The sequence below is a fragment of the Pelecanus crispus genome, chromosome Z (genome assembly GCF_030463565.1).
Source record: "Pelecanus crispus isolate bPelCri1 chromosome Z, bPelCri1.pri, whole genome shotgun sequence".
Taxonomy (NCBI): Eukaryota; Metazoa; Chordata; class Aves; order Pelecaniformes; family Pelecanidae; genus Pelecanus; species Pelecanus crispus.
This window is the reverse complement of record NC_134676.1, coordinates 44,870,668-44,942,756: the sequence shown is the minus strand read 5'-3', so window position 1 is coordinate 44,942,756 and position 72,089 is coordinate 44,870,668.

The window sequence follows — 72,089 nt, the reverse complement described above, 5'->3', positions numbered from 1 at the left end:
GCCCTTCCTCTCCCAGACAGGGCAGGGACCCCTTGAACGGGGGGTCCCGGCGCCCCCCAAAGAGGAGGGCCGGCAGCCCCCAGGCCTCTTCGCCGCCATGCAAGAAGGCACCCGACCGGCGGCGCTAGGAGGACGCCCCAGCAGCTGGCAAAAGCAAGGCCAGGCCAGCAGGTGGGGCACGCGTCGGTCCCCAAGGGGGCTTGCAGGCCCTCAGCAGTACTTTAGTTATCTGAGAAGTAAATAAAACTATGAAAACTGCAGACTGAGTCTTAGTCTGTCCTTACTAGCCATGCAGTGGCGTTGCTGCTGGAGAGGCTGGAGGTGGGCGTGCAGAGGAGGAGGAGGAGGAGGAAGGTGGCTCCAGGGCACAGGGTGGTGCTGCTGCAGCCGGGGTGCTCTGGCAGGGGGAGGCACGGAGGTCCTGAGTCCCCCTAGACGGGTGCAGCATCTTGGGGCCCTTACTTGGAAAAGACTCTGCTTCAGCAGATGGGCACTGTCATTTCCTCAGCACCCCTTACCAGCATCACCCCCTCCCCATTGCATGGTCTCTACAGGACTTTCCCCAGCGCAGCACCTCCCTGGTGCATGTGAACCCTGCAGAAATGGCAGCAAGGTGCAAAGGTGGTTTTCGCTGCATGGAGTGCACTAGGGTCCAAGGATCCCATTGTTAAATGTGGGGAGTTACACATTACATTAGCTGATGATCCTTGTAGGGAAGGCATATTTAGAAAGCAATATTTCATTGCTGTTTATCAGTCCTTTTAATAGATTTTTTTTAAGGGGGAAGTCTCTCCTGGACCTCCACTTTCTTAGTCTCTCTCCAGTTGTGTAGGTGTGTGTTGGTTGCCTAGAGGGCAGCCTCAGGCTGTGATTGCTCCTCATCTGGCAATAGCTTGTGTCCCCAGGAAAAGTCAAGGTCTGCAGCCAGCCCTGTGTGTTACGAAATTGTTCATGCTTGGCGGAAAAGGGGTGTCCTGATGTCGCAGGAAATGCTGAGAGCCAAAGATCAGGCATGTCAGAGTAGCAGAAGTACTAAATCTCCTCCTAGTCTATTTTGGGATATGCAGCTGGATAATCCTCACCATTTACAGCAGTCTGTGAACCAGCTCTAAGTTCTTCTTTTCACAAATATGAAGCATTTTAAAGTCATCCGTCCTTGCAGGAGACCACAAGCAGGCAGTCAGAATGGTATCACTCTGATCATTTACTGTAAAGCGTGATTTTATGATACAGTTCAGGTTTTCTGCTCAAGTGCCACATTGTCTCACTTCCCATAAATCTCACCAGCTTCATAGATTTGTGTGTTATCAGCCCAGAGCCACACATTCTCAATACCCATTGAGTGTATCTTTTCTTATACTAGCCTTTAATTGTTTGGGTTTTTTTTTTTCAGTTTACACCCTAGTAACTACTTGGTTCACTTCTTGAAACACTCTCTTTACCCATTTTTGGACTTAGCATTGTAATGAGGAGAACAGCACAGTGAAACCTGTGCACAGCTAATGTGTGAGCAATACCATGACCTGAGATGACACCAGGTGATAAAAATTTCAGTGTCTCTGATTGACTAGAAAGGACACTGCAGAAAGACTTTGGTTCATCTAGTAAACTGCCAGATCTGCTATCTGAGAAATAAACCCAATTGCAAATGCTTGATGATAATGCATGTGAAGAAATTTCAGAGGTTTGGTGATGATTATAGTGCATAATGGAATATGACCTGAGCCTGAGCAATATCCTGTAACCCTACTGTGTTACATTAGGCTTTCTCATGAGAGCAGAATTTATTTTACTATCAGTTAGTAGACATTGTACCATCTGAGCCATAATTCATAAACCAACTACATACAGCAAGGAAAACAGCATTGATTATTTGCAGCATACTGCAAAATGAGAATTGCTTCAGTTTGCTCTAGACTCACTAAGAAAATGTTTTTCAGGACTTGCTGAAAGTATTTGTATTTTGAAAAGGATTATCAAGGTTACCACAGCTTTTGCAGGTCTATGGAATCTGATTTTCTCTATTTCACACAGCTCCATAAACCATGCATATATACTTTCAAACACCTAGGACATGTATATCCTCATTAGCTTCCCTGTCTTTTCTTTCTTATCATTCCTGCTGCATGTGTTTAATATTCTCTTTTATAATGTTTCGTCTCCTGACTGAAGGAAGCAGGATTGCTGTTCTAATTTAATAGTAAATATAGGAAAGTCACAGATGCTTGTTGTGACATTGCAGCTGTAAGCATTTGGAAGAGCAATGAAAAAGAGAAAAAACTTATTCATTTACAGACAACACTGTAATTATCTGTGATGGATAATGTGAGTGGGTGGAAAGGCTCTGTCCCTCATTAAGCAGCTACTTTAATATTGCCCTTGGGACAGGGGATTCCAGAGCAAACCATATCTGATGCCAGGAAGGAGGGACTCACAAACACGTTTTGAAGCAGAGGCTGGCTGTTCCACCTGACCATTTGAATGGTTTCAGTACAGATGTGCAATCCAGTGAAGTATGTGATCCACTCAGTCTAAAACTTACAATGCAATTACAGTCTTGATTACCATCTGACATTTAGGTAAATCGCTGTCCCTCTTTGGTGTTTCCCTGTCAGCTCATGAACTGAACCCAGTGAGTCACTCTTCTTAGCTATGTAAACTCAGCTGAAAAAACTGCAAGGCTGAGTTTGTTAGGGAGGTTTGAAATTTGTGTGGCAATAGATGTAGCCTACTGTGAGTCAAAAATTCTCCCTAGAATTATTTTGTAGGATTTATGGTAAATGGAAGCCAAACATTCCCTCAAATACTTAGGAAAAAATGCCAGTATTACCTATTGCTTGCATGTATGTGATGGTAAGCTACCTCTACAGAGACCAACAGGAGCTATGGCTGGCTCCCTGTGTTCACAAAGGCAAATTCGAGAGACTGTAGCCTTTAAATTTTCCTAAGAAAACCACCTTGATCTGTCTATGGCATATGCTGGTCCGCCTGTGGTCAGACTATGTCTGTTATGGGTTACTTTCTCATTCTGTTGGGCTTTTTGATAACTAGTGGATGGACAGCACTACTTGGCAAATGTATGCTGCAGTTCATTAATCATCTGCTCTGATTATGATTCTGTGCTAAGAATGTCCCCCAAACCAAAGGATTATTAGTGGTGGTTACTGTTGGGTTCAGATACCAATACTAACCTTGCTCTGTCTCAGGACTGTAGATCTTGGCAACCAGGAAAGGCTTCGGAAATGCCTGCAACCTCATTTTCAGATGGGTGAGGTTGAACATCTGTGCAGGTGTGAGGAGCGACAATAAAAAGAGGGTCTGGACACTAAAACAAATTTAGAGGTTTGAGATCCCAGATGCAGCTGGCTAGCAATCTACCTGACACATTCACTAGTGTGAAACCACACGTAGCACTTGTCACATAACCTCCTTTTTCTGTCAGATGTCCCTCTTTTTTTTCTCTTTTTAGTTAATATCATGCATTCATCACTGTCTATTTGAAGTAAATAGAAGGAAGTAGTGGAGTATGTATTTATTTATCAAAGAAAATCTGGCTAGTTTTAAGACTGACCACTGTATATGCAAGAGAAACCAGAAAGAAAATGAAGCCATAACTGCAAACAGAAGCTGACACCGCTTGTACTGCAGGTGTATGACTTTCTTCACCATCTCTTTCCAAGATGATTTAGTCTGTTTTACCAAATCAATGGATAAAAACCATCCCTATGTGCAAATAATGTGTTTTCAAATGTTGCTGAGAAGTATTTTAAGATGTGCCCACCAGTACATTTCTTTGACTTTGAGGTTTTTATGGACATCAAGTTTCCCTGCAGGTTCCTATGATTTTGTTCTTCAAGAACATTCACAGAAGCATCATCATTTTAACTTGTTGAGATGACTCATGGGCACAAACTAACATACTAATTTGATGCAATGAGATATAGCCACAAATAATATCCTTGCAGAATTTTATTAATAAAGGGGAAAAAATTAAAATCACAGGAGTTTGCAACTAATGTGCAAGTAATCACGTTATCATGTGAATACAATGTTTATAGAATATTTATTTTACTTAATCTTTGTGTTTCCCAGCCATGGACTGACAGTTCAGTCCTTCATGAGACAGATTCCTTGTACAACAGAGAATACCAGTGACAGTGACTGCACAGGAACCAGACTTTCTCTTTGGTGGCAAACTTTACAAGTTTAACAGAAAGATTTGAAAATAACTCGCATGAAAAAAGTCCTTTGTGGTAACCAAAACAGGAAGTCAACACTCTGCAAATAAATTTTTGAAGTGAGGTTAATACAAAAGTTCTTTTCAAAATGAAAAACCAAATTACTCCATTCTGGAGTTGTCCAAAAGAATGTTAATGGAAATTCTTTTCCCTTCTTTTCTTTGTGAGAACTGATGTCAGAACGGAATACTCCTGTACAGTGTTTCTGTTTTAAGGAGCTGATAACTTCTGATGGGGAAAAACACTGCTGGTAAATTTCTGATCATCTCTGAACAGCAGGATCTGCAAATAAGAAGTGGCAACTTGTAGGATGTCACGTATTTCTCAGCTGAAGGAAGAAGTTTTATTCAGGTGTGGTTCAAAGAGAAAATTTGGTCCAGCTTTTATTTTACTAATTATTTTACTTAATTCCTAGTTAATTCATGTTGATTGTCTCACTGCTAGCTTTCTCCAAGGTAATGCTGAATAGGTCTGTAGGCCAAGAAAAGTTTTGTTTGTCAATGCAGTAAACAGGCTACTGTTTTTCTTATGCGAATGAGCTGTATGCATCTATGCAGGGCAGAATTACAATGTCCTTCAGTTACAAATCAACAATATCCCACTGTTACGTGAGTTGTGCCGCCTTTCCATTAGCTCAGGCATATCAAAAGAAGCTGTCTGGGTAGTTCAGGGAATTGTTAATGGACTAAAAATTCTTTTTATGTAGTTCATTGGCTTCGACAGCTGGCTGTTTTCAGCAATTATGAAGAGTTGATATAACCTGTTGGCTTGTTTGTAATCCCTTGCTGGGAAGCGAATTGGTAGTCTCAAGCCAAATGCCAGTGAGAAGGGCTGCAGTAACAAAATCCACCAGACAAGCTGCAATACCCCGGCACCTTCAGCCAGGAGAGATGCAAGCTGTCCAGGAGACCCATTTGTTGGATGCAGGGACCCCCGTAAAAGCTGGCTTGTTGGTGCTCCATCTCCTGGGGAGCTGCTACCAACAGGGCTGCCCTTGGAGTTGCACCTGCTGCATGGCAGCACTAACAAAACAGGGCTGTCTGTAGGAAAAGAAAGCAAAGTGGGACCTGAGCAAGGCCAAGAGTCCTCTGGGAAGGTGCTGTGGTGGCTGTCCTCTGGGAGAGTAGGGGGGAGCCACAGGTGAAGTGACCGTGGGGCCAGCCGGGGCGGTGTGGGGAGGTGAAGGAGCTGGAATCCACTCTGCCTTGCTCCCCTGAGGCATGACAGAGGAAGCGGGGATACGTCTTATGCCAGAACCGTGGTGCTCCAGAGGAAGTTTGAGTGTTTTTTCCATAAAACTAAACTAGTGTTCACCCAGTGTTCAAATGCATGGTACCATTTATTTAACTTCCTCCCTGCTAAACATTGAGTTTTGTCCTTTTAGACTTTTTTGGTTTTCTCTTCTTTTTTTTTTTTTACCTTCTCAGGAGCTGTGTAAAATGAATCCATGACTGTTGCATGTGATTGAGGCAAGTGCATGGTTTTCTACTTCCCTTTTGTTCCAAAGCATGTGGGAGGATTTTGTTTTATTCACTTCCTCCAACAAACTTTCTAAGTATGTAGTACTAATCCAAAAGGCAAGCCTGGAAAATTTCTGACTGAAAGGAAAAACTGTAGGAAGCTTGGTATAACTGAAAGCAAAGGTTTATTACAAAAGCAGCTCAATAAATTTAATTCTGTTTGTTGTGGTCAGTGCAGGTTCAGCAATAATGCAGTCCTCATATAGTATTACATCACATCCTCATACAGCACCACGCTCTAACCAACTGAGCTACCCAGGCTGGTCATATATATAGTACTACATCACATTCCTGGGGAACTCAAGAGAAGAAATTAGAGGTATAAGATTACAGATCTCTGCATATCTCACTTAGAATGACCACAAAGGAATCCCTTGGAATATGATTGGGAGTTAAATTAGGTACTTAGTTCTCACCTTCACGTCTGCTGGAAGTTGCGTGTTCTTAAGCACTTACATTATCCTCCTGTTTCTGATCCCAGATGATATTATTATCCACCCTGAGTGGTGTGTGGATGTTATCTTCGGATCCCACAAGGATGAAGGGATCCTTGTGTCTGCTACAGAAACCTGTGGATGACCCCTCTTGTTTATGAGCTAGCTGTATGCAAGAGAAGTTGCAGCCTGGTTTCAGATGCCTTAAGGGGAAGCCTGGGATTTGAATCTAAAGCAGCAGTTCGGGAAAAATGCATCTTAAGGGTCTTGTTGCCAGGCAAAACTATTTGGTTTAGAAGTTGGATCTCTAATGTAGTTTTCAACAGGATACTCAATGAACTAGCTTTCACAAAATAGGCAATAAACTTCTTGGCCTGCTCAACAGTAATATCTCTGGTGAACTGGTTGCTACAACACTTTTTCTACCTTTTATTAACCTAGAGGTGAGTGATGAGTTTTCAGTGGGTTCTGTGGCTGCTTTTCCCCAAAAAAGAATAAAATTACTTTTCTTTCCCAAATGTTTGACACCTTTCCTGTGTCACAAAAACGTTATTTAAATTGTTCCAGCCATGAATGGAAATGCTGACAATAAAAACCCTTTCACTGAAAATTGCCCATCAAAGAAAATCCTGCATCCTTGCCCATTCACCCTGTAGTTGATATTGACTAATGGGGCATAACTGGTCCCAAATTCCCTAATGCAACCAGTGTATTTCTGGGCTTTTTGAAAAAGTTGGTTTTTGCAGCCTAATACTTCAAGCTATATTTCTACAGCGCTAGACACACAGAACTTTCTATTTTGTGTAAATCCTAACTGTGTGGCAATTTTCTATGAGAAATATGGCAATAACTGTAGCACATGCTTGATTTTTTTTTTCCTTCTAGTGGTATTGCAGTAAAAATCCCTATGTACATGTTGGAAGAACGAATATGGTGAAGTAGTGCTTGCTTTTTACTCTGTTGACATCACCTTTGCAATGACTTGATGGTTCTAGAAGGCCGCCTGAACAGGATGGACCTGCTTTAGGGCAAATATTTCTTTAAATTGACCTTTGCTTTGTTTTCTTGCACCCCAAATTCAAAAGGAGAGTTTCCAAATTAGTATGCAGAAGGAATATACCCACATGTCTCTTGTCAAAATGATTTTTTTGAAAGGAAGGATTTCTTCAGCTGTTGCAATCTCAAAGCCACCCAAGGAGGGAAGTAAAATCACTGTGAAAGCAAGCAGTGCTGAGTTAGAGAGAAAGGTCCTAGAAAGAAAAGACAATGTAAGAATCTACTGCAAAGTGCCACTAGCTCCTTTGCCTTCAAAGGAAAGTATCTTGCAAAATCAAGATGTTTTCTTTGCTTTCTGCTTATAACAAATGATTAAAAAGGCAAAGAAGAACTAAAAGAAGCATAGTTAGCAAACCACACAAAAGTTAATCCAAGCCCTGGAGAACAAAAGTTTTTGTCCCTTTTTTAGGCTAATGGATTCAGCATCTGAAGATTTGTATGAAAACCAATAAGAAACGTGGCTTTCATTACTCCATTGTGCCTTTGATTTCTCTCCTCAACTGTTATTTGTTTATTTGTTCAAGCTATCATGACTCTGAGTCACTTGTGATGTGTGGAGCAGCACAGCTCTGAGCTGGCTGGCAATAGTTCATAAGTGGTTCCCCCTAAACAAAATCAGAATTTAACTCTCCTGACCACAGTGTTCCTTGTGTGAGATCAGCAGAAAACCTGCATTTCAGGGGCTGTGTTTCTTGTACCATGCCCATCCCCACAGTGACCCAACCCAACACACAGATCAGAGTACTCCTGGGGGAATATTACAGACATCTTTGGTTTGGCCCTGTGGGACTTCTTGCTTAGCAAGGGTCATGATTTCACTCCTTCCTCATCAGCTGTATCATCGTCCACTTCTTGCTCCTTTTCTTCCTACACCTTCTCCCCATACAACACTTGGCCGTTCTCTGCAAGTACGATACCTGTCCTCTGCATGCCTCACTTCCCAGATTGCACCATGGAAAACCAAGGGTCTTTGTCCTAATTTCTTTGATACTCTGTATTCTGGGTAAGGGGTGCCTAACAACGAACTTGTTAATAACTAGTTAATGAAGCAACTAATTATTTGTGCTTAATACAGCAAGGACACCAAATAGTGTGATATCAAGCATCTTTTCTGTTGGAAAAAATTTATAGCTAGCACCCCTCAGAGTAATTCCTCCAGCAGGTAGGAGGATGATGGCTCATATGGTAGTAGATCTGATTTTTCCTGACTGCAGAGGTCTGGAGTAATTCTTCCTATCTGGTGGTTACCAGTCCCTCAAAAGGTTGGCGGCTGGCAGTCAAGTAGTGGTTTTTACTACCAGCAATCCTGCCCTTGGAGCTGGTAGCAGCATTCGCAAGAGGAGAGAGTAGGGCAGTTTCAGGTTCTAAATTTGTAAATCAGCACAAATACTTTAAAACTATGGTGGCAATTGAAAACTATGGGGAGTGAGGCAAACTGGGAATTACTGGGAAGGGAAAGTTTCTGTTTTCTGTTTTCTGACTGCAGCATGTGTAGGGTGTGAGAAATTTCCTTCTCTGCTCCTTCCTTCCTCTCCTTTTGGAGGTGATTTCTCTCAGAAAGATGTAGATATCCAAATTGGAAAGACTGGAGATGAGGGAACAAAGGTGCTCTTCCGGGTGCTCTGACATCTTCCACTGGTAAGAGATACTTCTGTACTGATTTCTGTCTTTCTGCTGTGACTTTTGGGGTTTTTTTTAAGAAGCTTTTGACCTTTTTTGTTGTTTAAACTCTGAGTTTCATTTTGGTTTTGCAAATCCCACAGAATAAATGGTGGGTGGTTTCTCACTCAGTAAAAGCTATGAGAGCCTGGTAGCTAAATAAGGGGCATTCCCAGAAGGGAAAATATTCCCTCACAGAAAATACTCCAAATTTTTTGCACCTAGCACTGCCGTCTTGCTGACTGAGAAGCAGCTAGAAGTATCCCTCCTGGCATCCTCTCTGCCATGCTGTTTGGGTGAAAATGATGGTGCATTTCCTTGCTGATGACTTCATGAGGGCTGCACTGAAGGGGACTCTGCTTGGATCCATATCGCACGCCCATGGTGGAGGAAACCTCTGTCTCCCTCCTCTCTTCAGCTTAAGGTCTGAGGGACAGTCTTGGTCTAGGAAAAAGAGAAAGATGTTCTTATGGAGATAGCAGAGCCCACCCTTTTTGCTGTGTAAGTGGGTGATCCTTGCACTGACCTTTTAAAACAGATGTGAGCATTTAGTAGCCAGAGTTAGTGATGCATCCTTAGCTCATGTAAGCGTTGTTAATGTGGATGATCTAAAAAATTGCACCATATTTATTGGTGCCCCTGTATGCAAAGGAATGGAAAACATCTGGTCCAAACAAGAAAATCTGGATACTGGGTTTGTTACAGGATCCATTAGGAACACACAGGTCTAATTTCTGGGGCCAAACCCATTCCTAATTTAATTTCATTGCTATTCCTTTGAATTATGGCAGAGACAAGTTTATTCTGTAGTCTTTTTATGATACTATTGTTAGTGGCAAGTTCAGAGACTAAACATTTTCCCAAAGATTTGCAACAGCTTCCAGCTTTTTGGGAGAAGTGCCTTACTACTGCATACATTAAAGCATCAGAGGGCCAAGCATCTGAGAACAGATGTTTAATAGAAAGAAAGCCAACACTGTGGTCATCTCTTTTCATTCTCTAAAAATTGGTGGCAGACAAATAGAGATGAAAAAGTTAAATTATGAGATATGTTTTTCTCCATTTGGAAATATTGACTTCAACACATTGCTGGATGTCTGTGAGTAATGACATAAAGTGGAATACAGCCTGCCTATCAGAGATGACAATGACAATGATGCAAAGAATAATTCAGACAATTATTTTTTTTTCAAAATTGCTATAAAAATAAGAGTACATCTTTGTAATAAATCCACGATCACTCACTCATTTGCTTGAGAAAGTAAAACTGGTTTTGAAATGTTTAACTGCGATTTTTTTCTTTTGGCTTGTAGAGCAAAACGGTTCTCATTAAACCTAAAATGTCGTAAGCTGAATCTGTTGAAATCAGTGGGAAGCTTTCTTGATTTTAGTTGTGTACCAATTTCCTTCATAGCACCTGTCAATTTTTTTTGCTTCCCTTCCTTTATTCTATTTTTGATGTACATGTAGGAATAGAAGGAGAAATGGGGGGAACTGTTAGCAGATACAGTATGGGTTCCATGTGTTTTCAAATGCTCTACCTTCCTTTTGAAATATGAATTTCTTTTCAGATGCCTCCTATAAAAATTAACTGAGTTATGATACTTCCAATGTTACATCTAAACAGTAGCACACAGAAGTCTGTGTCCTTCAAATCATGATATGTAGTCTTTAATAATAGAGGGTGAGAGCCGATCACATTTCAAAAAACAATATTTTGGTTTTGTACACAGAAAAGTGCATCTTGGCTTCTCACAGCAATTTAAAAATAGCTGATTCTCTGTTTATAGACAGGGAAACTGAAACACGGAAGGGTCAAAGGATTTGCCGGAGGGATTTATATCCACAGCAGATCTGGAAATAAAACTTAAATTTCCTGACTGAGCACTCTGTTATAACCAAAGTGTATAACTTTTCCCACTTTTGAATGCTGAAGTTTCTGAACTGACATGCAGAAACCATTGTCAGAGAAAACTGTGATACTAGTAATTTACAGCAGGCGATGAAGAAATGCCATACTCTCAGGAAAAAACATTTACCAAATAAAAGGAGTTGGAATGAATTTTGACTTCTAATGCAGTATTTGAGAAGGTAGCTGAGCAGTTCTTTTTACGTATTTCTCATAAAAGAATACCATTTCTCTGCCCGCCCCCCTACCTGAAACAATAACTTTGTAGACCAATGGGAGCAGCTTAAATATACAGTATTTAGTCATCTATTAGTGAAATAAATGCAGGGAGTATCTCTCTTGGTAGGCTGTACTGTCTGCTTAGTGGATGTTCCTGATGGTTTGGCCTTGCTTTTTATTGTTTCTGTTTCCTCAACTTTTATTTTTCATAATGCACATGAATGGCTGTTCTGTTTTCTCAGCTGAGAAGCAGACTTGCTTGTCTCAGCTGCAAAACACTGAACTGCGGGTAGGAGGTTTCTTGCAGACTTGACACGGTCACTGTATTGAACGTGATTTCCCATCAACTAATCTCCTCCCCAGGCATGGGAACCTTTCTGGGTTGGTTGCAAAGGCAGCATGACGATGAGTGGTGGGGGTCTGAGCACTGGGTCACTGGTAGGGAACAGCAGCCTTTCACAACCAGCTTGGTAGCACCAGCAGTTGCAAATGGGAAGGAGGCCCATTTTGGGAAGTCACCTGCAGTAAGAGAAAGTCCACCAATTCAGAAAGGCTTTATACAGGAGGCTTTACACAAAAGACGGAACAGACAAAGAGAATCGCTGAGCCTTTCCCAGGTAAGACACAGAACACATCCCAATATCCCTGAGCCCCACTTCCACATTTTCAGCCACTGATCTGAGTGTACGCCCATGCCTCTGGGGTGAGGTGAGGTGCCAAGGCACAGGTACCTGCCCCACATGCATGCAGCCAGCACAACATGAGAGGGTAGAGATTCAAAGTTGCTTATCCTATGGCAAGAGCAAAACAGAAATCAAAAATAAGATGTAAGGCAGCTGTGGCAGGCCATTGAAAGACAAGAAGATCACCCTTTGGGACCTGGTTTTGCAAGGGGACTGTGAGGTGCCCAGCAAACACAGGTGGACCCTCTGCCTGGGTGCCCAGTTTTTGTGCTTTGCGCACAGCTAGTAGGTGCCTATAGCAAGCATGTAAAATAGGCCTTACTTTCTACTCAGTTTTCTTGCTTAGAATGTTGGAGGTTTTATGATTCATTTTCTTTAAGTACCCCAAAGAAATGAGTTAAATATTAGATGGAAACATGTTTATTTCCCCTTTCATAAGTACATGTGCATCCCTGGTCTCTTGTGCTCTCTCTTCGCCTCTCTCTTTTGTGTTCACATCCTCCCAAACAGTTCTTGTGCTCACAGCTTTCTTTAACAGGACTTTTTTATTCTTTATAAAATTGAGACTTATAAAAGAAATAAATCTCGCTATTGTCCTCTTGGGGTGCAGCTGTGTTAAACTGTAATCATGGGAGTTGAAACAGGTTTCCTCTCACAGTTACATTTATATTCGTTTCCTGACACTCTTTCCTAATAACATGAATGTCTTCAGCTGACCAAGGGGAAAAAAATCCCTCTGCTGAGCACTTCTGAAGGTAAAATAATACTTGTGCAGCACAGAATAGTTACTGCTATATTACAGTATTTTAAAAATTTTGTTGCACTGGAAAAAGATCCACTAGATCTCTAATTTCCAAGTTAATATTTCCATTTTCCCCTGTTTCTCTTCTGTCTGAAGTTTCTCCTACTACTGAGGCATCTTTTTCCACTGAGGATTAAGCCAGGCCTTACCATCTACCTTACCTGCTTCTCTCTGTCTTTTTCCTCAAGGATGAGCACAAAAGAGTGGATCAAAACATCTGAGAAAGAGGCAAAATAGAGCTTGCAAAGTCTCATGAGGATGGAAAACAGGATACTGCCAGCTCATTGGGGCACTTCCTCTGACTTCTGTGAGCGAGAGTGGAGTGGGTATCTTTGTATTTCAGCTTTGCCACCTGTAAAAGTTATTGGAGTAGTAAAAGAGTGTTGTCTGCATTTCCTCTCTATGTCCAGACCCTTAGATAAAACATTTGTCTAAAAATTAATCTGATTTTCATCAGTGATATATAGAAGAATGTGATACTCTCACTTTGGAGAACAGATGATAGAAATTGATACCTTAGTGGCTGAGAGCTTATCTAATCCCATTTTAATAAAAGGATATCTTCCCCCCCCCCTCCTTTTTTTTTGACATGCCAGTGAATAAATGATGTTTACAGAGCAGCCAAGATATTACAAATATTGTTGAAAAGAGGAAGGAGTGAGCTCTGTTCACTTTCTTTTTCATTTCAGAAGATGTGGCTATGGAAAGCAATATCTGCTTTAGATAAGTGTGAAAAGCCATACAGAAAACTCTTTTTTTTTTTTTTTTTTGAGGTTAATATTTGTAACCAATAAACTGTCTTTGTTTGTATATGAGAGAGGCTTTGAAGCCCTTCAGGAAAGCCTGCATAAGTGTATATAAACACAAAACAGTCCCATGTTGTGTTTGCATCTTCCACGTCTGCCCTACAGCTAACACATCCCCCTGTATGATTTAATGAAGACTAAAAGCACCGTGAGCCCTTGTTATTATAACCTTTCCTTTAGCACAGGGGAGAACCTGGATCCGGTACTGAATAAGAACAAAAATAACATGAGACGATTTTTTTTTTTTTTCTTCCAGGGGAGCAAGGTCATGAAAATGATAATCTGCAGGATGCAATGCCTGGGTAAACTGCTCATGTGGAAGGAGCTGCCAATAGGAAGAACATCTGTAAGGGGCTCTGTACTATCTCATCCTCACCGTGTCTCTGTTATTATACACCAAAGAGTACTTTTGGCAGAGTGCTGTCACAGACCTTTGCTGAATATAATCCTTAGGGGCAGCATAACAGATCCAGTCAAAGGATATCTGATCCAGCTGGTAAGTACCTGCAGAAGTGACTCAGAGCTGCTCTTTTCTCCCCTTTCTTCATGTCTGCAGCTCCATGGGAAGTTAACCGTTTCCAGTGATTAGCAGAGTTATTCACAGTAAGGTAGAACCACAGACCTTGTAGATGCCACCTGTAGGCAGTATGAATCCTTCCTTGTAATTTGGCTAAATGAAAACCAGCAGAAAGGAAAAGAAGAAAAGAGGAGTAACTTCAAGTTTGAAGAGGAGAGCAGCCATCCAGTCTGGAGTCTCTACCCCACTGTTGGTAACTACTTCATTTATTGCTCTAAGACAGATATAAGTCTGTAAAGGTGTTTATGAGAATATTTGTCACATCCTTCTTGTTTAGCCTAAGAGGAGCACAATTTAAAGTGGATATTTGAAGCACAGGGCAGCTAGAGAGAAAGCAGACAGGTGGCTGCAGCTAGGAAGAAGGCATTTTGGACTGGTAGCTTTAGAAATGGGAACGCAAGATACCACCATTGAAGTTGTAAGTGCTTATGCGGTAGTAAAGGTATTGAAGGAAAGCACAGGAAGCATGGAACTGATGCAATGAAGGAAGAGGGGAGAGGAGAAAGGAATCATAGAATTGTTTAGGTTGGAAAAGACCCTTAAGATCAGCCAGTCCAACCATTAACCTAACACTACCAAGTCCACACTAAACCAAATAAGGGTAGAACAGCAATTTCGTGTTTCCTGGCTTGGTGGCTGGATTATTTTTTAATGAAAGGAAAAACTAGGAATCATTAAGATTGGAAAGGATCTCTAAGGTCATCAGTCCAACCATCAACCCAACACCACCATGCCTACTAAACCATGTCCCAAAGTGCCACATCTACCCATTTTTTGAACACTTCCAGGGATGGTGACTCCACCACCTCCCTGGGCAGCCTGTTCCAATGCTTGACAACTCTTTCCATGAAGAAATTTTTCCTAATATTTAATCTAAACCTCCCCTGATGCAGCTTGAGCCCATTTCATCTTGTCCTATTGCTAACTACTTGGGAGAGGAGACCAACACCCACCTCACTACAGCCTCCTTTCAGGTAGTTGTAGAGAGCGATAAGGTCTCCCCTCAGCCTCCTCTTCTCTAGGCTAAACAACCCCAGTTCCCTCAGCCACTCTTCATAAGACTTGTTCTCTACACCTTTCACCAGCTTCATTGCCCTTCCCTGGACACACTCCAGTGACTCGATGTCCTTCTTGTATTGAGGGGCCCAAAACTGGACACAGTATTTGAGGTGCAGCCTCACCAGTGCCGAGTACAGGGGGACAATCACCTCCCTGCTCCTGCTGGCCACACTATTCCTGATCCAAGCCAGGATGCTGTTGGCCTTCTTGGCCACCTGGGCACACTGCTGGCTCATGTTCAGCCTGCTGTTGACCAACACCCCCTAGTCCTTTTCCTCCAGGCAGCTTTCCAGCCACTCTTCCCAAGCCTATAGCGTTGCATGGGGTTGTTGTGACGCAAGTGGAGGACCCAACACTTGGCCTTCTTGAACTTCATACAATTGGCCTTGGCCCACCCATCCAGCCTGTCCCGATCCCTGTGCAGGGCCATCCTACCCTCGAGCAGATTGACACTCCCACCCAATTTTGTGTCATCTGCAAACTTACTGAGGGCACATTAAATCCCTTCATCCAGATTGTTGATAAAGATTTTAAACAAGACTGGCCCCAAAACAGAGCCCTGGGGAACACTGCTTGTGACTGAAAAATAATTCTGGTTAGAGAAATTGGCTTTTCTTTTGTGAATTTTGTTTCACCTGGAAGGGAGTGGGAAGGCTGCTCCACTGATGTCCGTGGCAGCATTTGCCTACTGTAGAGTATTCACAAGCGTTGCTATTTATTTAAGCATAGCATTAAATGGATTTCAGAGCCTGGCTTCGGGAATCTTGGATGTCATGCTCCTTGCATGCTACACAATATTTACACTGCTCAAAAAACAGTCATCAGCAATGTATTGAAGGGCAATGACATGCTGGAGAAAAATGCCTGGCACTGGAAATCCTATGGCCTGGCTTCAACTCTTTGTAAAGCTGCAACTTACTATGAGGTCTTGGGAAAGATGTTTAATGTGCATTTAACATGTGTCAGGTCCTTCAGCATGACTAATCGTTTTTAACATCTGTGAACTTCTGTGAGATCTACAGAGCAAAAGCACTTGGGAAGCTTGATGCATAACCATAGCCAGAGCCTCCAGTCAGCCATCCACATGTCTCTGGCGTGACTCACTCCTAACTTTCTCTTTCTCCTACCAGCCTGAAGCTGTCTGCGTGGGCTTTGCCTGAGGCTGAATTGTTTTTGAAAGTTTGAGGAGAAAAAAGTATAGCTACACCATGTTGAAATGTGAGATGAGAGGAAGGAGGAAGAGCCCTAAACAAACAAAAATGAGCAAATGAGTCTCAGGGATTTTATGTGAACATCTGGTAGTGCCAAAGCCACATGAGGCCAAAGTCTGAATTTCTGATTCTAAGAAAGGACTTAATGAGTATAATAAGCACTACTGATTGTCTTAGTGAAAGATGGCTTGATTTAGCAAAAATGAACCTTTGAAAGCCATTGTTTCAGTAGTTCCAACCATAGCAATGTTTTTAATCATGATTCACCAATATTCCAGCAGAAGTTCATATGCTTTGTTCAAGTCTGGATGGCTAATTAGTCTCCTTACTAAAAATACATGAAGTTAAAACTGTTGTCCATGGTTCCAAAAATCTTCTTGCTGCTGTTTTAGCTTTGTCCCTGACCTTACCAAAGCATAAACACAAGGTCACTTTAATTACAATTACCCAAATAAAGGTAAGGAGATGTTTATAGATTTACAAGAAGAAGGCTTGACTCTTTAATTCATAGTTCAATTACTTGTCAATTATTGATTGTTTAATGATAGAGAGTCTCTAGACTCTACCTATGATACAAGAAAATATCTAATTTTAGCACAAAGGTGATATAATTCTTTCTCCCTTCAAACCACTGAAGTGGAGTCACAGAAAACCAGCTTTATCTTATTTGGACTGAAAAGCAAAAGAAAAAAAATTGTCTAAAAGCCAAAACCTGCCTTTGGATGCAAGCACACACCCCTTGAGTTCAACTGGAGACCAACGTCTGTATCTAAAACCAGAACAGAGCTTGTCTGGTTTGGGTTAAAATTCAGTGTTGCTGTGCCATTAATGAAGGGATTACATAGACTAAATCAGAGATTATCTCCTTCCCCAGCACTGATTAAAAAAGCTGAAAAAAAATCACCCTAAATTTATATGGAAGGCTGTATGTTTTGAGCCGTAAAATGGACTTTGACTTAGTAAATTAAACTTGAAGGAAGGTATTTCTTATGCTGCTTATAAAATATTTCATAGGAAATACTTCTCTGGCTAGAGAAAGTTATGACATTAATACTGATACAAACACCTTGTCTGAAAACTCTGAAAACACAGTTTGTAGAACTGTGACTTTGTGGTTTTGCGCTGTCTATGCACTTGTCCTGTGAAGTGTCAATGACAGTTACTCCATGTTAACTTGAATCCATATAACTGGATCGATACCTGTTATCAGCTCTTTTGATGTTCATCCATCTTGTGTCAGGGAATTTTACAAATAAAGAGAAAATAAGTCAAAATAAAATATTAAAAAGTGCCTTTCTTTGTGGTGCTTATGCTGAAAAAAAGATGGGCAACAGTTAAATTTTTCCAGACAACTGTGCTAAGTATGTTGCCAGCATTTTTTCTGAAGCAAAAATGAAAAGACTATAGTGTTGTTTCCTTCTTAAACCTTTTTCTTCCCTCTGAAGCTTCCCCATGACTGCAAAATACAGCTTCAAGGATATAAAACATTCACTGATCAGAGTTCTGTCTTCTTTATTTTTACTTTGCAGATGGGTACTGGCAATATAGTTGAAAGGCAATGTGTATAAAATATATAGTAGCAGGAGAAAGTTTCATTCTCTGAAACTTTTCTTTCAGCTGCACAACAATACAGTTAAAAACACTCATGGAATATATATGCTAGCAATGGGTAGCATGATCTGGATAATCTGAACCTCTGACGAGGTAAGAAAACAGTAGCTTCACTGATTTTATTCTCCTGTGGATTTATATTCATCTAACAAAAGGTACAATTTTCCTAACTTCTATTCCTAACTAACTCTTCCTATTTCATGTTCAGTTGAGGTTGATATGGTGCAGTAAGTACTGCAATGACACTGTCTTGGAAGTAGATTGGACAGAATTAGAGGGGTATTTTAGTAAATGGTGTCAGAAGGCCACATTGTGGGTCAGAATGCTTCTTTCATGGAAAGAATTCTGGAACTGAGAACTTCACCTTGGCCAAAGTGTTTCTCCAGCTGATTTCCCATCATTTACAAAATTTTTCTTTGTGCACGAAACCATCTTCACCGTTTGACAGTGGAAAGCATTCAGATTCCATCACTGACTAAAAGGTGGACTTACTCCTATTGTGAAATGTGGTAGCAGGAAAAATGATTTTAACCTTGTCCTCTTTGTGAAAATCAATAAAGATTTGGCATATATGAATGCTACAAAGCTGACCAGATTTTGTATAAGAGCACAGTTCAGTGACTTTACATTTTGTGCATGAAATTGGTGACTAGGTTCAGAGTAATTTTCCATTTAGGCCAAGTGGAAGCATTTAAATGCACCGGCAGTTTGTGATTTTTATCTGTCCAGCAAATTAAAAAAGTGTGTTTCTTGTTCTCATGTTATCCCTTTTAGGGTGAATTAGTCAGCAGGAGGCCATTAGAAGAGACAAGCGAGTGGAGGTTACAGGGCTGGGTGGAGAGAATGAACTTGGTCAGTAATGCAAAGTTAATTTGGATGTGCATTGGAGAGAGACAGCAAAAGCGTTAGACATCTGTATTGCCTGGGTGGGCAAATGATGATGACACCAAGAAATCTCTGTAGGGACATGGCAGGTTTCTGAGTCACTGAGCCAGGACACTGTAGCTGCTCTAAGTGTTTTACACCTTCCCAATGTTTACAGGGCGTGATTTTATGTGATCTATTGCATGTTTCATATTTAGCAGACTATGATCAAGTTGTTAAATTGAAATTAAAAAAAACCAAACAAAACAAAACACACAAATGTTCTTTTAAAGCTAGTTTTCAGGAGTTCTGCTACCCTTAGCAAAAAGCCACTGCCCAGCAAAAGTTTCCCGCTATTTGCAATAATGCTGTTAATGATAGTGTTTATGGGCATTGCAGCCAAATAACTGGCATGGTAGCAGAATGTAAACTGATTAAATGATCAGCATTTAATGACACTCTTGTCCTTTGTAGCTGTTTAGTGTTATACACACACACAAACATACACAGACACAGATACTGACAGCTGGGGTGGTCCATGACAAATTAATCCCAGACTAGCTAAATGAATGCAATATTTAAGTTTATGCCAGTTTTTCTTCCCTCTATCCCAAATCAGCCAGTTAAGGACATTTGTTTGCCTGGTTGATTGGTTTTGTTGAGGCAAAACCAAAGTCTCAGTTTGGAAAAGCTTTGTGCTTTGTGAATAATTTCAAAAAAATATTTGAATTAAGAAGGAGAGATTGCAGCTAAAACTATTGCTAAAAGCTACCACCTGGACCATGAGGCAAACTCAGCCCCAGCTTACCTGCAATCCAAATAGGCAAATGTGTGAAGGAAACAAGCTTAGAAAGAAAAAGTGAGTTTTCCACTGCTGCTAGGAGCAAAGCCCAGTCTTCCAACGGAACAGCTGTCTTCTTGTTGACCTCTGCCCAGCCAAAAACCATACAGCAGTACAACTTGGTATACACCATCTTATATTAGTAATGTATGTGTTTCCTTGCACAGTGTTACAAGAGTGATTTTCAGGCCCTTATTCATTAGGCAGGCACTGAACTCTCCATCCTACTGACCATATTCATGCTGTTTCAGGAGTGACTGAAGTGCTTCAAACAGCTTTATGCAGATAAAACACTCTTTAACTCCTCATATATGACAATATGATTACATGCATAGTTTTGTACTGAAGTGTTTTGTTACTTGCTCCTGGATCCCAAATACTCCCATGTTTACAAACCCTTGTGCTCTTCTTGTTCTTATTTTAGGTAACTTCCACTTACCAGACAAGGAGAGGGCTCTTTGTGCTAGGCAATGTATAAATTTTGTATAAGCTTACATAAGAAGTTTATAAAACATTTATAAAGTTTGTATACACTCTGGCTGTGCACTAGCACAGGTTGCCCAGGGAGGTGGGGGGATCTCCATCATTGGAGATCTTCAAAAGTTTTCTGGACATGGTTATGGGCAACCTGCTCCAGGTGGCCCCGCTTGAGCAGGGACAAGATGACCTCCAGAAGTCCCTTCCAATCTCAACCATTCTGTGATTCTGTGAAACTTGCAGAGAAAACAAATTAGATCTGTCCTTCATAAGAAGCATATGATATATAGAGGCAAGACAGACAAGAAGGCCAGGAAGAAAAAGGCTGAATGAAGTGTAGTTTCATTTCTCTTGTATTTACAGAGAAATGTAATGATTTACTGAACGTTGCTACATGAAGCCCAAGCAATTCTAAGATGTGAACTTGGATTTCTTGAAATGTCATGACAACAATCAGCTTGATTCTGTTTTCCTGAGCTGGAGATTTCATTTTCTATTAAAGCAGAAGTTTTGCCATCCTACTTTCAGTTTTGGTTTCCTACCCAAATTCACCTTTGCTTATGTGACCAAGAAAACATTTGACCTTACAAGATGCTGGGCTCCTTTACCAGCCACTGAAATTGAAACTGAATTCAGCTATGCTGTGAATATTAATGAATGGGAAAAGGTTCCTCAGTGGCTCTTTACAGAACCAGATTCAATGGTTGAAAAACCCAGCTATGATACCTTTTCATAGACAGAAGTAGGTAGTATAAAGGGGAACAATGGAGCTCTAGCTTTTAGTAATAATTCTATTTTCAATGATTTTGAGATCTTAATTTTTCATTCCTCCTGGTGCAATTCTTCTAACTGAATTTGGACATTAAGTGATTCATATGAGGTAGTAATTTCTTTTACAGGAGGTGAAGAATAACAAGGAAAGAAATAGTAGCCAAAGAAATTGGAGCTAGAATATGGAAACCATGAAATGCAGTGTTTGTGTAAACCTGATGAGAACAGATCCTTTAATCAGAACTAGAGCATGAAAAATTCTTTTGGAAGTAGACACAAGGAAGGTATGTTTAAGCTTTTGCTCCTGAAAGATTTTTTCCCTGAAGCAGATTTGAAAAGGAAGAGGAGGGAATAACAAGTGGTTCCATATGACTTTTTTTTGGAAATTACTTTTTTTTCCAAGATCGTCTCTGCTGAAATCAATTTCCCCTAATGGAGCTGCCCCAACTACTGTTCTATATTAAGGAGCCAGGTGTTTTGCTCGGTCTGTTTTGAATAAATGGCAGAGTATTTCTAAAAGACAATTTTTCATTTCTACTTTGTCATATTTATTTGGTCTGTTCCTGTTTCAAATTGATGACTTGGCTAATCTAAAATTAAAAGGCCTATACTGAGCACTCTCAGCTCTTATTGGCTTTAATTAGAATTTTAAAGTGAGATTATCTTCCAAGGTAAAGTTGATGTTTCTAGCATTCAAAATACAGAGTCATGAGCAAGAAACTGACGGATTCTTCTTGGCCAAAGAAGCTGGTCAGTCTTTTTTAAATGTTTTTACAACAGAAAGTACAGTTTCCACAAAAAAACATTGCATCAGGAAGTTTTCAGTTTGTCTGAGACATGGCATGTTGATGTTTCACAGAGGGTCAGCCCAAGTGGCTTTCTAACATTCCGGTTTGTTCAAACAACCCCAAATATTTTTTTCCTATTAATTAAATTAGGATGGATTTCCCTATTGTGGCAAGCTGCTGCCTGGGAATCCCACTCTGTTCAGCTCTCACGATGCAGTGTCGTCCTTCCCCTGGCTAAAAACCCGCTGCTGTCTGACTGCAGGGACAGTACAGGAGATGTAATCTGGCCCATAAGGGCCTCTGGAACATCTAATAAGCCACAACTCACACAGTCAAGCACACAACAGGTCTACCTCTGTGAGCATCTGCATGAGTCTCTGAGTGTGTGAGCAAGTGTCCAAATAAGAACAGCAAGAGGTAATCTGTATTTTTGACTTCTGCAGGACTTCTGCATGTTTACAGTGACCTATACATTGACACAGGCTTGCAGAATACACTGGAAACAGAGGGGTAGTGTATGAACTAATTGTGTGACATTGCCTGATGCTGAGTAGGTAGTGCTGTACCCTTGCTGTAGTAATTTCAGTGCCGCCTTCTTTAAGAAATGTTGGAGATAAGTTGCTTCCACTAAGGAAATTTTCTAACCTTTTAAAAAAATTACTATTGTCTGTAAAATCAAATTTATTCTGACTAGCTTTACCTTAAGTGGTCAATTTTAATGTTGTTCAGATGAGCAGTGGAAATACAGAAGCATTTGACTTTCATCATTGTATGACATAAAATCCATACTCCTTCAATGAAATATGGTCATGGTTTTCTGTTGTGGCAAAAGAAGTAGGAAATTACTCTAGATGTCTCTCTGTATAGTAACACAAATCTACAGGACGAGTTAGGAATCTGCTTGCTGCCACTTTGGCAAGGGATTTCTGAAAGACAGAGTTGGAAGATGTCCATGGATTTCTCTGAAAAACAGAAAAGAGGTGTGTTGCCACCCCTGTATATAAACACCAGCAGTATTTTTCTGGTGGTTCAAGCAAGGAATAATTATTGGGTGTGGTGGGTTGACATCACAAGAAAGAATAAGATAGAAAAGCTTGTGGGTTGAGATAAGGACAGGCAGATCACTGACCAAATACAACCACATACAAAAGAGACTTGACTTGGGGAAAAATAATTTATTGCCAATTAAAAGTAGAGCAGGGTGGTGAGAAACAAAGACAAAAATTAAAACAACTTCATCTCCATGCCCACAGGCTCAACTTCACGCCTTCACTCCAGACTTTTCTACATCTTCCCCCTAAAGCCGCACAGGAGGATGAGGAACAGGGTTTGTGGTTGGTTCCTCTCTGCTGCTCCTTCCTCCCCACACTGTTCCCCTGGTCCAGCATGAGCTCCCTCCCACAGGATACAGTCCTTCATGAACTGCTCCAACGTGCGTCCTTTCCATGGGCTGCAGTTCTTAACAACTGCTCCAGTGTGGGTCTCTCCCATGGCTTCACAGGTCCTGCCAGAAAGCCTGCTTCTGTGTGAGCTCCTCTCCACAGGCTGCAGCTTCCTTCAGGGCATGTCCACCTGCTATGGTGTGGAGTCATAGAATCATAGAATCATAGAATTCCTATGGTATGGAATAGCCCTTTGGTCAGTTTGGATCAAGTATTCTGGCTGTGCCCCCTCCCAGTTTCTCGTGCACCTGGCAGAACACGGGAAGCTGAAAAGTCCTTGACTAGCATAAGCAGTATTCAGCAACTAAAACCTCAGTGTGTTATCAACATTCTTCTCATACTAAATCATAGAATCATAGAATCATTTAGGTTGTAAAAGACCTTTAAGATCATCCAGTCCAACCATTAACCTACACTACCAAGTCCACACTAAAACAATCAAGGGTAGACTAGACTAAATCATGTCCCAAAGTGCCACATCTACCCATTTTTTGAACACCTCCAGGGATGGGGACTCCACCACCTCTCTGGGCAGCCTGTTCCAATGCTTGACCACCCTTTCCGTAAAGAAATTTTTCCTAATTTCCAACCTAAACCTCCCCTGGCACAGCTTGAGCCCATTTCCTCTCATCCTATCGCTAACTACATGGGAGAAGAGACCAACACCCACCTCACTACAACCTCCTTTCAGGTAGTTGTAGAGAGCAATAAGGTCTCCCCTCAGCCTCCTCTTCTCTAAGCTAAACAACCCCAGTTCCCTCGGCTGCTCCTCATAAGACCTGTGCTCCAGACCCTTCACCAGCCTTGTTGCCCTTCTCTGGACACGCTCCAGCACCTCAATGTCTTTCTTGTATTGAGGGGCCCAAAAGTGGACACAGTATTCCAGGTGCGGCCTCACCAGCGCCGAGTACAGGGGAACAATCACCTCCCTGCTCCTGCTGGCCACACTCTTCCTGACACAAGCCAGGATGCTGTTGGCCTTCTTGGCCACCTGGGCACACTGCTGGCTCATGTTCAGCCGGCTGTCTACCAACACCAATCCGAAACACAGCACTATGCCTGCTACTAGGAAGAAAATTAACTCTATCCCAGCCAATACCAGGACAAATTGGTGTCCCTCAGGCGTCCATACTGGGATCAGTACTGTTTAATATCTTCATCAGCGACACAGACAGTGGGATTTAGTGCACCCCCAGCAAATTTGCAGATGACACCAAACTGAGTGGGGTGGTTGACACACCTGAGGGACGGGGTGCCATTCATAGGAACCTGGACAAGCTGGAGAGGTGGGCCTGTGTGAACATCATGAGGTTCAACAAGGCCAAGGGCAAGGTCCTGCACCTGGGATGGGGCAACCCCCAATATCAATACAGGCTGAGGGATGAAGAGATGGACACCAGCCCTGTGGAGAAGGACTTGGGGATACTGGTGGGTGGAAAGCTGGACATGATCCAGCAATGTGTGCTTGCAGCCCAGAAAGCCAACCGTATCCTGGGCTGCCTCAAAAGAAGCATGGCCAGCAGGTCAAGGGAGGTGATTCTGCCTGTCTACTCCACTCTCATGAGACCCCACCTGGAGCACTGCATCCAGCTCTGGAGTCCTCAGCACAGGAAAGAGATGGACCTGTTGGAGTAGGTCCAAAGGAGGGCCACAAAAATGTTCTGAGGGCTGGAACACCTCTCCTATGAGGAAAGGCTGAGCAAGTTGGGATTGTTCAGCCTGGAGAAGAAGTCTTCAGGGACACCTTAGTGTGGCCTTTCAAAGGCCTCACTCAAAAGGGGCCTTCTAAGAAAGATGGGGACAAACTTTTTGGTAGGGTCTGTTGAGATAGGACAAGGGGTAATGGTTTTAAACTAAAAGAGGGTAGATTTGGATTGGACATAAGGAAGAAATTTTTTATGATGAGGGTGCTGAAACACTGGAACAGGTTGCCCAGAGAGGTGGTAGATGCCCCATCCCTAGAAACATTGAAGGTCAGGTTGGATGGGGCTCTGAGCAACCTGATCAAGTTAAAGCTGTCCCCACTCATTGCAAGGCAGTTGGACTAGATGACCTCTAAATGTCCCTTCCAACCCAAAGCATTCTATGATTCTATGATTTCTTTATCTACCTGTACATGCATGCAGAGCATTGGTAAAACGGTGTGGTGTATTGAATCAGGTTATTTTCAGGTAGCGGAAGTTTTTCTTGGTACTGCCTCACAGTAAATCAAAGTGGCTAGATTCTTTGAGATTATTTCCACGAATACCAGCATGCTTAAAGAAGATTGGGGGTAGCTGGATTATATACCTAAATCCTATTCAACACTTCTAAAAGATGGGAGAGCATCAACTCTCTTAATAAGGAAAAACCTGTGCAGTGAGAGGTGATTTCTCCCCTTGGCTTAGTCAGTTGATATCTGTGGCCATTATAGACTATGCCATTAAGTTTATCATGTTTATCACTCCCGTGATTTCCCATCTCTTTTTTTAACACTTGTTTCAGACATTGTTTGAGCTATGCTGTAGGCTGAACTACAGAGCAGAAAAAGTATTTGTAAGGAATGGGCGAGTGTGATATTTCTAAAAAAGTATATTTAATCATCCCTAATATTTAACAGTCTACAGCTGTTTGCAGTCACATTCTGTCTTAGAAGTTTAGTTGTCATGAATTAGCTAGTGTGAAGTAGAAATTCACTTTGCACTGCCATTATACAAAGCTGAAGGTTACTACTTATTAAGAGCAAATAAATTAATGTCTATATGGGTGAAAGCCATCTCAGTAGCCTAATCTACCTTCTGGGCTCCTATAATAGAAACTCACAACACACAGAGAGCCTTGGTGTCTCCATTACCAGAAGTCAAATAATGACCATTTAGTGGTATTCTATTATATTACAGGAAAATATCTGATGGTAACTTGAACTGCTACAGTTGTTAAAAAGAAATTCCTTGAAATATTAGTCCATTTTTATTGTTTATGTGTTGACTTAACTCAGATTAGAAGGTCAGACTGTCCAGATCACTTTTCCTTTCTGTCTTAGCGAAAGATGAATAGTTTAATTTTCTCACTAACATTTTCAGTTGCATGACCCAACGGAATAGCAGCAGGCAGTCCAACCCTCTCCTTAGCACTGCCTCAATGTTACATTCATTTCCTGGTCATTTCCTGGCCACCATTTACTACGTCACTTAACTCTGTTGTCTTTTCAGTTTCTCAGGCATAGTCCTCTCTAAATGCAGGATACTCATAACTTTTTGGCTAAGTGGTGGATGCTAGTGGATCTTTCCCATCCCCCAATTGCAGCAGTGATACCAGGAATGCTAGGCTGCATTCAGGGACTGTCATTTCAGCTGTAAATACTCTCTGCAGGTCACACAGTTCAAAGTCCACTGGGATAAAGAAAAAAAGCCTGGATTGCAAATGCATTGAAGTGAAAAATCTTTGTTTATTTGTATCTATCCGAGGCATTTCTCTAGTGCTCCTTTCAGCTACATATGAAACTGCATGTATTAATATCACATAAGCAGGGCTTATAGTTATAGTTATATGCAGCCATAAAGCACAGGCATGGTTGCAGAGACTTAATTCCTGATATAAATAACATGCACTAGAGAGTTTGGCTAAAGACATGTTAATTTCTTAGCAATAACAATCCTCTTGAATTTTATGGCCACTGCAGAAAATATAAGACAAAAAGCCTGCCATATGTCTTGTCATCCCCCAGAATATAACAAAGCCTCTTCATTTTTCCCTTCTTTAATCTTTTGTATGCTGTGTTTTCTGCAGGGCTTGTTAGGCTCTTTGGTCAGATGCCAATTTTACGCATATACTACTCCAACTGTGGACCAGTGTTTTGTGGGGCTACACTTTTCTTTCAGTCATTTAGAGACCACACAGAGAGAAAGTTTGGAGGTTTTCCCCTCTAAAAAATGCATTGCATATTTCAAGGAATCTCTTCTTCTGTATGCTGCTTGGATGGGAGGGGATGAGTTAAAAAGAACAGCTCAAAACTGAAACAATCAAATACAAAACCGTCTTTGCTCACCCAGAAAAACATTCACAAGAAAGAAGAGGTTTATTTCCAGGCTGAAATGACGTTCACACCTTGTTTGCTTGGAAACGTCTTGCTTTTTCAATGGCACACTTTGGTTGGTAAACAACCATTAAAATTCTGAGCAGATCTGCATAGCTTGCAGGAAAACCTCTCAAAACAGCTGCAGCCTCCTTTCAGCAGATGGGAATTAATAATAGCCTTTGTTCTACAGGCTCTTCCGTTTGCATCCACAAAATGGGGTGAAAGATGCTTTTCCCAGACTGCTGGTGCCCATAGAAGCCTGACCCCCATGGTGGTGTGAGCTGCGGGTTGAGGATGAGCAGGGGAGGGTGGGTGTGACACCAGCCTCTGCCTTTCCCCTCCCCCTTGCTGTGCCCTGCAAATAACAGTGCTGAGTCCAGCTGGTACAGCAAGATATAGACCTGCTCTCACCCCTTACCTCCCTCTTGTCTCTCCTTTCAGTGTGGGCAAACCACTGGGGATGCTTTTGGTGCCACAGTGTCTCCAGGAGATGCGCATTTGGGACTGAGGGTACAGCTTGGTGCATGGCCAAAGTGCCACCATGGGCTTGGGGACTTCCAGCAAAGGATGATGACCCGCCACCAGCACAGATGATAGCTCACCTCTGCTGGATAAGAGAAGCTGCCAGGTGGTGCCATGCTGCATGCAGCGGGTGAGGCCTTCCTGAGCCTGGGACATGGAGGCAACCCCCAGCTGGTGAGATGCAAATGGCCTCTGTATCTGCCTACATTGATGAGGGGTGTGGGACTGCACCAAGGGGTGACACTGGCTGGACCCCTCTTTGTTCACCCAGAATTTATTGCTTTGGCTGCAACAGGTCCAAATTTCAGCTAAAACCTCTGGCTGGTCCCTTTACCCTGTGCTTGATATTTTTGCACTGGAGCTTTTGCCTCTAATATTGCGGGGATTGCCAGGAACGACTCTTGCTTCCCAAAGCTGCTATTTGTAAGGCCTTGAAGACGCTGGCAGGCCATCTGCACCGAGTTTGGCCACTGTCTGTGTCATCTGGATCTGCCCAGGTCCCTGCTGCCTTCATCCCGCCGAGCATCCCTGTGCCCTGTGCTTTTGTCCTCACGCTCCCCACGGATGGGAACCGCCAGAGAAGCCGCCAGCCCCTTTGCGACGCCCCGAGACGGCATTGCCCCCTGGGACTGCACGGCAATGAAGAAAAGAGGGAAGCATGCGAGATGCGGAGACAAAATGTTCTTGGCTGCGGGCGCTCATCTGCAGCCGGAGCTCCTCGAGATGAGACCCAGCCAAAATCCCCGGGAGACCAGCGCACGCTGCAAAATCTTCCAGTTCATCAGGCACTTTCCCACCCTCCCTGAACAGGAGGATAAATACGCACCGCTCGGCGGCGGGCGGGGGTGAGGGGCGGCCTTGGGGGTCTCCTGCGGGGGGGGGGGGGCGGTCTCCGTGCCCTCCCGGCCCGGCGGGGCGAGGGGCAGAGCGGGCACCGGCAGCGGCGGCAGCAGCGGCAGCAAACCCCGGGCTCCCAGCGCTGCACCGAGGCCGAGCTCCTTGCCGGGAAGCGGCCGCCCGGGCGCCTCTCCCCGCTCCCCGTTAGAGGGTGCTCCTCGGCCGTCTTTTGGCCGGGCGGCGGCCCCCGGCGGCGCCCCGGCCGTGCCCGGCTCCCGCCGACCCCCGCTCCGCCGTTCCCCCTTTAGAAAAGCCTCTGGCGGGGAGCACCGGTCGCCATCCCCTGCCTGTGTCGTCTGTATTAGCAGGACGAGCGAAGTTCCCTTTTATGACTTCTTAGGTGCGCTAAATACTGTTAATTTGCCTCTACCACTGTGTTTAATTTCTCTTTAGGAACCTAAAAGAAGTGCTTAAATATTGTCATCCGGGCAACGTTATGCTTCTCCCTTTCCCTTATTCTAAAATACAGAACGAACAAAATTTTATCACTGACTAGAAGAAACTACATTGGTGAACTACAAGTTTACTCTAGTGTAAACTGCTGAGGTCTGACAGATTTCTTTCATATTGCCATTTGATTAAAGAAGGGGAACGCATTTCCCAATAATTTTTAATTTCAGTAATTTCCTTGCATTAGGCTTTCTTATTTTGATATACATGTTGATGACGTGTGCCTCAAAATCTTTTTACTCCAACTATTGCCAGATGCCCAACTGTGCAATGATGTTAAGTTCTAACTCAGATGGCAGTATGGAAGTGTTGCAGACAAACAAGAAGAGATTTTCTGCATAGTAAAGTCTCAAACAGACTGAATTTTCTTTTTCTGTTCTCTTTACCTACCTCTGCTCTGATAATATGCTATTTCTTCGTACCAAAAAAAATGTCATGGGGTATGAAAATTAATGCCACGTGTATTTGCTCTTTCTTTTCTTTCATTGTGAGATGGAAGCAGGAAGGATACTTACGCTATTTGATGACAGGTTGATTGAACTATCAACTTAAGGACAACAGAAAGCATTTTTATGTCGCAGCGTGACATCTCTTTTAACATCTAGCAATACAGGTGTATTCACAACTAGGTAGGCATGTATCCTCTATTATGCTTAGAATGGAATACCTCCACTTTCTGTTACTAGCACCCTGATGTGTTGCAATCAGCTAAGGCAGTAGTCAACAATGTTAGAATTGCAATGTTTTGGGAACGTAAACTTAGCTTTCAGACAAAACTGGTTTTGCCTATTGCCTCATGGGCACCAAGGCTGCTCCCCAGACAAGTCCCAGTTGTCCTCCAGGTGCCAAAGTCTGCAAGGGATCATCAGGGGGACAGTCAGCAATTCAGGCTGATCACCATCAGCAAACATCTACTGCTGTTGCTCTTTTCTGATGACTCATATAATCACCTTGTTTGGCTCCATTTCATAGAGGGAACACACTTTGCTTCAGTGGCAGGAAAAAGGGAGCGGAAGTGAACTGAAAATGTCTATGCTTTGTAAAGGAAAAAAAAGTCAAGAGGTCTTTCAAGGATGACTGCTCTTCGGGTACACTGGGTGGGATCCAATCAAGTACTGCATCTGAAGTGCACTCAAAACAAATTCAGGGTAAGTTCATATTAGGCCTCCACTTTTTTCCAAATTCATAAGTATTTAGTTAGAGTTTAGAACGTCTCTCAGCTACTTGAGCCATAAGTTAGGATGCAGAAAACAAAGAAATAAAACCCAAATCCTTGCAAATTCCATCACAAGATGCACTGTAAGTAGGTATATGGTTTCCTTGTAATCAGTTTGCTAAAGGGGCAAATACATATGGAAATGTGAAGAGAAGTTTATTTTCTCCCAAACAGGAAGAAGACTAGTTTACTGGGGTACATATTCCTATTAATTTCATTGAGACGGGTTATAAGTAAAGGTATTCATACAATGCTTGCAGTACAGGACACATGGACTACATATAGCTTGTCAGGGACTTCTAACTGTGAAAACAGTTGCAAAACATCTGCTTTGCTTTACTGGAAAAGCCTGTTCACATTTCAGGGAAAAGTCCCAGAAGAAATGGTACCAAAGAGGTGAAAGAAGGAAAAAGTGTATTCTTTGTATTTTCTGTTCTGCCTTAAAACCAAGTGAATAATAAAACATGTCCAAAAAGTTACACTCAAAATAATTCTGTCATAAAATGGAAAGTCTTATGGTTCAGGATCAAGAATAATAAAATCAAATAACCGAAACTCCTGAATGGTAGTTGGGAAATGAAGGAACACAAGTAGACAGAGTAATTAGGCAGCTGATGATTTCAGAGAAAAGAGGACAGTTAAAACAAAGTGAATTGTATCCATCAGATACACAAGGACAAATAGAAAGGGTTTTGTCAGTATGATGGGGAAATAGCAGTACTTGGTAGAAAGTCCATCTGTTAATAAATTGGAATGGAGATTAAATTAATAGACACTTAGCATGGTTGAAACACTGAACTTGCTTTTGCATTCATGTAAAGAAAAATAATAGACAAAATATACAGAAAAAACCCCAGTAAATGTAAAAAAAGGAGGTGAAACAAGATACAGGAAATCTGGACACATATGGGTCACCTGGATGACACACATCCTTAGGTGTTAAAGATACCGTTTCCTGAATAATTTTCTGCCACTTACAACTATTTGAAAACCATCGCCAACTGTGGAAGTGCTGAAGGAAGGAAGGAAGGGAAAGGAAATATCACACTGTTTTCTGTGCACACACAGAAAGCAGACCAGTTCTAGCAACAGCCACGCCAGGTCTATGGGTCCCAGCTCTCCCCAAAGGGTAGAGCCTATAGGGGCACCCCCTCCCTCCTTTACCCTCTGTCCCCCTCAGCTTAAGGAAGCACCTCAGCCTCTCAGGCCCAGGTTTTCCTTCAATGTTTTTTAAGCTTAGGTATACGTGCTTACTTGGACCTGCACCCCTGAGAAGAGAATAATTTCTGAATATTTCAACTCAGACTCTTGGCGAAGGAAAAGGAACATACAGATACACAGGAGATGGTGGAGAATGAGATGAATGGGATATAAATACTATTTTGCTTGATATTAAACATCCAGGATTAGCACAGCAAAATGCAGATGATCTGAAAACTCATAGAGTGAAAATATATTGGTGCAGCACACCACAGTTTCAAGAGTAAAGCCAAAACTCTGCAGCAGTATTAAAAAAAATACAAAAATAAAAATAACCCTATTCCTCAGGCAGGATGCCATTGATTTTGTCTTTTGTATGCTGAATAAACTGGGGAGATACAAAAGAAATCATGAGATTCATTTGCTATTTTTAATATACAGCAATGAATTTTAGTCCTTAAAGTGCCCCAGAGGGTGTAGATGTGGATGTGGAATAAAGAGATGCATGGAAATTCAAAATGATGAACAGCTCAACAAAAACGTGCAATCTACTGGCATTATGAAGAATATCAGGATATTATTAATTGTGGTAATTTTTTCCTGTTTCAAGGGAGAGCTTTTCTCAGTTGGGAATGTAAATATACTCACTGCAGCTTTATTAAAGGGTTTCATAAACTAAGTTTCATTAAAGGGAAGATCTGCAGCATTTCATCATGCCTCTAATGTCTCATATGGACAGATCAGCTCCTTGATCTAAGCTTCTGATCCTTGTGTAGCCCTGAATCAGGGAAGCATTTATATTCAGAAACAGCCCTTAGTATCAAGCATAGACATAAGCGATTTTCTAAATAGGAAAGGCCTCAAAGACATATTTAAATTCTTGCTTGGCTCAGGGCTGGTTACAGTCTTTTATGATGCTGTGAAACAGGAACAACTGTGACGATTACTGAGGTGTGAGCTGTAAACTGCAGCAATTTCAGCTGGAGATGCCCTCCTCTCTGAGCTTCTGACTGCCCTTGCATAGCCTGATGCAAAAGTAACTGGCACCCTGCTTCTGCTAGGTTTATTCCTTTTTCTTCCTTGAGGACCTGGTCAGCGGTGCATTAAAAAAAAAAAAAAAGATACACATACAAACTTTTTAGTTCAGCTGTTGAGTAGAAAGGAGTATCTGCAGGTCTGTCCTGGGAGAAATTATATCTTGTGGGAATAACGCTGTTTCATGGGAGGAGGCTTTCATTCAGTCGTGCTTTACTGCCATGGAGTAACTCAGCTGACGTCCACAGAGCAAGATTTCCCTGCCTGGAAATCCAAACTTCCCTTTCTTGAAACTGAGAGCAAAACCCATTGAGACCACCTTTACAGGATGCATGCAAAGGGACTTACACTGGGAGAGTGAGATCAGGCACTTCTGCTTATTATGACAACCCTTGAAAGAGGATTTCTCCTGGGATCTGCTATTCTGCTTCAGATCTTTGTTTTTTTAATTATTTTGTCCTTTAATTTTTGTCCATCGGTTTATAAAGCCGTTTGTGAGTTTTGTTGGGGGATTTTGTGGTTGGCTTTTGCATTTCACAGAAGCATGGTATGAGAGAAGGTTTAAAAATACTCACTTTAAAATGAATTCCAAATTATACCCATCCTCAGCAATTTGACTGGTAGAAAATAAGTACATAGTGTTACAAGAGGAATGCTTTCTCATTAGCCAATTAGGTGGGAAAGCATTTCACACAGTTAAATTGGTTTGCAAATCTCTCCCCATCTCAGCCTCTGCCACTGCTTTTCTGTGAGACCTTGGACAAGCCGCTTTGCTTCTCAGTGCTGTTTTTTAACTTGTGATGTGCTTTGTCTGTCTTAGCTATTTAGGTTGTAACCTTTGAGGGCCATAAATTTTCAAGAGTTTTTACTTTAGGGGTGTTACACAGGTATCTACCCTCCCATTTCATTCAGAAAGGCTGAGAGGAACCCTAACATAGACTATGTTTAAAATTGTCTGTCTCAGGCTTCCTTACACTGCTGACACTGAACTTTCAGGACAGGTTTTGTTCCAAAGAAAGCCAGTCGATACTTCTGCTTACCTAGCATGGGGCAAATGAAACATTTAGCACCACAAATCTACTAATCTACACCAGCTGTTCTATTTTTCACAGTTTTACTTCTGCATGTGATGGCCCTTTCTTATAAAATCACAATGGTGGCAAAACAGAAGCTCAACCTACACTTGGGTCTCCTGATCTGTTGGACCACAGGTAAGATTTACGAGGATGGACGATCATGCAGTGAAAGCCCGGCCATGGCTTATCAGTCCTAAACTAATGCTCACCGTCCCTAGGTGGCTTGTGGCACTTGCACCACACATTAACTCAAGCAAGTGGTGATGGACATGGAGTCCTGTCCTCCAGAGCACAGGATTCATCCCTGATCAGCTGGTAGATGCTGAAAGTTGCAACCTCCTGATTTCCACTCTGGTCTCCAAGCAGCCTCTGCTCTCCTGTGTCAGCACCATGGGACAGGAGGAGGCAGACAGGGCACGGCGGGGCCCCTCCAGCAGCTCAGTCTGGCGTCTGCCAGGGAGAACCCAAAGGTGGGGATCTCTGACCTGCTTTAGGACACAGGGCAGGACAGAGACACCCATGTGCAGGGTAAGAGGCTGCCCTGCTACTGAAGCCACACAGGGGAGGGGTGCAGAGCCCTGGTGTGCAGGGAAGGGGGAGCACTTCAGCTTCTGCCTCTCCTTTCTCTGCATCTTCCCTTCTCTTGCCATCTCTTTTTCTCCTCGAAGTGTTTCTCCCTCAGCCCCCACAGCGCCACAGGAAACCTCACCCACTCTACCTATTTTTGCCCGCTGGTGTGTGGGCAGGTATACCTGCCCTGCGTGCCTTAGCTCAGCGCTGCATCACAGAGCAAGCACTTTTGTTCAGAGCTCTTTTTAAAGCTATTAAAATTTAAAAAAAAAAGAAAAGAAACACGCACCCTGAAGCCTGAATAGCAGCACTTCTATCATCTGTTGTTATGACACACAGCTGACGTGGGAACACGGCAGTAAGGCTGACTGCTAGATGGGTTTAATTTTGGTGCAGAAATTTGCTAGAAGAAGCTTTCAAAAATATCTCTGGGTGGGAGGAAAACAGGTGGGTGCTGGTTATGTGTATGAAGCAGGAGGAAATAGTTGTCAATCTTACCTAAGAATTACTCCACATCCATCAGCCCTTTGGTACCCTCACTACTTGATGGGGGAAATAAATGATACCGTTTATCTCTGCTCCTCTCTCCTATTACTTCTGGAGAAGGTGCTGGTGGGCCAGAGAGTACAGGGAGACGGAGCATGAGATGACTGAATAGAACCATAGTTGTCTTGGTCAAAATACACCCTGCCCATGCAGTCTCAGTAAAGATGTCCATATGGGAAGGTGATCTCAGTATCATCTACTGGAGCCAGGTGATGGTGAGATCCACCCAGGGTAGACTTCTGAGCCAGCAGCGTCTAAAGTGACAACTGAAATTGGAGACAGGTAGTGAGTAGTGTATGGTCTGTAGGGACTCCTAGACTGAACATAATTTCTGTGATTGTCCATGTAGGTGAGCAAGTAGCCCAGGTGGTCTGTTCAGCTGTGTGTTCCTATGCCCCATGCACACTTTCGTTTCAAATATGTCTTGGTTTTCCCCATCAGTGTCCCTAGGTAAGTCAGACATAGTCTGGTTTTTAGATATTCCTGAGAAGTCACAGCTTCTGCTGGCTATGAAAGAGTGTAGGTGTTCAGAAATATTCTCTAAAAATCACTCTGCTAACCCATTTGAAGCTCATTTTCTTCTACCGCAACTACCCTCTATTAGTACATTTCTCATCTCTGTTAGTCATCTTGACTAATGACTTTACTCATCTATACTAGTTTACTCACCCATTTCAGTACTTTCCTAGATCACAGGAACATTTTGTGACTTAGTTAAGTAATCAATTAGAAGCTCAGAGGTCTTTGAATGAAAAGTGTTACGTTTTATAAGAGCAAAATACTATGATTACATGACTGGAAAACATAATTCAGTGTAGGAACTGTCTTTCTCCTCCACATTTGGTGTTTGGACATCCATGGTAATGATGGTGGCAAAAATGGAACTGAAGACTTCAACCGACAGCACTAAGAAGTTTGAAAGAGGACATCCACACTGTTGCAAGTTGGTTGTGTGGACTGAGACAGAGGCAGAGGAAGAAGAGGAGGAGCTTGCTTGGAGAGGAGGTGTACTGGAACAGAAGGACATGTAAGTCTGTGTGATTGGAGTAAATCAGAGCTCCTTGTGTGGAGTAAAGCTTGTACCTAACATAGTCATAAAGCCAAGGGAACTATAGTATTTTATTTTATCCCATTTTATTGTGTCTCCAATTGGTCTGAAAATCTGGCTTTTCCCATACCACTGCTGCTATTTTCCCAATGTGTGAAATGGTTTCTTTGAAATTTGTCCTTTAGGGGTCCCAAATGAGAACACTTGTTGAGTGGAAAAATTGATAGCAGTGCATCCTTTGCATCCCTACTTTGCTTTTTGGGTTTAGTCCCCTCTCTTTGTACTCCTCTGATTCTCCTGCTGCTTTCTGTTTCCAGCCTCTACTCTGAATATCCCATAATGTGCTCAATAAAAATTGAATAGTTTCCACTTAGAATTCTAAAAATGGTTTGCTGTTTCCAGAAAGTGACAGCACCAATATTATTGTCAGTCTCTTATGCAAATTGCCACCCTGTTGCTACTTACCAAAATATCTCATATTTCTCTGAAATCAGGCTCCACTCTTCCACTCAGATACCCTGGGACTGTTGACCTTCCCACTGGAGGTGGCCAAACCATTGGTGTTCACCTTGCTGCTGGCCAGAGTAGGTATTAATTATATAAGGGCTATGAGCTGTTGTCTACTGAGGAACTGTACTTGTCAAACTCCTCCTGCTCCAGGGTACATCCATCTGGTTCAGCCCATCAGAAGATGGCATGCTATGCCATTGTCCTAGCAAAAATGTTCAGTGCCATCCTTGAAAGCAAGTCCGTGTTTGGTGGGTGACATTAGGTCTACAGGGTGAAACTTGGACTGGCTGTATGACACGCTACCCTTCCTTTTGCACATGAAGAGAAAAAAGAGAACCAGGATGTTTTGTCTCAATTCTCATCATACTTCTGTATTCTTTTCTTTCTTTCCCATCTAAATTCTAGAGGGCTGGGAAAAAAATTAATACTGAGTTTGTCATTGGGGAAATATAACCATCTGGGAAAAATATAAGCTCTGGCTCTAGGGGCAATCTAGCTTCCCATGCTAAACAAAGACACTGATTTTCCCTTCCTCCTAGTTATAGCACTTCACAGGGTTTTTTGAAGTCACCTTGAAAAGGCAGCCTGGAATAACATTCTTCCTATATAAACAACTCTGTCTTTAGTAGAAAGGTTGCTTTCCTTTATGTGAATAGCAGCCATACACTTCCAGGCAGAATACCCTAAACAAGAAAGGGCTCTATTACATTTTTAAGAAGCATGTTTTCTTTGTAGACTCTCCACTGCCTGCTCCAAACTGAAGACAAAATGACTGCCTGTCTGAAGACAGCAGATGTCTCAGAGATGTAAGTGTTCACCACCCCTGAATCAAAGCCCCAGCATAGCTGAATACACTACTGTATAAAGACAATATTCACTGTCTTTGTGTTTGTTTGCTTTTTGTGTAGGGGGTTGAAAATGCTAGTGATATTTAAACGCCTCTTTAGAGTCATTACATGATATTGTGCAAATATAGTAATTTTTCCCTGGTAAGTGGGCATGAAAGGCACGTTTGCTTATCAGAATGAAACAGTTCCAGGGGAGGCCTTGATGTCTGTCAGGTGAATCATCTAATCTCCAGATTCAATGTATTGAACTGGGTAAATAAGTCACTTTCTGGAGATGTCTAAATATACATTTCCCTGAGAGCTTTTCCACTCTCTAGGGTAAATAAATCATGCTTATATAAAGATTGGCTTTTTGTTTAAAAGATATGATTACCTGAATAAATAATTGTGATACAACCATACAGTGCACACATCAAACATACTTAATTCCATACATTCTTCCCTGTAAAAATACCTATTGCCAAGCTGCATCAGCCATTTAGGATTTAATAATCTGTCATAAGATATTTTCCCCTCCTACTTAGGAGAAAAAGAAAAGCAAAAACAAAACAGATACAAATTTCACAGTCAACAAAATTGCTGTACTTCTTAGGAATGTTTAAGTCATAACATAACCTGACAAAAATCAGGAAATTAAAATGCAATACCAACCCTGTGTCCTTAATTCACCCCTTTCTGCTTTTTCTTATTATCATGCAGAAGAACACAGCCATTTCTGCTGTGAATCTTTGCAATACTAAGCTTCCCTACTGCATTTTCAAGATGACTTATTCTGGCTGTTAGCTACCTCCAGAACTGTTACAGTAGGTCATCCAGTCTATCTCTGCCAAAGTGCAATTAATCCCTACTGCACATTTACAAGGGCTTATCCAACCTAATGTAAATGTCCTGTGTGAGCTGGCTTTCTCTTTATCTTTGCTTTACCACTGAATTATTTTTCAGTCTAGGAATATGTTAAAAAAATTAGATTTAATGAGGATCTTTCCCCTGACATCATTAATTTTGTACTAAAAAGGATGTTTGGTATTTTCCTACAGCTGCACAATGTCCTTTGCTGTATTTTCCCTTCCTTCCCAAAAGCCAGCATCTGGAAGTATTGTCCTCTTCTCTGACTCTTTGGAGCAGGGCAAGAAGTACTACCCAGCCATTAGCCTCCCTCTTGGGATGGATCCTTTACCCCCAGATCCCTCTTGGAGGGCTGTTGTGCTTCGCCACCTGCTTGGGAGTACTGTGTCCTCAGTTTGTCTGCCTGGCCGGGCTCCCTCGTTTCCCAGCACCAACACGCTTAGTGTTAAAACTCAGCCAAGGTTTTTATTCAGAAAGCGGTTTAAGGTCAGACACTGTTCATCTTTTCTTGCCTTTTTTTGCAGCTCCTACCTTGGAGATCCTGCCTGAATTTCAAAACCTTCTTGATCATAGAATCATAAAATCATAGAATGCTTTGGGTTGGAAGGGACCTTTAGAGATCATCTAGCCCAACCCCCCTGCAGTGAGCAGGGACAGCTTTAACTCGATCAGGTTGCTCAGAGCCCCATCCAACCTGACCTTGAATGTTTCTAGGGATGGGGCCTCCACTACCTCTCTGGGCAACCTGTTCCAGTGTTTGACCACCCTCACTGTAAAAAATTTCTTTCTTATGTCTAGTCTAAATCTATTCTTCTTTAGTGTAAATCCATTACTCCTTGTCCTGTCACAACAGGCCTTGCGAAAAAGATTCTCCCCAGCCTTCCTGTAGGCCCCCTTTAAGTACTGGAAGGTTGCAATAAGGTCTCCTCGCAGCCTTCTCTTCTCTAGGCTGAACAACCCCGACTCTCTCAGCCTGGCCTCATAGGAGAAGTGCTCCTATGATGATGACTTGAGCTGAAAGCACATGCCTCACTTATTCATCCCATCCTATTTTCTCTGAAACCCATCCAGGCTATTTGGCCTTGGCATTATGTCCCAGTGCGGGGCATCTAAAAGACCCAAATCCACTTTCTCCACAGTACCTACTCATCCCCAGCAGTGTTGTCCCTGCCTGACCTGGGCTCTTCACATGAGACACACAAGACATGTCTTGGCTGTGATTAATGCTGATATGCCTTCACGACTAGATGGTGCTATGGTTTACGGGCACCAGGCGAGGCACAGATCCTCTGCAGAGATTGTGCGTGGCAGAGTCACATGTGGCCATGTCAGACCAAGCCTATGAGAAATTTCCTGCTTTGCCCACTTTGGTGTGTAACTGCTTGGCTAGGCCACTTCTTTCTCAATTAAGCAAGCAATTTGCCAGCTTACTCTCTGTCTGTATTCTCAGTGATTTTTCCCCCCTACATTTAATTTTTGCCAAGGTGGGGAGGGAGAATAGAAGGAAGAAGCAGAGCAAATATTTTCAGAACTTTCATTTTCATTGACGTATAATATGTAAATTATGAAGAGTGCTAGTGGGAATGTATTTATTAAAGGTAGGAAGCAGTATGACTTCATACAGCTGATTGCCAAGAAACAGATGATAGTATATCATTGTAGAGTCCACTCTGCTGTTACGAAGCTGTGAGTAAACTGCAATATTTACTAACAGCCTTTAACATTTCCTTTGTTTATTTCCCTTACCTTTAACCATGATGTGAAACTGAGCCAGGAAGGAACTGCTTATTAGTCTTGCTAAGTGTATTGTTCATGGTAATTCTGCACAGTTTTGCTGGCATCCAGGGGACTGAATCAGGCACAAGCTGGTTTTGGAAACTGTGGGGAACAGAATTAAGCTGTAGTTCCTAAATATTGCCTGATTCTGAAAACAAATAGCTGGAGGTCAGATCCTCCATTGGTGTATATTTATAGGGAATTTTGCTTGGATTCCTTGATTTCGTTGACAGTACAAATATTTAAATGCTAACCACAAACATTTATATCATTATTAATAGTATAACAAGGAAAGAAAAGTAAAAGAACTAAATTACTGATCCTTACTTAGACAAAAGAGCATGTTTTTTCTATTTATCATCTTACATCTTCTAGTGCTGAACAGACAAAAGTAATTCATAAGCATTTTCTTCATTATCTACCCTTTGTAAAGAACAGTAGCGTCCCCATTCTGCAGGTGAGTAAACCAAAGACAGAGACTGTGCTTATTTGTCTAGCATTCAGGTAACTGAAACAGGGGCCCGGCTGCTTTCTCTGATACAGGAGTAGAGCAGAACAAAATTAATTTCAGCTAACCAGTGCCAGAGAGCACCACAGGAGGGAATATCACCATTTTCCAACCACTTCTGGTTGCACCTGCATTGTGATCCGTGGTTAGTCTGTGCAGGGACAGGACCTGCAGGAAAGTTAATCAAATTCATTTTTAAATGTATTGGTTAAATTGCATTACCTCATTGTGGTGACGTTTTTATTTGGATTTAAAATAGGCCTTAATTTTGTTTCTTTTAATTCACTTTGGAATATAATGTGGTTTACCTGATCCAATTTAAATTCACACCTTAAATTAGCTCAGCTTATCTTTCCTCAGCATCCCCACGTAGGCAGGACCTAATTTTGTTCTCTAAGTCTTGAAGCTGTGTTCTACCTTCTCTTCTCAGAGCCACTGGGAGATTTCTTATTTCTGCACTTCACAGATTGCTGCATGCCCTGCCATCACACAGTTAATTTAACCAGCTGTTAGAAGGTCTGTGATATTAACAGCTTTTGTGTACAAAGAATTACTTAAAAAGCTGGTGATTAAAAAGAAAGTGAAAGAACCATCTGAAATTTTAATTCACAGAGTAAAAATGGCAAAGAGATAATTATAGCCTGAAAAGTCAAAAAAAGCCAATTCAACCACCTGTGGGACTTTTGGCAGTTTCATTAAGGTGAGGGACTGAAGAAAGGGTGTGAATGTGGGCTTTTAAAAATCGTTTTCCCTTCATGGGGGATGCGGAGGAGCTGGGTTTGCACTTGGTGGCAGTGCTCTCCCGTGCTGCCGGCAGCCCTGGCCACCCAGGCTGCTGCTGCTGCCTTCAGAAGACATGGAGCGGGAGTGATGGCTCTGCACAACCAGTGGCTCATAATCTGCCCAATACTGTTTTCTTAATTAATTTTAAATGCTGGTCCTCTGGTCTGAAAGAGCTCTGCTGTTTTACAGCTTTGATTGCTATCTAAAGGATTCCCTAAAAGGAAAGAGAGGAAAGGAGGTGGTGGAAATGGGTCAACATGTTCATAGTTCAGGACAGGGGGAGCCTCTGTTATTGAGAGTAAAGATAGATGGTGGGAGGGAAATGGATGGCCTGTCTTAGGGCCATACTTGATATTTAATTTCTGCCTGGCACAACACTGTCCCTCATGGACTGGCCCTACTTCTCCCTTTCCATCCTTCCTTCCTTCCTTCCTGCCTTCCTTCCTGACTTTCTGCCTTCTTTCCTTCCTTCCCACCTTCCTGCCCTCCTGCCCTCTCTCCTTCCCTCCCAAGCTGGCTGTACTTCTGTAAGGGAAATGCTGTGCCTTCCTCAGCCTTAGCTGTGGCATGTCTGAAAGCAAGGAGACACACCAGCCTCCAGCAAACACCCATTGCCAGTGCATTTATTGACTGTCCTTCAGCTGTCCAAGCAGACAGGACAACTGGGGCTGGAGGTCAGGTTCATTGCATGGTTAGCTGTCAATAACAGCACCAGAAAGCCACAGGCTGCTCTCAAATGAAGCTCTGGACCCTATGGGACTCACCAAAATTCCAAGGACTGAGTGCACTAGACCTGAGCTGTTGCCTCTCCTTCAACAAGACACCCATAGCACCATAGTTATGGAGGAAGGGGAAATAAAATGTCCTTCAAATGCCCAGTTCCTTATGTAAAGGGAATCTTGCATTTAGATTGTGTCCTCACTGACTCTGCTGGTAACACATGACAGTCCTCTAGCACCTCTTTAGGATGAACTCACTGATGGCCTTGCAGGATGTGGTAACATAGACCTACTGATCCCTCTGACGTATTGTTACCTGGAGAGAAGTAGAGTGAATATGGTGTGGTCAAGTCTCACAATATTGTTATGAATTTAATAGCATTACAGGCTTTTCTCAAAGCCTCAGTCTGCACCCATATGACATGCAGAGAAGCTCATCTCTCTTTCTTCTTCTTCTAAAGGGAATGTGTGGCTTTCCTGGTGGTGTGGAACAGCTTGAAAATGTGAAAAACAGAGGCTTTGATCAGAAAAAACAAATTCCCACCATTTTTCCAAGAAAATGCAGGCCTGAGATGGCCAGTGGTCAAGATAGTGGAACTGTCTCTGCTGCAGCCATATAGACACATTTTTAGTGTAACAAAATACGATGTGCGAGACTGTGCAGCTGCTCCCCCAAGTTACATTGGTGGTAATGCACTGTGGTGGAAAGAACTATGTAACTGGAGGGTAATAATGTTGGCACAAAAATAAAAGAGTCAAAACTGACCATGTGTAAGTACAGGATGGAAATAGGGACTCTTGTAAAAATTAAAGTAGAGAGAATCTGGAGGCTTCCTTGTAAAAGCAGTGGGAGAGGGAAATCAAACAGCTTTTTAAATGCAGTTTGACTTGTTCCTGAGGAGAAGGTGAGGTTCACAGACCAGACTCAGTGACACAGGACAGCTCTTTATCTACTCATACTTGGAGGCTGATTAGGCTCCATGCGAGTTCATAGCCCGTTCTAGGTGCCAGGGTTAAACATTCGGGGTTCAAATGGGTCCAAAGCACAGAAATCATCTTCCTTCCCATGACACACAGTGAAAGGTGAGGTTAATGTGGTTTCTGTGGTGACCAGGGCTGGTTGTTCAGTGGCAGACATTGTTCATGGATTTATCTATCAGCAGAGATGAGCCTCACTGCTTTTACAGTTTAGTGGACCTCCTGATCAGCCCAACCTCAGTAATGAACAAAGGCTGTGAAATAACTTGTATTCTCTGTTAGAGACAAACAAGCAAGAACAACGCCACTTAAGGAAGCAACATAAATAATGAATGAGTAGAGAAATATGGTCCTTTCTGACAGAAATGATGTTGGTTTTAATTTGTGTTTATGGCACCTAAAGTAATGGGCACATGAAATATGCATGGAGAGAGAGAACCAGGAGAAAAATCCCTGCAGAACCTGACCACAATCCCCTGGACCCCAACCAAAACTTGCAATGGGAAAAGTGTAACCAGGAAAAAGAAAGCTCCTGTAGGAAAAACCAGTAATAAACACTGGAAAAATACAGCGCATGCCTTTCTCTGATGCCAGCTACACTACTAGAAAAACAAAACACCATTTAGAAAACAAGCTCAAAGTATAAGATTGCCTAGTGAGACAGTCTTTAGCATTTGGTGTAACAGGGACAAATCTTCATGGGAGGAAAGATAGTGTTTCAGTGCTGCTTGTGTATAGAGTCTTTGTTTAAAATAACTGAATCCCTCTTTCAGGACTCATTCAAGGTGGCTTTCTTCTAAATTTAAAGGTAGTATGCCATGAATCAGATTAAAATAAGGATGTATCCATCATCTTGAATCTTCCCCCAGAAAACTAAGTTAAGTTTAGTTAAGTTTTCTCCTGAAGAATATTTTAGAAATTTGTAAAGTAATCACTAAAGTGATTTTAGCTTTCATAACTGAAATTAGTTTCTTCCAGGACTTTATAAAATCTACAGAGGTGTTAATGTGTCTGAATATAATGAGTAGGGCTACAAAATTGCACATTTTTTTGATTGAGCTACTGAACAATAATGTCCCAAACCTGCAGTCAATCAGACTGATTACAGGATTTTTTTCCTGGAACAACAGTGCAAACATTTTTGATTGAGCTTGACCATAAAATCTGATTGTCCCAAAGTAGCATATTTCATTTTCTTCCCAGGAAAAAAACAGGCTAGCTTTCTCAGCAAGGATTGAAATGGAATGAGGTACAAGTGTTATGTACTTGAATTTAAAATGTGGATTTTTATAAATGGATTTTTCCACAAAGGTGAAATGGTACCATAGATTTCATAACAGGACTTCTACATATCATAACAAGGCTCCTGTCCTTTCTCTTCAACAACTGCCCAAAGCTGTGTGGCTAGAACACCCCAGCATGTGTGTGACCTAGGTGTTAAAACCACATCTCCAAGGACAGTGTCTTATCCATCAACACGTTATAGTTATGAATCATGGAAATTCTGTACTGAAAATTGTTAGTCCAAAAAGAAGTGAAAGATGGTAGTCTTCAGATAGGTAAAGGGTTACAGTAAAGAGGGAAAAAACCCTCCATAACAAGAAGAAATTCAGAGAAAAATCTTTCTAAAGGTAAAGATAGCAAAGGACTAGATGCCCTGGTTATGGAGTATCTATCACTGAGATGTTAGAAGAATGTCAGAGTGCAATTTCTGTCTGACATGGCTTTGGCACAGGCAATTCTGTGGAATCATGACATTAACAGACATGTGGGCAGAAGATGGAGGAGGCTGCTTGAGGTCTCTTTCAGTCCACTGGTTCAGTGAGCTAATGAAATTACCCCATTGCTTGGTGGTCATGGAATTGCTCAAGTTGTGGGATTGCCCTAGTAGTACTTATTTGAATTAATGCTACATCTAAGTCAGAAGGCGGCTGTGATGTGCAGTGTCCAGCCTGCAAGGTGTACAGGGATCCTTGTACAAATCCTCCATATGTTTGCTTCCTCCCTGGCTGAAAGATTATGTCCATGCAAAATGGAAAAGCATCAGCGGTCAAGAGTGAACAGAGCCATGCTGAAAGCAAGAGCTGTAGGAGAGCACAGGTGGGTGAGGGGTGCGAGCCTGGGCTCCCCTGGGAGTTTCACCTGCTTCAGGGCTCCAATGACTGACCTGGCAGGTGAAGGTGGAATAGATCCTTTCTGGTTTATTACATGGGTCTGAAAACACATTTAAGAATGCATCTTTCCACTGTTTTCTTGAAGAGGTACCTTAAGTACTCATGAATTATTGTGTCATTTTTATTTCACCTGAAAGTCCTCAGCAAATCCCATCTGAATCTGCAGAGAATCTGGCCACCCAAAACCTGCGTCTTCCAGAGGATTTGCTGAAAGGCAGGGGGAAGAGGAAAAAGGTCCATCTCTAATGACAAAACCATTTGTTTGCAAGAAATTCTTGCAGATGACACAAGAATTTCCTGTTAATGTCTTTGGAGCAAGTCCTTGCATGATACAAATTGGAGTGTGTTTCTGTGTAAGCCAATCTTTCTCTTTCATTGATATTTTGGAGATTCTCTTTGAAGTGTCTCCATTTGCACAAAAAATGGACAGATGCTACAGCCATGCCAAAAGGTATCAAAGGGATACAGGCTTGGATCTTCAGCTGGTGGAAATTAGTATACCTCCATGATTTTGGATGGTTTATATAAGCATTAGCTGGGCTATGCAGTTCAGCAGGGACATGGGAAGAGCTCAACATTCCTGTGCAAGGACTCCCTGACAGAGATTTCTTATTCTCACCTGTTGCTTTCTCCAAAACAGCCCATGAAAGCCATTCTGTGTCTCCTGGTTTCAGCTGGGATAGAGTTAATTTTCTTCCTAGTAGCTGGCATAGTGCTGTGTTTTGGATTTAGTAGGAGAAGAATGCTGATAACACACTGATGTTTTAGTTGTTGCTAAGTACCGCTTATGCTTGTCAAGGACTTTTCAGCTTCCCATGCTCTGCCAGGTGCACAAGAAACTGGGAGGGGGCACAGCCAGGATAGTCGATCCAAACTGACCAAAGGGCTATTCCATACCACAGGACATCATGCTCAGTATAGAAACTGGGGGGAGCTGGCCGGGGGACAGCGATTGCTGCTCGGGAGCTGTCCGGGTATCGGTTGGCGATTGCATTGTGAGCAATTGCATTGTGCATCACTTGCTTTGTATATTACTATTACTATGATTATTATATTGTTACTATTACTATTACTACTTTATTTTATTTTAATTCAGTTATTAAACTGTTCTTATCTCAACCCAGAAATTATCTCACTCTTACTCCTCCAACTCTCTCCCCTATCCCAGCGGGGCAGGGGGAGTAAGTGAGCGGCTGCATGGTGCTTAGTTGCTGGCTGGGACTAAACCACAACACTGTGACATTCAGCAAGCACTGGATGGCAAGCACTGTAGCAGAAAAGCTTCAGTGAGCCTGAGATGCACTGGGTAAGTAGGGAGGGCTGTAAAGCAGACCTCCCTTTCCAGGACTCTGCTAGGCAGTATAAACGGGCAAAACTGTTCTTTGTTCACATGCTAACTTTTGACTGTGGATTTCCTATTCAAAGTCCTTTTGAGCAGAAGGCAGCATAAATGAAAAAATGCCAAACTAGTGGTAGAAATTTACAAGCCTGTTAGCTGTTTTTCAGATGGACGTCTGTGCAATAAACACGGATCAGACCTTACTATGAGATACATGTATCATGTGCAAGAATACCTGTTAATATCTCTTGGTCTGAAAAGTTAAACAACGAGGTTGTATTTGAATATCTGGAAAACCAAACACTCTCCCCCAGCATGTAGGACCATATTTTTTGTTGCATTGTGCTCTGCAGGAATCCTGAGCTTAAACCAAAACAAGAGAATTGTTGCTCAGCAAATCCCAGGTTGACAGTAAAAGTGACAAAGCTAAGTAAGAGAAAGAAAAAACACAACTATCACTGCAAAATGGGTGTTGTTTTCAAAAGAAAGCAGTTTGGTCTCTTCCAGGGCTTTTGCTTTCTTCTCAGCTGTGTAGCAGTATGTAATGGTAGCCTCAAGATAAGTGGCAGCATTTCAGTGCCACGAGAACTTCTTAACACTTAACAGCAGGGCCAGAGCTTACAGAAAGCTTTCCAAACCTAATGGGACTAGGTTTGGGCTAGACCTACTTTGAAAATTGTTGCAATGCTGTCATGGCCCCTTTCATGTGTGTTTTTAAAAAGGTAAGCTGGGACTCATAAAGTCAGGACATCTCTGCTGGTCAGGTAAGTGAGATGTCCTCAAGGAGCCCTCCTATCACACATCTAGCTTTTCAAACTGAACAACATCCTCAATAGCAATAAATTCCCACTGTCCCATCCAAACCTGTGATGGGTCACGCTGGCTGAAGGTCTGGTCCATTTTGCGGTGCTGGAGTAATCCTGCCAAGGAAGAGTATGATTCTGGAAGCAAGGACTTGTTGTGAGCCACCCAAAGTTTCTTAGAGATATCTGGAGTGGATTCCCTTTTCTTGCACAAGAGAAAAAGGCAATGTGGTAGATTTTGTGTTATGGATGGAAGTCAGCTCTGCTGGGAGGATCTAACGCCTGCAAATTCTTAAACAAATGGTAACAGGTCCACCATCTTTGCTTTGTTAAAAACAAGACCACACAGAATTTCCAAATACACTTAACTTGGAAGAGCTGCTTAACTAATTTTACACTGTGCTTCAGCTGAATACTTTCGAGATAGAGCAAGGAAGTAAAGCACAAATCAAATTTATAAAGAGACACCACAGCCCCAGTTGTATCATACACAGCTGTAAAATAATCAGATCTTTCTTTGACAAGTCACTTTGATTATTTGAATGTTGACCAGGAAAACGAGTCTTCATGGAAGAAATTACTTTTTCTTTGCAGTGGGAAGACAGAATTTCCTGGAACATGGGCAGGGCAAGAGCTAAAATCCCTGATGAGTGTTATTAAGGACATTGTTATGCAAATATAATACTTTGTAGCTCTTTGGAGGAGGGATTTTCCTGCCACAAGAGACTGTACTATTTTAACAGTCATTTTAATAAAAACATGCCCAAATGCATTTGTTTAGGCAGTTTTCTTTCCTCTTTTATGGAGCAGGAAGTTTTGGAATATATGTTTTTTGGAAAAGCCAATGTGGAAATTGCACTGAAAAGACTTGCTTTGAAGTAATGGCATTTTCATATTTTATCATACTGAAATGCTGAAATACCAATTTGAAACACAAGGTTTTACTTCCATATGTTGGTTCAACCCAAATTTTTTCTTAAACATTTCTTCTAACATCAGAAAATCAGAACATCAGTAACATCAGAAAATATCAGCACTGTTCCCCAAAATACAAAATGTCTGTGTGACCCCATTCTCACTGGGAAAATGTTTCAGTGGAAAGTATTAGCCATTGTCAGAGTTCATAAAAAAAAATTCTTACCACTGACTTTAATTCCTTATTACTTGCCAGGACGGGACATTTTTCTACATTACATATTTTTTGCATCACACAGCAGAGACACCACTGTTACTGCTCCAGTTGTGTGCAGAGAAAATTGAAAATGGAAAAGCATCCAGAGTCTGCTGCAGTTCTGGAAATCAACAGGGAAGGCTGTCCTTTTGCATGTGGGATGAACGTATCGCACAACAATTTCAGAGCAGTGCCAACTCCAGCACTGATTTTTTTTTCAGTGAAACTGCTGATTGGCCATGAGCTGAACCAAAGCTGCCAAATTCATTTCCCAAACAGGCCTGAGTGACACAGGCAGGGACTGGCCCTGCCTCCACACAACTGCAAGGACGTGAGATGTGCATGCTGCCAATTAGATTAGGCCTTCTCCCTGGAAACTTACCTGGCATTAGGCAGCTTATGACTATCAAATATTTATCATGTTGTGCAAGGATAAAACAGGGGCTACTTGATGTCTTCTATAGTAGAGCCCAACACTGTAGGCTGTTTGATAATGAGTGAGAGAGTTTCCTTGGCACTTCAAGGAACGGAGCTTCTCAGCCCAATGTCTTCTCATTTATCAAAAACCCCATTCATCTACACAAGGCTGCCAAGCTGTGAGAAGATATTTGCCATGCATCCTACAGATTGGAGAGAGAGACACGCTGCACAGGCAAACCACCCTCACTGGCTGGGTAGTGTAGGCACAGCCAGGTCTGGGAACAAGCACCAGAAATGATTTGGCTGGCCTCTGTCACTGAAGGTACAACAGGAGGGGAAGGAATGGCTTTAGGACCCAAAATGTCTTGATCGAGATGAGATAGAAAGCCACCACAACCTCTACAGAAAGGATCCTGCCAGCAGCTCTGGCTTCTGGCTGGGAAAGAAAAGAATGCTTTCTGTGATCATCATGGTGTGATGGTACTTTTGATTCTGGACGAGTCAGAGATCACACAGAAAGAAAAAATAATCCAGTGAAAACATTAGGTTAAAGTTCAGATTGTTCATATTTTAACCCAGCTGATTCATTCTGTCTTTTGATTCATCCAGTCAGGTCCTTCCAACAAGATTTTTACTGCACAAAGAGCTTGGGCTGCCTAAAGAGATAAGGGTGTGGGGTCTGGAAATGCTTAGTTAAAATTTTGGCTCTTTCATTACCTTGTGCAGTTTCCAGCTGGCTAATTCATGTCTCGGTGCCTCAGAAGGTTCATCAGTGAGGCAGAGTGACAGCAGTGTCCACAAAGTAATGATCAGGGGAATAAAAACATGTTCCTAAATATGTAGAATATTAAAAACTAAAAAGAATAAATACAAAGGAGAAAAATATGCTTATTTTTATGATACAGTGGCTATGTAAAGTGCTGAGATGTCCGCTAGCTAAGGAATACAGCTCCTAGTGACTTCACGAGGTGAGGTTTTAGGTTATTTGCAAGTTGGCAGCTGTCACAGATAGCCAGCTGGGTATATATTTGCTTATCTTAAGACTATGGTAAATTGGTTTTGATGCCTCTGTTTGAAGGGTTTTTGAGGGGTGGGTTGACTGTAACATGGAACTCAAAGGGATAGAGCTTGTTCTGTCCATGGGGGTGTAACTCCAAATCTATGGCCAACTGTTCCAAGTGGCTTTACAAAACCAAAAAGAAAATAAAAACTCAGTTGAAGACATGCCATTCTTGGTCAGTGTTACATGAAGGTCAATAAGGGATTGTGAGCACTGTCCCTCACACGGCCCCTGCCATCCTTCTAGACATGAATCTTCTTTAATGTCAACTACAATTTGAGATGGCTTGTGCCATTGGGCCAGAGTTTTGCATGGAAGTGGCAAGGTTTTGTTTTCATGTTGACTTCCAAGGCTGTTGTATGTGGCTTGTTTCCTTGTGTAACATTTCCCACAATGTTAGAACTTAACTTAAAAAAAAAGGTAGGGTTCTTTTTTTGCCATGGAGATAGATATAAATATTAAAAGCAGGCACAGATAAAATAATAAACATTCAAAACTGTGAACTTTGAATTATGCTTTGTTTTGGAATAGATTCCTCCAGCATGTGCAGAATCAGAGATATATGATTTTCCCTTGTACTGAAAACCAGGAGGGTTTCCACAAGTTATCTGACCATACAGCATGGTGTATGTTATGCAAACCCTTGCCCACACTATGCTGTTGGAAAAGATCTACCTCTCTATCTGACACAGACTACAGTTGTTTTAGAAAAAGAAAGCCTTGTAATTCCTTGCATGATTTCTGCTGAGAAGTGACAAGCTGACTGACAGCCTAATAGTACATGGTCATCGTCTTGAGCTAGCAGGTGCATCTCACTTTGAGGGAAGAGTAGGAAAGCACATAGGCTTTGTGTGTGCACATTTGTTCATCCTGAGTATCTGTTGTGGAAAGTCTGGCTCTCTGTCAAGCAAATCCTCTCAACCTGTCACTGAGCTGCTATTTCAAAGCCTTTTCTCAGTTTGCACAGAGTAAGTCCCGAAAAGTAAAACATGCTGGTACTCGCCAGAGCCCCTTCAGAGGGACTTCATATGGGGAATCCTTTTTCTCCGTGGGTTGATCCAGCAACAGGGCCCTTGGTGTTCAGGTATGGCTTAAGGCCCAGCCATTCTGGGAGAAAGCACTTGGTTGTAAGACAAGGTCACTGAAGCACAAGGGTAAAATTCTGGCATTATAGCTTTCCTGAACATGCAAGTTTTCCTGAATTACACTTGGAAGAACTACCTAAATTTCTTGGTGATTTCCAGAAATAGGAGGTACGGCAATGTATACCAGCATATATATGCTATGTAGTACAATAGTTGGTATAAGGTAGTATGTCCTGTACAAACAGCTGTATTATTCTTTCTCCAGACAGAGATGAAGACATAAGGAATTAAAAAAAGGTTCTTATGTCACCTTGTAGATTATTCCGTCCCTCTTACTTTTAATAAGAGGTGATTCCAGAGGAAAAAAAGTTGTGTTCTTACAACATGTCTGATAGGACTGATTTTGAGATAATGAGAGGTGTTATTTAAAAATATACTTTCCACTCACCTCCATATAGATTTATTTCTTTACTATAATTCCCTGCACACAGCAGAACTAAGTCAGTTCCAGCTGCCACTCTGCAGTCTGTGTCCAAGCTAAACCAGTCTCTGCTTTCATTTTACACAGGAGTTGACAAGGGAGAAGAAGATGGGAATGCTGCTCACGAGCTTTGCTGGCCAAAAGCACACTCCCAGAATTCCCAGAATTCCCAGAATTAGTCCCCAAACCTTGTTTCCCTAAGAAACCTGCTTCTCTTTCCAAACTGTGTGAATCAGCAACAATTAAGTCAACAAGATTTGTGACATACCCTTTGGGAGAAACCACTGCAACAGTACATGTGAGGATTCACTGGGTGCTAAACAATTCTCATCATATGTCACCTTAGCTTTAACAAGGAAGTGTGTTTTCATGTTAAAGCAGTAGGCATGAATGCAAGATTATCCATTGCATTTTATGGTCTCTGCTCTAAGTTTCCACTGTAAGTTTTGGGAAGTTAGCCCTATTCTTCACCTGTAAAATGTGGGAAACTTGACAGCAAAATACCCACTCCCCAGTGCAACTAGGGAAAGGTCTGCCCATTAATTCCTTGCAGGATATAAGAGACAACTTCCCTATTTGTAGTTTCTGAGCTCCATTACAGGGGTCACCAGTTTGCCTGGAAACATCGCTGCTGTTATTGTAGGCAGTGCGTGCAAGTCTTACAGAAGAGGCTGTGTAACTGCATTTTTAACCCACAGTATTTTAGAGCAGTCAGATTCTTTTGGGGCTTGGCAGCATCATTAGACTGCTGGACTCTAATAACTCATAATTGCATAACCCATGAATTGGGCAAACATCCAGTTTTGAGGTTTTCAGACTCTGTTGATGAATTTAATCACAATTGAAAAGCTTTGCCAGACGAGTATAGAGAGATTTATGCAGTGTAGCATTCATCTGCCCACTCAGTATGGTTGCTTTGTTTAAGTATTGCAACTGAATCAGCAGTTCAAAACCCTTGAACTTTGCTGTTCCACTTAAAACTAACCCCAGGTTGCTGCTGGCCCACAGGACCCCTCCTGGAAAGCTACATACCAGTGGAAGAGGAGAGAAAAAAGAAAAGAAAGAACAAAAGGCTTTTAACTTGTACTGTACATGATAATGATAGAGTGCCTTCAAAGAGCACTGGGGTTTTGGAAAATCACAGGAGTGCAAAGAGGTCACCCATAGATACTTGAATTATTAACACATGTTTAACCATTAAAGAAAGATGTATTGATAGAATATCAATGTGATTAATTATTTAGTTACACAAAGTATGGCACAGAAAACAAATTAAGTATTCCCCACTCTTTGGGAAGGATGAACCTTGACTAAATGCATCATAAAAGGGTTTGTTACCACAAGGCTTGTTAATAACAGATGATCTTAGAGTATCATAGAAAAAGTGTACATGTTGGTTGTATTTATTTTGGTTACAAGATAAGCCTTCATCAGTTGATCTATAGTGAGATGCAATGGAGAAAACCACAAAGAACCAACTTTGTGTTTGACAGGAAATGTGGCAGCTGTTTAGCTTGTGGTGACCTATTAAAACAAATAGGTTTTCAAAGGAAATGTGTACAGCTGTTTGAAGAAGAAAATCCACCTAGTAAGATATCTCACACATGCTATTTTTTGTGTCTGTATTAAGCAACCTTGCCTGCATTGCTAATGCAGATTCTGTGGGAAGGAGAGAACATCCCTCTCCTAGTGTGTCAGCAGGAAAAAATATTGTGCTGTTGGAACCTGTAGCTCATATTTTTTGTCAACTATGGCAAAAAAAATCTTGAAGCATTGCATATCTACTTTGCAATACACTCATGGCTGAAATTCCTTCAAATTTTGATTCCAGTTTATGGTTATCGCATAGTTTCTTCAATTGTTGGTCAATTATTCAAACAATCAAAGCAGATTTTTAATAAGAAGTCCCCAGAAGTACAGTATAAAAACAGTGTATTTTGTCTATGTATATGACATTAGAAATGTTGAATTAGTAAGCATAATTTCATAATTTTGGGAAAGCCTCCTAAGGCCTGTCTTTATTTATAGTTCATGAGCACTCAGTAGAGTTAGGTGCCCAACACTCAGTAGTGTGTTTCATCAATGGTGCTGTGCTAGGCTTAGGTACCTCACACACGCTTCTCTACCTGCAGTGTCGGGGGACTTGCCACAGCAGGTTGGTTATGTGCTAGTGTTTTCCATGCCTAGAGAGAAGCAGGATAAAGGCTGCTGGTACATGTACATCTGTTGGTCCCTGACTGAGGCAAACCAAAAGACTCTTTCTCCATTTCCTAGTGTGTCCTCTTCCCTGAGCACTGGAGAGGCACCTTTCTCCTAGCTGTATCTTCGAGGGGACACTCAGGATGAGTAGGAAGCAAATGACTGCCCACAGCCACCGAAGGGGCAGAGGGAGGACAAAGTCCACTTTGCGACAGCCAGAGTGTCTGTGGCACAAGTGGGAACCAGGAAAATTTGGGTACATCTACGTATAACCTCAAGAGTGAGCTGCACTGGGACACAAGTATTGAGCTACATGCACCTTGTCCATGATAACTCCAAGATGGGAAAAGTAATCTCAGCTATTGGGATGCCTTGTTTTTGTATCACTGTACCTTTCTGATGCCAGAAAATCTACTTTCCTTCTAGAGTAAAGGCATGAGATAATATTGTACATAGCCAACTGGACAATCCATCTGGAAAGCTAGTACACGTGTAGAGGAAAGAAAAAGAGGAAAATGCAAGAATAAAAAAAATAAGAAAATCACACATTTGTAACCAAGAATTGTACAAGCAATTCTCACTGTGCTGGAAATTAAATGGAAAACTAAACAGCAATACATCATATGACTTCATCTCTATAGTGTCTGAAGAACCATATCTGAGACATTTTTGTTGTTTTGTTTCTTTTTGTTCATCAGCTGAAGATTTCCAGTTTGTCAGTCATGTGCATAGTATTCAGCTTATGTATTAGTATAAAAGTATAGCAATCATTCTGTAAGTGACACAACAGTTTATTCCTCCATTTTGGCAATTGCAGTTCTCCAGCAAATGTGGGGTAGCAAACTCCAGCCTCCCTGGGAAAATCAGGCTCCAGGCTGCCTTAGTAGCAGGTCTCCCATGTATCTCACTGAGGAGAAGAAGCTCATGAAAGGTGTTGGGGTACAATTCAAGCTGTAACCATCTTGCAAAACAAAAACCTGTCTTTAGCCTGGTGGAGAACAGACAACCCTCTGTTCAGCTCCCTTCAGACCAGTGGGGGTCTCATAGACCTTGTCCTCCTAGCTGGTCTTGGGGTGTAGTGCCAGGGGAACAGAGGCAATTTTTGATTCACAGGCCTTAGCATATGAAACACAGGGAGGCTGTGAAAGCAGGCTTGTAGTGTTTCTGAGGGAGAGCTCTCTGTACCTTGCCTCATAATTTTAGGGAATTCACTGAATAATTTAGTTCTAATAGACTGCAGGGACTTCTCACGTGGAAGCCTTTTGCCAGTTAATAATACTTAGTACGTATACTGCTTTTCACATCTGCAAAGCACTTTGCAAACATTAACTAATTAAGCCTCACAGCACTCTGGGGAGGTAAGAATAAGTAAGTTATTATTGTTAAGTAAGGAAGACTCTTGGCTCTCCTCTTAGTGGGAATCTTGGGGGAGATGCTAATCCTCCACACTGCAGTCCTTTCTGGTCTTTGGTCCCTTCTGTGAGTTACATTTACAAAGTGAATTCGGAAAGGAAGTCGCACTCCTCCTCCTTCCACTTCCACAAGGAATTTTTAAACACTCTGCAACTGCTTACTTACCTCCCGCACCTGCTCCCAGTGCCAGCGTGGACAGCTATAGGGATTGCACAGGTCTTCTGTGACTCTTCTCCTGGGTCTCTTTCCTTCCAGATAATCCAGCATCTTGAAGGGCTGCAGTGGTTACAGGTGTAATGATGATTTTCTTGGAGGAGTCATAGAATCATCGAATGCTTTGGGTTGGAAGGGACCTTTAGAGGTCATCTAGCCCAACCCCCCTGCAGTGAGCAGGGACAGCTTTAACTCGATCAGGTTGCTCAGAGCCCCATCCAACCTGACCTTCAACGTTTCCAGGGGTGGGGCCTCCACTACCTCTCTGGGCAACCTGTTCCAGTGCTTCAACACCCTCATTGTAAAAAATGTCTTCCTTATGTCTAGTCTAAATCTATTCTTCTTTAGTTTAAATCTGTTATTCCTTGTCCTGTCAGAAAGCTCTGGGGAAAAAAAAAACAAACCAACCAACACTTTTAAGAACAGAGCAGGGGCAAAATCACATGAATTTGCTGCTTAGGAAATTAACTTTAAAACCTCATCTCAGATAGTGGTAAAGCTCCGGTTAACATTAGCCATGCAGGAACAGGCCTGTAACAAAATTATCAAGAACCCCTGCATTTTCAGCAATGCACAGGTTTTCAGTGTGTAATTTCTAGCAAAGCCAGTGGAAACTATGTGCCCAAATCTGCACATCCAAGAAGTCGATGGCATTTTATTGGGAAAGCAATCCCCAAATGCAATGCCAGTAAAAGCAATATGGACCCTTACTGTTTTTTCCAACTTCCAGAAGAATTTCCTGCAAACCCTTGACCAGTTTTTGACTTACACCGAGGCTTCTGGCAATGTGTCATGCAGGGATGCTGTGTAGAGGGGGCTGAAAATGCTGACGGCCCCAGCTGTGACCAACTAAGGCTTTGAGAAATGCATGCCAGAAGTGGTAGAGCATGCCCCACATGTCATGTCATGCATTTCTGACAGGGGAACACTCTCCATGGCTCTGAGGGAAGCTCCATTGGAAAAATTACATCCCCAGAAATCAAATTGCTGCTCAGCAGAGCTCCTGGTAAGGATTTGGGTTTAATATTTATAGTCATAATGGTGCTGTTAATATACCACATTAAACAGATACTTTGAAGCTCTGACAGGGGCAGTGAGAGAAAGCAGAATGGCAGCTGCTCTGTCAGTCACTTTCTATTCTTTGGGAACCAGCTGGTTGTTATTATCACTTATTATTTACCATTTAAGCCAGACACGTTTAAAAAAAAAAAAAAAAAAAAAGACCTACATGGCTACAAAAAAAGCAAAAATGGCCTTTGGGGACGTTGGAAACTTTCTGTGGTCTGATACATATTTAAGTTGATGGTTTTTCAATAAATCTCTTCACTTCCTCCTCCTGCCACCTCAGCTGCCATATTAAAGTGATCAAGTTGACCACAGATTTACTAAACGGAAATATGCAGTTCACTTAGTCTTTAAACCACATAAATACCTAGGAGGGATTTCTCCAGTTTCCAGCATTCATCTTGAAACTACTGCTTAAAGTTAAATCATTAGACCTCAGCCTTTTTTTGCACAACCCATAAGCAAGCACTTAAAATCTCAGTCATTTTCCACTAGAACGGAAATGAGTATGCCCTGTGCACTGCACCAAGGGCAAGTTTCTAGTAATGCTGAAGAATCTTGAAAGGGTTAGTTATTTGGTTAAAGGTGCAACATTCCTGAACATAATCTGACCTTTGGACCCTGTTTTCTGAGAGGTGCCCATGCCTGTGACTGCTTGACTGTGTGTTTTTAAGGGAACAAACCTGTGTACACTTCACTGAGGCACATCTTGGCTTCTGTGCTTTAACTGTGCACATAATGTTATCTTCTCTGTTGTTTGAGGGGGGACACATGTGTGCACATTTGTGAGCATGCATTTATTTACCTAGGTGTTTTCTGCAGGGGAAAAGAAGAATCAACGAAAATCACTCTTTGATAAAGACTTTTACATCTATAATTCTCTAGTTGCTTGAAAACAATTTAAAGATACATTCGATTGCCACTCACACTAAGCAACCAGGGAGCAGAGCACTAGCTTAGCCATCAGCAGGGACCATCCTGCACCTTCCCCCAGGTTCTTCATGCATGGAGTGAGCTCCCTACAGAGACCACCCCACTCCATGATACCCTCTGGCAGGTCCCTTTTTAAAACTCCTCTCCACCATGACCACTATAAAACACATGACAAGGGCTAAGCAGACAGCTGGTGTGGGATAACCACTGCTTACTGTGCTTATCTCTGTTGGCTTGCCAGGGCCTTCTGCTCCTCTCGTCTGCTCATTATGTCCATCTGCTATATAGTGTCTTATGACTTAAATCAGGCCTTGGATAGATGTGTGTGGAGGGATGGAAATCACTTCTTTGTATGGGTTGTAGAATCTCTAGAACAGCTGGACAATATCCATGGACAGTACTGTGGGACAGCCAAATGATAATAATCAATACGGCAGAGAGGTGGAGGAACAAACTGAGAAAAGAAATGGCAGGTCTTTTTGCTTTAGCTGAGTTCCCCAAAATATATGGAGTGTGTGCCTCATGGATAGGGAGGGACAGTTAGCCACCAAGCCAAGAATCCCACACACATTACCACAGGTAGCCCAGATGAGCACAGCTTTCAAGGCTCCTCCAAGGTATTTCACGGTGCTCTCGTTTGGATGGTTCTGGGAGCAACACAGGAGAAAGCCCTTTCCCATGCATGGTGAGGGATCAGATTCTCATGGGTACTGCTGTGTGCCCCAAGGAGATGAGAGCACCTTGAATGGCCTTTGCAAGCACATGTGGCTCAGCAGGCTTTCTCAAAGATATCCACACCAGTCAATAGAAGTTTGCCACCCATCTGGCTTAGTGGTGTTTGGAAATTCAATACCTGCTTGCAAGTCAGTTTTGTAAAGGGTGCTTGCTGTCAGCCTGCTTGGAAAGTGAAGTTTAAAAGTGCCTGCATTTTTTTTGCCACACCAAATTAGCTCTCATTTGGACTGATATTTTTGCTGCTTTTTCGTAAGGGCTGTCCCAAATAGCATGAGGGCAGCAGTCTGCCCTCATTCTCCTGGACATCAGGGAGATTAAAAAAGGAGATATACAGAATTCTTTGTGCTTTAGCAAAATTTATTTTTCTCCTTCTAAAACATTTGTACAGGAGCCTATTTCACTAGGGGATTTTTTATCAACATTTCCACTTTTGTTTTCCTAGGCATAATCAAGTACAAGTTTATATCTGCTCCTGCTCCTCTTCATATACACACTCTTCTTGAACACCTGACATTTTTGTGTTATTTAACTACCTGCTAAGTCATTGCCCTTCATTCCCTGTTCCAATAAACTAAAAGTAATTTTGTCCTTCCCACTGCCACAGTTCAGAAGAGCTTTAAGCAATCAAAGTTTCTGGCCTGTAAGTCAAATTATATTCTTACATGGTTGTGTATAGTTTCTGTAGGCGTTACATGTAAATTTGTACATGCACATGCTGCATGCTGGCAGCATCCTTTTCCATGTGCCAGCATGAGGAAAAATGAATTTGTATTGTAAAAGAAATTTATCTCAATTAACAGAGAGTGGGAGTACATCACGCATACACCACTGATTTTTGTAATTCTGTGTTTTCACTGAGAGGATGGTAGTAATGTGCACAATTTCTTTTTCTCTGAAAATCACTCTTCAGGCAAGATTAAAATATTTATGAGTGAACCATGGGAATATTTGGTTTGCAAAACCTTTGTTTCCCTTGGGAAATGTGCTTCTGCCAGGACTTGTAACTTGCAGTCAGGCACCATGCACACAAGAAGGGAAGGTGCAGTTCAAGCATGTGATTTATATTTACAGGATTCTCAAAACTGGCTGGTTTCCTCACACTCAGAAGTCATCATCTTTTAATAGCTTCCTCACATAAAGCAGAAGTTTTAGGCTTATTCTTTAGGAGAAATTGGTGTGTTTCCATGATAAACGTGGTGGTGACAGAGAGGAATAGGTGAACGCTGTGAGATAGCCATCTAACCATGGGTGGGAGATTTGAAGGTCCCACAAAGCACCCACGCTGAAGTATGGGGCCCAGCTATCTTCCATGCCAAATTCACAGGACATATGAAGTTGTTACAATTCTTGACTGCAAAGCTCTGGCTGAAGTTACAGTATATGATGCTTTTGCCAGCAAGGAGTCCTTTGTTTGATTTCTCTGTTGTTACAGAGCTGGAGGCTGTCATTTGGGCGTGATGATAATAATATTGTTCCAGAACACAGCTACTGCACTTATTTTGCAGACTTCATTATTCAAAAATAACTTTTCTTTAAGGAGAATAGACGATATTTTAACATGAGAGTTTTATATCCAGCACTAAACAAGCAGAAACCCCATGATTTGGCTGCACCAGGTGAATTCTCCTGCAAATTGTCCAGTGACTTCTTTTGGGCTTGGTTTGCAGGGTTAAGTCTTGGGAACCACGTCCTTCTCCTTGAGCTCAGCAGCCCTGAGCCCAGTGTGTCAGGCATCTGCAATTCCTTTCCTCCCTACAGATTTTGTGTTAAATACCAAGAAAACAGTGGCAGGGAGAAAACTGTTTTGATGAGTATGAATTACTGTATTCAAAAGTTACAGTAAACTGTTATTTTAAATAGCGTAGCTCAAAGCATGGTGTGACAGAAAGTACAGGCAGATTTAAGTGCCCAGTAATAAAAACAGTCCTAGTAATCTAATCCTGAGATGAAGCAAGCACCACACTGTTGACAAAGCTAATTTCTGCTCAGTGTTATGCCAGCCTAGTTCCCTGACATACTGTTGTAGGTTAGCTCCAGCCGGCAAACAAGCACCACACAGCTGCTCGCTCACCCTCCCCCCCGGTGGGATGGGGGAAAGAACTGGAAGCACAAAAGTAAGAAAACTCGTGGGTTGAGGTAAGAACAGCTTAATAATTGAAATAAAATAATGATAATGATAATAATAAAAATTGTAAGGAAAAGGAAAACAACAAGAGAGAGAAACAAAACCCAGGAAAAAACAAGTGATGCAACTGCTCGCCGCCCACTGACTGATGCCCAGCCAGTCCTCAAGCAGCTGCCCCCCGGCCAACTCCCCCCAGTTTCTATACTGAGCATGACGTCATATGGTATGGAATAGCCCTTTGGTCAGTTTGGATCAACTATCCTGGCTGTGCCCCCTCCCAGTTTCTTGTGCACCTGGCAGAGCACAGGAAGCTGAAAAGTCCTTGACTAGCATAAGCAGTACTTAGCAACAACTAAAAACATCAGCGTGTTATCAACATTCTTCTCATCCTAAATCCAAAACACGGCACTATGCCAGCTACTAGGAAGAAAATTAACTCCATCCCAGCTGAAACAAGGACACATATTAAAGCCCAAGTTGTTTATAACATTATTATTAGAGATTTCTCTCTTTCCAAGGGAGGAAAATAGTGACTAAGGTAAATGTTGCAAGGCCCCCAGACTGTGTTTCTATTTGTGATTTACAATTCAGATACAGACATCCAGTCCTGGTAGAAATAGCCTTGCTGGTGCTTTTGACAGTGTGTTTTAGAAGGTGTTTTTTAAGCAGAGGCTGGAAACAAAAAGGCAGTAGTAGAGCTCCTGAGGACTGAAAAACAAGTCAGTCTGTCTGCTGTGTGCGGCACTCTCCTGTTCCCCCGAGGAGAAAGCTCTTAGTGCATTTCAGCTCCTGTGATGACAGTGATGCTATGTTTCAGGTTTCTCACTACACTGTAAATGACATTATATTAAAGAAGTGCCTTTGGGTAGGAATACACACAAGTGAAGAAAATGCATTTGATTAGAAACAACTCCTACTATTCATTGCAAAATGATACATGATTGCAAGCAATATAATTACATCAGTGCTATTCTCACCCATTATTGGTTGTATATTAGTTCATTTGATTTTCCTTCTTTTTGTTCTGTGTAATGGAGGTATAAGCCTGTTTTGGCCCTGTTATTTATACACTAGTCGCATGCCACTAAACACAAAAAATATATTCAACCTAGGGCAGTTACCAGATGTGAAAAGTTTTGCCCAGATCTTCAGTCAGGTCTTCCAGTGGCATGAGTCAAGTAAATAGAGCCAGAGGTGATAGCAGAAAACGCTCTCTGAGAGCAGTCACAGAAATCCTGTAAGCCGATGGAGAGTTATACACTTCATTTTTAGCATATTGATTATCTATAAATACACTAAAGTGAGGAAGGAGTTCTTTAGGATGGACTGTTTATCTGTGCTGAAAGGGAAAACTGGAAATTTGAAAATCAGCTTCGGTAGTGACAAAAATATTTAATTGTATTATTAACTCTTTATTAAAGTCACTGCAATTTGGATCACTTCCAATGACACTGGATAATACCCTGAACAAACTATCAACTCTGATACATGCCTTAGACACCAACTGTATGCTGCCCAAAGGATGGAGGAGATGATCTGAAATGTTTTTCCATCTCTGAATTCCGGCTATGCAGTGTAGTTTGCAATGAACCTGAAGTAACAGAATTACAGAGGGAAAAACATTGCTATGGCAACAAAATATTTCTATTTTAAGTGAGCTTGGTGCAAGAAAAGAAGCAACAGCGTGCTTTAAACACAAACACACTTTGCAAAATAAGAAATGCAATCATTATTTTAAAACTAAATCATAATTTAGCCCCATTTGTGATGGCATATCTACCTGTAACTCTCTTTTCTCTGGTATTTTCTGAGCCTACAGAAACATAGAACAACATTTCACAGCTTTAGAAGCTGAAACAGGAGTTAAATGAGCTGATCTCAGGAGACAAAGCAGTTCCTTAGCAAAGCTAGATACAGAATGTGCATGATTCAGGATATAAGGTCAAGATTACTCCTAGCTAGTGTTAGGCACCAATCTGAGGAGCCTGAATTAGGAGTCCTTATTGCTGGAAGATAGCTCCATGTTCAGTGAAGTACTGTACCCCCACAGCATAACTGTCTTTGGCTGAGTTACCAAGAGCATATTGTAAGGGCCTGTTTCTCCTCTGATTTTTGGTGGGCACAACAGGTTTCCTAGTCAGCTATCTCAGTTACATGCCTAGAAGATGAACCAGGACCAAAGGTCTTAGTTCAGTTCAATGGTTGATAAGAACTATAAAACTGGATTCCAACGTGAATTAATGCCACTCATTTACCATCCTCCAAGATGCAGTGAGGATTCCTCTGACTTCTGGCTATTGCAAGCAACAGTGTCAACTTTGCTACAGCCTTGTTGCAAGATAATGCTTTGCCCAAAGGACAAAATTCAGCATCTTCCTCTGATAACCAAGAACTTTCTAGTTGTCAATATAACAGAAGAATGTGAAAACAAACTCCTTTGTTCTCCCCAAGCCTTTTTACAGCCAAATGGCTTGGCTGTTGTGGGTGGTTTTTTGTTGTTTTTTTTCCTTTGTTTTGTTTTGTTTTGTTTCATTTTGTTTTTCAAAGGACAGAACACTTTCCAAGAAGAATATATGGATAAAAATATTTTTTATTTCTAGGTAACGTTTTGTCTTCTGCACCATCATGCCAGTGACTTTTTGGGGATTGAGTCTTTGGCTGTTCAAGGCTAGCTACCAGAACTCTGGAGAATGGAAGAAATCAGCAGCCTTCCAAAAATGCTGCTATTACGGTAACACACACAAAAAGAAACATTTACACAGATAAATCACACAGACCATGGGTTCATGAAAGGCAGGTCCTGCTTGACCAACCTGATCTCCTTTTATGACCTGGTGACCCACCTGGTAGATGATGGGAAGGCTGTCGATGTCATTTACATGGACTTTAGCAAAGCTTTTGACACCGTCTCCCATAATATTCTCCTTGGGAAGCTGGCAGCTCATGGCTTGGATGGGCATACTCTTTGCTGGGTAAAAAACTGGTTGGGTGGCCGAGCCCAGAGGGTTCTGGTAAATGGAGTTAAGTCCAGTTGGCAGCCAGTCATGAGCGGTGTTCCCCAGGGCTCTGTTTTGGGGCCAGCCTTGTTTAATATCTTTATTGATGATCTGGATGAGGGGATTGGGTGCACCCTCAGTAAGTTTGCAGATGACACCAGGTTGGGTGGGAGTGTCGATCTGCTGGAGGGTAGAATGGCCCTGCAGAGGGACCTGGACAGACTGGATCGATGGGCTGAGGCGAACTGTATGAGGTTTAACAAGGCCAAGTGCCGGGTCCTGCACTTGGGTCACAACAACCCCATGCAATGCTACAGGCTTGGGGAAGAGTGGCTGGAAAGCTGCCTGGCTGAAAAGGACCTTGGTGTGTTGGTTGACAGCCAGCTGAACATGAGCCAGCAGTGTGCCCAGGTGGCCAAGAAGGCCAACAGCATCCTGGCTTGGATCAGGAATAGTGTGGCCAGCAGGAGCAGGGAGGTGATTGTCCCCCTGTACTCGGCGCTGGTGAGGCCGCACCTGGAATACTGTGTCCAGTTTTGGGCCCCTCAATACAAGAAAGACATTGAGGTGCTGGAGCGTGTTCAGAGAAGGGCAACAAGGCTGGTGAAGGGTCTGGAGCACAGGTCTTATGAGGAGCGGCTGAGGGAACTGGGATTGTTTAGCCTAGAGAAGAGGAGGCTGAAGGGAGACCTTATTGCTCTCTACAGCTACCTGAAAGGAGGTTGTAGTGAGGTGGGTGTTGGTCTCTTCTTGTACTTAGCGACAGGATGAGAGGAAATGGGCTCAAGCTGTGCCAGGGGAGGTTTAGGTTGGATATTAGGAAAAATTTCTTCATGGAAAGGGTAGTCAAGCACTGGAACAGGCTGCCCAGAGAGGTGGTGGAGTCACCATCCCTGGAAGTGTTCAAAAAACGGGTAGATGTGGCACTTTGGGACATGGTTTAGTCTAGTCTACCCTTGATTGGCTTAGTGTGGACTTGGTAGTGTAGGTTAATGGTTGGACTGGATGATCTTAAAGGTCTTTTCCAACCTAAACGATTCTATGATTCTATGATTCTATGATTCTATGATTCTATAATTAAAGCAATTAGTTTTTTTCTGGAGAAGGACCTTAAAGAATTTCAATGTGGCTGCTGGCTCCTGTTTGTTAAACTACATCTTTAAAAGGAGGAGGGATAAAATTTAGCTAAACTATATAGCTAAAGACAGGAGATACTACCTGATGTCAAAGAAATAAGATCAAACCTGCTTGTCCAAAATGCAGTCCCAGAAATCCCTTGCAGAGCTCTGCCTCAGTCTAGTTTATCTGAGCCTTGACTGTACTGAGGTACCTTGCTAGGCAGGACGAACACGAGGTACTGACGATTAGTGCAGATTCACACCCGAAAGCCATCTACATCCCTGTGTCTGGTTTTACCTGTGGGCTGCTCTTAGGCCTTCAGAGAATTTCAGCTGATGGGAAACACCAAGAAGGGACCTGGATTATTCTGGGCTTTAACAACTTGGAAGTCCAGGCTGTGCAGAAATTTAGGAAGCCATGAAGATACCAGCTGTGCGGCTTAGCAGTGGCTATGAAATGCCACCACCCTTGTTTGAAAGCACACTCTGTGAAGAGCCCCCCTGCTCAGAAACCACTCCAGGCTCAGGGACTTCATGGGCAAGGTCAAACCCTCAGAAACAAGTCATTAGGGTGCATGGAAGAGGATACTGATTTGTCAGTGAGAGACCAGGGATGCACTGTATGCAGAAATGTTACTGCCTGCGCTGCCTGGAGGGATGGAGTCTGCTGCTGCTAGCCCTGCTGCAAGAGACAAGGGGAAAGTTTAGGGAAAGTACACTTGGAGCATATAGGTGACCCTCATCTTGAACATGTCTCTTAGTGATCAAAGGCCTGAAAAGGCTTAGCAAGCTATGGATGTCATCTTTTCAGCTGTACTCATTTACTTCAAAGGCTTCTGCTTTGCCATTAAGGCAAGCATCAGTTTATTTTCCTATCCAGGCTAGGCTAGGATGTGCAGCATCCTGCCTGCACAGTCTTGTGAACTTGGGAGAAAACCAGATGATTCAAAGGCACTTATTTTTGCCAAAAAAAAGCAAGTGATAGCTTAATTGGCCAATCAATTCAGAATAGGCTCTGCAGTGAAATAAATGGCAATTTGATTATGTGCTACTGCCACAAAACACAATTTAATTTGACTTCAGGAAAGTGATGACTTTTTCTTTAATATTTGGTTACAGCCTTTCAATTGAGTGTAACCAGGAGAGAGCAGAATGCTGAAATATTATGATTTCTCCATGTTAAACTTGAGCATGTTTAATACTTATTAGAAGATTAAATAACTTTTAAAATCAAATTGAGTGATTCAAGCTTGCAGAATAAGGCTTAATCTTTGGCTGTTCCACCTCTGCAGAATACAATGACCCCTGCAGTGAATGTGGTCTTTTTAAAAGTATATTTGTTGAGCTTCTTCAGTAAAACTGTCCTCATTACCTCTCTTTTGTTATTTTTTGTTTGGGGTTCTTGGTTTGGGTTTTTTTTTTTGGTAGGAAAGACTTCTGATCTACTGCAGTAATTTTGTTTACCTCACAGCTGGACACTCCTAGAAGCAGTAATTATATTCACATTGTGCCTCCTGTACAGATTCTCCTAAGTAAATATATTATTTTGAAGCAATCAAGATTTTGATACCAGAGCATTTAATTTAATAGAATCATAGATTTTTACAGTCTGAAGGGACTAGTCATTCCCCGGTCGGACCTCTTCTACCTATCCTAAAATTTCACTCACTAATTGCTGTGTGAAGCCCAGTGACTAATGGGTAGAGGTAAAATAAACTCTTTAAGCAGATACCTGATTTTGTTAAAAAGAGATCTTGCTGCCAGGTTATCTACAATGTCTTCTAAGTTCTTCACAGAGTTGCTGTTTCCCAGAATACAAGCTTTGGTCATTAAGTACAAACCTACGTTTCTAATTGTTGGATATAAGTTCTTCATTTGACTTTATTTGATGGACTTGTTTGACTGCATCTTTTCCTATATCTTTCTGTAATATCTTCCCTGTTATTCATAATTTCTCCAACCTCCGAGCCATTATGGACTTCATCTACAGTGACTTCATTCCTCCCAAACATCTATGAATTGACCCCTTCCAGACTACAGCCAAATGATGAAAATTCTTCACAAAATCTTGTAATTGCAGACCTCAAGTTTATCATGAATAGCAACTCATTTGTTGAAGAGATGCTGCACTGATGCATTGTCTTTGCATAGGATAGTATTTTGAGGAAAGTCTAGCCTCAAAGGAAGTATCAGGCTGCCTTTATCAATCAGACTTGTAATGTTCTGAAAAAACTACTTTCAAGTTTATTGGAATCACCTGTTTTCTCCTGTTTTCTACATAATCATGTTGAATTATAGTTTTATCTCAAGGGCCTGGAGCTACAGACTGTAAGATATTGAGTCTCTTTTCACATTTCTGCTTTCATGAAAGGAAGTCAGCAAAAGAAGTGCATTTAAAATATCAGGCTGATTTCATTCAAGGGATTTGCCTACTGGAGTCAATGGTGTTAGACAGAGTTGAGCAGGGTCCAGCATACTAGCTTTACTCTGGATTGACTAGCAATGTTCAGATATAATTACATTTCCACAGGATATATTTTGTATACTTGCATTGAAGAAAGATGTGGACTTGAAAAGCATAGAGGAAACGTAGAGAAAAAGCATTTTACAGTAGAACATATCCCACCACAGATGGTTTCAAGATCAAATACATCACAATGTATTTGTCCCACTCCCTTCGATGGTAATTTTTAATGTACTTATGGAAAACTAACCTTCTGAAGACAAACTCTGTTTGAGAGCAGCATTCTTGAGCTGAGTAGAATGGGTGATATGAATGGTGAATAGTACAAAGAGAAATAGTTAAGGCAATCAATGAATTTATGAATTATAAAGAAAGATGGACAGTGAGGAGAAAGGTTATTATTTTAACATCCTTAAAATTAAAGGTGATATTTTTCTTATTTAATCCATTACCTAAGAAGCTAAATATGGTATCTGGCTTGCATGTAGGCTCTCCTTTTATCATTTTGCCTTAGAAGTGAAAAAATTAAGCATTTTCATTAGCTAATTACAGAGGATGGGCAAGACTATGAGTGGAAGAGCACTTTTGCACTGTGTTTTCTGGTATCTGTCTCAAAATTCATGTCCTGTCTTCCAAGCGAATAGATGATGATGTGGAAGTATCTGTTATGTCACCATTGCATCTCCAGCACAGAGAAGCAGGAAACACAACATCTCTGTGCTCTCTGTCTTGGTCTGGGAACACAGGGTGATGGACAACACATCCTTCTTTGTCTGAAATCCAGGTTCCTCTTTGTGTCCACCTTATTCTGCAAAAGCAAATTCCAAGTAATTGAATGCTGGGGTTGCAGCCCCAAAACCACATGGATCAGGCCTTCTGTAAACCAGTGAAGATCCTTGCATAGGAAGCATAGGGCATAGGGGCCTGATAGTGGTTACTGAGAGGACAACAGACACAGCAGGAAGAAATTCAGATCTAATAGGTTTCATAAAGCACTTTCCATTGCAAACTCACATCCTTCTTTCGAGCTCCATATCAAGATTCTTCTGATCTTTGTAAAAGAACTGATAAATAGAATCATAGAATCATTGAATGCTTTGGGTTGGAAGGGACCTTTAGAGGTCATCTAGCCCAACCCCCCTGCAGTGAGCAGGGACAGCTTTAACTCGATCAGGTTGCTCAGAGCCCCATCCAACCTGACCTTGAATGTTTCTAGGGATGGGGCCTCCACTGCCTCTCTGGGCAACCTGTTCCAGTGCTTCAACACCCTCATTGTAAAAAATTTCTTCCTTATCTCCAGTCTAAACCTATCCTCCTTTAGTTTAAATCCATTACTCCTTGTCCTGTCACAACAGGCCTTGTTAAAAAGATTGTCCCCATCTTTCCTATAGGCCCCCCTTAAGTACTGAAAGGCTGCAATAAGGTCTTCCCGCAGCCTTCTCTTCTCCAGGCTGAACAACCCCAACTCTCTCAGCCTGGCCTCATAGGAGAGGTGCTCCAGTCCTCGGATCATTTTGGTGGCCCTCTTCTGGACCTGCTCCCAACAGGTCCATGTCCTTCTTGTGCTGAGGGCCCCAGAGCTGGACGCAGTACTCCAGGTGGGGTCTCACCAGAGCAGAGTAGAGAGGCAGAATCACCTCCCTCGACCTGCTGGCCATGCTTCTTTTGATGCAGCCCAGGATTCGGCTGGCTTTCTGGGCTGCAAGTGCACATTGCCAGCTCATGTCCAGTTTGTCATCTACCAGTACCCCCAAGTCCTTCTCCGCAGGGCTGCTCTCAATCCCTTCATCCGCCAGCCTGTATTGATATTGGGGGTTGCCCTGTCCCAGGTGCAGGACCTTGCACTTGGCCTTGTTGAACCTCACGAGGTTCACACAGACCCACCTCTCCAGCTTGTCCAGGTCCGTTTGGATGACATCTTGTCCTTCTAGCATGTCAACTACACCACTCAGCTTGGTGTCATCTGCAAACTTGCTGAGAGTGCATTCAATCCCACTGTCTACATCATTGATGAAGATATTAAACATTACTGGTCCCAGTATGGACCCCTGAGGGACTCCACTTGTCACCGGTCTCCATTTGGACATTGAGCCGTTCACCACTGCCCTCTGGATGCAACCATTCAACCAATTCCCTACCCACTGAACAGTCCACCCACCAAATCCATATCTCCCCAATTTAGAGAGAAGGATGTTGTGGGGGACTGTGTCGAAGGCTTTACAGAAGTCCAAGGAGATGACATCCATTGCTTTTTCATTTTCCACTGATGCAGTCACTCCTTCATAGAAAGCTGCTAAGTTAGTCAGGCAGGACTTGCCCTTGGTGAAGCTGTGCTGGATGTCTCGAATTACCTCCCTGTCCTCCATGTGCTTTAGCATGGCTTCTAGGAGGATCTGTTCCATGATCTTCCCAGGCACAGAGGTGAGGCTGACGTGTCAGTAGTTCCCAGGGTCTTCCTTTCTTCCCTTGTTAAAAATGGGCACAACATTCCCCTTCTTCCAGTCACCAAGGACTTTACCTGACTGCCATGACTTTTGAAATATTATGGAGAGTGGCTTGGCAACTACATCAGCCAATTACCTCAGGACTCTGGGATGCATCTCATCAGGTCCCATAGACTTACGTATATTCAGGTTCCTCAGGTGGTATATAACATGGTAAATAACATAGGCAACATGCAAAATAGTGTACACTGTGTTGTCTAGGACAAGAAAGATTTGTGGGAAATTCTCCCTGTGCAGTTTCAATGTTCAGCCTCCCAGAGGGCCCAAAGAACACTCAAATATCAGTGGAGGTCACTCTGGGCTTGACCACTGCAGTCAATGGGAAGATTTCCTCTAACGCTACAGGTGAGGACCCATACATATTACTATACAGTTCACAGTAGGATACCATTTACAACACTCACCACATTGTAAAAGATGCTTCAGAAATATTGTAATGTTTGGCAAAAATGCCAGATTCCTACAAGCTTATTCACCTTTACATAGATCTGAGGGTTGCAACTGACTAAACAGAAATGCAAAATATGTCTAGGTCTAGTAAAATATGGTTTGCAAAGTGTCTTTGAAAATTACATCTGAGAATTTTTGTGGATTCAAGAAAGATATTTTGATTGTCTGGTCATTTGATATACCTGTGGGAATGAATACGGTCTTTCTGGAGGTTCAGCTGCTGTGGCCTGTTTGAAAAATGCTATTGGCATATTTATCTAGTTTATATTTCTCTTTTTCCAGTATCTTCCAGTTATCTCAAATTCTCAAATTGCTTAGCTTAAATTCAGCAAAATAACCTATTTAACCAGTACAATACTCATCACTTCATCATCTGATCCATCATTTCTCTTGTTAGCTGACTATCCTGGAAAAGTGATGCTTGTGATAGAATCTCTGGACTTTGTTCTTTATCTCAGAGCTCTGCCTTTGTCCTCCCTAGAGCAGTTTATTAGAATTGTTCCCTCTTAGATGTCGCTAGATGACAAGACTCTTAAGACACAACTACATTTGATGCTCAGGTCTGAAGTGTCCAGGTAAGCAGTTCCTCCCTACAGGAAGCTGTGACCACGGGGTAATATGGTAGGCCAGACAGCTGTCTTAAAACAAATATTTAATTTTAGCAGCAGAAAAAACCCCAGCAATATAAAAAAGATTTTTAAAATTGCAAAAGGTCTATCTTACTTAAGGAGTCGGTTTGTTGAGTGCTTGAATAGGGGCTAAACTCTAAAGTACTCTCTTAAGTCTGGGGTCATCCTACTGCACTGTTATCCTCCCTTTTCTCCTTATGGGACTTCCTTTAAACCTAACTGAAATTCCTTGCTCCTTTACATGCTTGGACCTGTAACTAAACTTGTTGAGCTCAGCAGGGAGTTGCAATAAAAGTATCAAATTGAACAGCTCTTGTATTGTGTCTGAAGTATCTGCTAGGAAGTATATATCTGGTTTCAATTCTCACTCTTCCTGGGCACATTTCCTGACAATCCAGTTATTGAATTAACTCACTGTATGAATACATACGCATGGAGCAGACAGCTCAATAACCAATCCAACTTATAATATTCCTAAATTACTTCAGGCAAGTCCAAATCTATTACACAGGCAATTTCCATCTTTGGCATATTTTGTATAATGTGCGAGATTTTGAAAGAGCTAAAATGAAAAGGATTGTTTACCTTCTATTACAGTACACCATACGAAATCATCTTGATCTGCTCATTAAATGAAGATGATACATATTATATGGAATTGCCTTGAATTGCTCACTCATTGAGGATATCTGTCACGAACAAGAAAACACACACACTACACACAGAGCCATGGAAACTACCTCTTGGGATAAGTCCCCTCCAGGGAAAGTAGCAAATCTAGCATGATACCCATGTGCAGTAACATGTGTCATGCATTTCTTGCTCACCAAAATGTGATGTCACAGACCTCTGTGAAGACTCAAGTCTGGTAGAAGCCACAGTCAAGAAACTGGTTCTCAGACTGCTTGTTAAGCTATGCCTTCCAAAAAAACCCCAAACCAAAACCCACCAGATTTTGTGCCTGAGCTGACAGAAGGAGTAAATCCTGGAGTCATTCAAATCAATAGCAAAATTCTTATATACCCTGATGCAGCCAGGATTTCACACAAGAAATTTTAATTTACCAGAGAACACAGTGCTTACTAAATCACTTCTGGGTATATCTGTTTTGTCTATTTCTACCCTAAGATGTTCACATTGTTTTGATATAAAGTTAGCTATTACAAAACCTGAGTGGATTTGGGGTTGGAGAAGCATCTACTGGAGTAGTTCTCTAAATACTTTGGGGTCCAAATGTGAAAATTGTCCACTGAAGGATTTTTGAAAATCATAATATTAATATAATATAATTTTTTACTGTTACTGTTCAATGACTGTTCACAATAAATAAAAGAAAAAAGAACATAACAATTCAAAAATTAAAGATAAGAACATACTAGAAAGGAAACATTCACAAGAACAGGTAGCTAGAGCAATGTGTTGAGCCTCACCATAGCCCAGATCAAACCACCACTTTAATGGGGCAGGACAAATTACTACTGAGGGGGTGGAAAAATGTCAAGCGTGAGTGAAAATAGGAAGTTTGAACACAGAGGAAGAGACAGTAAGTTGGGCAAGCAAGCATTACCTTGGCTGGATACATCTCCCAGCTCTTTGAGTCTTCATTTCACTGTGAATTAGGAAGACCATGTGGTACAGCAAGGAGGACATGTTCATGCCTTGGTACTTCCCACAAAAGCCCATAGTTCCTATGGTCACCTGTTACTAAAGCTCTGGGTTAGCTATTGATTTCCCTCATACAAATGGAAGTGACTGTCAGGAAAAGAATGTGAACAAACACACATAAAAGCAAAAAGGAAAACAGCAGAAAACCCTACTGCTGTGGCACATACCTTGGTTATGGTTGACCACTTCCTCCTGTGTAGCTGTGTTCATTCTTCTGTTTAAAATGCAGTTACTGTGTTATTGATTTCCAAGATATGTTTTTAAAAGCATTTAGGATTGGGCAATTAGTTACTGCTTAATGCAGAATGTCAAAACAGAGCTATCGATCCAACTAATTGATCAATTGATTCATTATTTCCTTCACATGGCTTGGTGTGGACCTGGTCCAAAAGAATAAAGGAAAGAAAAATAAGTTGGATTTTGTGATGAATATTATACAACAAAAAGTTAAGGAAAGATTTATTAATCTTGAAAGGAAACAGTTTGGGGATAAAA